We start from the raw sequence: 68,221 nt of genomic DNA, 5'->3' as shown, positions 1-68,221 counted from the left end.
TAACTAGTAGTGATCGTTGAACCTTTCTATGGTATTGATCGTTGAACATTTCTATGTTACTGATCGTTGAACCTTTCTCTGGTATTTTAGTGGTTGTTTCTGTTCGGTTGTATCTGTTCACTTGAACATTTCTAGTAGGTAGTTGAACATTGCTATTAGTTAGTTCAGTTGTATCTGATCGTTGACCATTTCTATTAGTTAGTTGTATCTGTTCAGTTGTACGTATAAGTTTTGTTGGTAAGTTACTTTGAAGTTAAATTACGTTCAATTTGGATGCAAACTAGTTGTACCTACTCTCAGTATACAGAACGTTGTTCACCTTCTCTTATGAGCTGTGTTTTCATTTTCGACAGGTACTTGAAGTATGAGTAGTGCAGAGGAACACAACAGTGACACCGGCAGCGACAACAGCTCTGTGTTCGATATGAAATGTTTAAGAGGAGTTGCAGCCGCATATGCGGAGCTTCGCAGCATTCATCGTGCTAGACAGAACCCGCCAGTTGAGCTGCCACGCCTGACGGGTCGGCAATGGGTTGAGCTGAACCTCCGGGACAGGAGGCGGTGCTTCGATAATTTTCGTATGTATCCCGACACGTTCCTTCAGTTGCATGACATGTTGGTTAGCAATCATAGGTTGAAAACATCGCAAGGGGTAGAATCTGTTGAGGCTTTAGCTATGTTTGTGTGGGCGTGTGCGACACAGCAGGCTTGCCGTCAAATTAGAGAAATATTTGACCGGAGTTTGGACACAGTTAGTAGGAAGATGGCGCATGTGGCAAATGTAATGTATTCGTTTGCCCAGGAAGTCATCGCTCCAAAGGATAAAGCGTACTCTACGGTCAATCACAAGCTGACCCAATATGCACCGTTCTTTGATGGGTGCATAGGTGCTCTAGACGGTACGCACATTCCAGTACTGGTCGGGCGTGAGTCCCGTGTGGATTTCCTAAACAGAAAAGGATGGACGAGCTTCAACGTGTTAGCCATATGCGATATGGACATGCGATTCACGTACGTAGGAGCTGGGATGGCAGGCTCGTGTCACGACATGGCGGTTTTGCGTGACTGTATGTCGGCAAGGACGTACCCACATCCACCTGCAGGTATGGGACTTCTAAGTGTGCACATGTAGCTGGACTTGGAAAATATGGTGCACTAATGTTGATTTTTTGTGATTACCTGTAGGCCGCTATTATTTGGTCGACTCGGGCTACGCAGTTCGCGAAGGGTATCTGGGGCCGTATAGAAATACGACGTATCACCTGGAGGAGTTTAGCAGAAGGGCGGCGGACACATTGGAGGAGAAATTCAATTTTCACCATTCCAGTCTTCGCAATGTGGTGGAACGCGCATTTGGTGTCCTGAAATCGAGGTGGCACATTCTGCGGGAAGTTCCACTATATTCAAGAGAACGGCAAACGAAGATTGTTATTGCTTGTTTTGCACTGCATAATTATTTGCTGGACCTTGCCAATGAAAGTTCTGCAGGTTCGTCCAGGGCGCGAGAACCGGACTATGGGGTGTCCGAATGGGTGGCAGCTAATGCTACTCCTGATATGGGCAGTGTCCGAGATTGGATTGCGGCGGGAATCTCGTTGATGTAGACGTGGGATGTATGTTGTGTACGTTCATGTTGTATTTTGTATGTACGAAATTGTAATAGGTTGTGTGTACGTTCGTACCCTCGAGTGTGTTGGTTATGTGTGCCGGACACCATTTAAATGCTGTAGTTCCATTTACCGCTACAAATTTTATTTTCGAACGTAGCAGCGCATCCGTAGGGAAACCACACCGGAAATTGCTAAGGATAAGCTGTCACCGCTCCCTCGCTCCTATCGGTACAGGAACAATTTATTTTCTGTATTTTTAACAACCTTATATTTTTTAAGTGTCAACAATTCCCTTATGATTTGTAGTCCCACACCTTGTAATTGTTTCATTTTATAAAAAAGAGTAGGCAAATGAGACTTGATAAATTGTTTGCTGCATAAATTGCTTTTGTAACAGGGACTAAGTAACCTTGAGCTTCCAGTGGGCCAAACGGCCGTTAACAAGCAAAACCGGCGGCAGCAGCAGCTACAGCTGCGCTGCAGCAGCGGCAGCGGAAGCCAGCAGCCGAAGCCGCAATAAGCGCTGCCGAACGGCCTGATGAATTCATGACTCGGTCCCAGATCGGGGCTGATCAGATTCTGCTGATAGGCGATAGCCGGCTTGAAAAAACAGAGGACACGAATTGTTTGTACATATTTTTTTTTGTGATTAAAGAAAACTAGAATTATATAAAACGGCGGCGGTTGGATACTTGGATCGAGGTGAGCAGCTGATCGCATCTTGCATGCACATGTTACAAACAAAACACATGCCGGGATGCGGACATATAAAACGGATATCGGAACCGCAGCCGTGTGTTTTTTGCATTGTATGATGATGAAGCCCCGTGGAAGACGTTGAAGTCGAACACGTGCGCGCACGTGGGGCTATTATGCGTTCTTCGAGGGGGCAGGAAAGGAACGTGATGCTGACAAATCCTGTCGCGTAGTACTCGCCTGGCCTTCTTGTGCTATTGCTACATTTTTAGCTTATGGTATGGAGCATACTGTCCAGGGCAGCTCAACCAGTGACTAAACAAATCGCTCCATTATGCAGCTGCTCAGAGGAGGAGGAAGCGTGGAAGCCGCCGCGTCTCCGTCTTCCTCACAGTCACGTGTGACACGGGGCCTATATGAAGCGGACTATTTTCATGGGAAAGAATGAAAAAAATGAACCAGTGTAGTGTGCGACTGTTCGTTCGCGCGGGTTCTGTGAAGCCCACGCCATTATCTCGTGGGCTATGTTCCAGACCGTTGCTCTTGGGCCATTTTATGGTGGGCTAGGATAGCAACCTTTACGCTTTTTCGGTGGACGAACTCATTTTTGATAACGCACATTTTAATTAGGTGTCGTTGCTGCTGTAGTTCATTTTGCTGAATTTTGGACGAAATGTTCTATCATGGGGCTGTTCTATCATGGGGCTGATGACACAAAATACGGCCTTGGTCAGCCCCTACTGAGTAAAGTAGGGGCCTGAAGTAAGGGCTAATGCTCGAGTTGCTCTAAGAGTTGCTCTAAGGACATGTTCGAATAAAAATAAAGATTATCAAATTAATTAAATTGTGAGCGATTATTCACTAGCCCATTTTCGTGACTGGCGTGTTACCAAGGTTGGAGTTCTTGTGAAACGGCCATATCCCTTTTAATTTCTCAGCCTACAATAGTCAATCAAACTGGCTCTTGGTCTAAGGGAAAACGACAAACAAAACATATGCGATGAAGTTGCATATCATATTGCCATCTAATTTATTTTTAAGGAACATTCTGCTGTTCCTAAATGGCCAGCACCTGAATGACCATTACAATTTCTTAAGTAGAAATCGTAAAATTTTGGCAGAGCGTGCAATTGCATCCTCTAGAATTACATTCGACATGAAGCTTGCCAGGGCCCACAAGGTTGGACTTGCAAAACCTGGTGCATGACGTGATGTCACATGAACCAGACAGTGTTGCTATACGACACAACTGGTCCTGGGGTACAGATGATCCATTTTGCCAAAGTTACCGTCTCTGAGCCTGCTCCTAAGTTACCGTATCTGAGAGAGTTGGTTTATCTGTTACATTTTTTTCATGTACATAATAGCTGGGATAGCTCAACAAAAAGTAGTATACATGTTTGGGAAATAAAATATGTACAATTCAGGGTACCTGAGGATAGGGCAAGCAGGGCTAGAGCAAATATCATCATGCGGCCGGTCGTCATTCTTGGATTTGAAAAACCTTGCGATGAAGATTGTTGGGTTGTATGCCCAAGAATGATTTCAGCTTAACAATTGGTGGTGATAAAATAGACTGAAAGCATCAATTTATATACTAGAGATGGAGCCTAGCAGTTTTAGGTATTAATTAAATAATGCATCATCTCTACATATTTGCATTTATTATGTATTTATGTCTGCTCCAAATGTCATCGTGGCTACTTCTCTACATATTTAACTACATATTTATTGTCGTGATGCTGGGACGATCTTCTGAAAATAAGGCAAGTCTCAATAGGAGTTTCATTAGCACTAAATTTGTTGCCACATCAACAAAATTGCTAACTTGGCAAGATCATTATGAGTGGAGTTTCATCAGGAGAGGGAGGAGTTTTAAGGTATGTTCAATAGTTTAGACAGTTGCTATCCGCAAGTGCTTTGAAGAATGTACACAGATAACAGAATAGATAACTTGTACAATGGCTTCTCTATTAGATTGTCTATGTACTATTTAATTCATACAATGGCACATAAATAATGGTGATGAAGTATACATTTGATCTTTATATGCTATTTTGTTGCTTGTACGAGAGAATGCATAGGGGATTCAATAAGTCATATGAATTTCTTTGAGAAGCGCAAGTATGATATATATTTATATTAATAAATACTCGGAATATATAACATGATTTCATAAATACAATAATACAAATTCAGTTAAACTAGACGCAATAGAGAATAACTACACCATGACAATGATGAGTATAACTAGTTATAAGAGATCAAAGGTACGTATGACTTCCAGAGAGCATTAGCTAACACCATACAAATTCAGTTAAATTAGATATAATAGAGAGAGTTTGCTGCGGCCAGGCAGAGATAATTTGAAGTTGCCATCCAGAGCCTTAGCTAATACCCTCCAGCACCTGACAAAGCAACAATGAAAAAGATTAACAGGTTAGAAAACATTTAGTAAACAGCTAGTCAACAATGAGAAACAATTCATGGATGTAATCAGACTAGAAATTAGAATGTAACCATAGAGAACCTATGGTCCAGACTAGAAACAGCTGCAATCTACTTCACAAGAATTTGATGATAATGCAAGAAAAGAAAGCAAGTTAGGTGTCCAATCAGTCGTAGATATTGTAGATAGTGCCAGTTCCATATCCAATCAGTGGTGTGATGAATCTTACGATAATGGGAAACAAGTGTAAAGCAGCAAATACCTTTCAGGCAATACAGCGAACACCTTGTGTGCTAATGAACAGAAAGCATATTCAATCGATCCACGCATCCCCATTGTCATCGATTAAGACCCCAACTGATATACACACCAAGAAAAAGATCCAATTGATCCTGCAGTTGCAGCTATTCACGAAAATCAACACACCTTCAGGCAATCACAACACATGAGCATCCTCGATGAGGAACAGGCTCGTCCAAACTGCTCTCGTGCTCACCTGGCCTTCGGGGAAAAAGCTGACGAGGCCGACGAGATGCTCCTACACCGCCGGCAGTGGACGCGAGGTGGCCTACCTCAAGTCACTCATCGGAGTGGACGATGCTGCGCGGCCTATTATTTGTCGATGCCCAAGTTCGTGTTCCTCCGCCGAGGAGCTTGTGGCTCAGAGGTGGATTCGATGGATTTTACCCGCCAAAATCGAAGATGGCCGCAGCAGATCAGGGGAGGCGACGACTCCACATACAACGGGCGCTGGGGCGGCGTTCTGCTCGGGGAGCACGAGCCCTCTCCGTCGCCTCGCGAGGTGACCAGGCTCTCTAACCTCATTTAATCCTGTCCACGTAGGAAAAACTCGATGACGTGGAGCTACATAAACGACCTAATAAATGACGTTGTGCCCTCATCCCCTGACACTCCTAGCACTTGGCTGGCACAGTTACTAAATTTCTCGATCTTGATAACCGTGCAATGAAACTGTACGTTAAGATTGGCCTAATAGATCAGCGATCGTCTAAAGATTCTATTTGTTTCCGCTTATAAGCGGCTTAGAGCAACTCCAAAAGTCTAAAAATCTCCGCCAAAACTATATGTTGGGGGTCTTACTAAAAAAAATTTCTCCCAAAATCATACCAACACATAGCAGATCCTTAATAATAAATTCCCCAATACTTCAAAACTGACCACGTCAGCATGTGGACCCCCTCTGTAAGCTCCACCCTCTTCCTCACCTTTACCGCGTCAGCCTCCTAGCGCCGCCGCTGCCCATAAAGTAAATTTCCTACGCCGCCCATAAAGTAAATTTCCTGCGCTCTCTCGTCCTTTCTCTCCCAATTTCTGTGTAAATTTCCTACGCCGCCCATAAAGTAAATTTCCTACGCTCTCTCGTCCTTTCTCTCCCAATTTCTGTCTCATCTCTCTAGCTCTCTCGTGGTCCACCTCCATTCTTTCTCTCCTGCCGTCTTGAATTGGATGAACAATCATACAACAATAGCGTGCTGTCAGGTTACTTGTTCTTAATCCAATCCTTGACTCGCAAGAGTTCGTTCGGTTAGGAGAATTTGCGCATTGATGAAGATCAATAGTAACTAGTAATTTTTATCAGTTGCACGAGAATCATTCAAAAATCAATGTGTGGGTGAGGATATCAAGTAGCTCAGCCGGCCGGTAGAAAATCAGAGGCGAACAGTACTGACAAGATGAGATGGGTTTCGAAGGACGATGGACCTGTATCTTGCGACGCTGCGTCTCGACCTGTAGCCCTGCTAACGGGGATAAACCCGCCTCAAACCCCACCCCTAGCCACAGCAAATGACACGACGTAAATTAGTCAACCCGCCCCACCCCGCAAACGTACCAACTCATCCCACCGCGTCCCATTTGTGCAGGTTAACCGTAGCAAATATTGTCTGTCACAGGGCAGGACGTAGCCACGCAGCATAATAAATCAAACTGGCGGCCTAGCGAGATCCTCACCCGCAATGCCGAGACAGAGTACCTCACCAACACCACCGACCGCGCTAGCAATGTGTCTGGGCTTAATGAGGGGTGTGGCCTGACGAGCTTGTTCAAGAGCGAGGCATTCCAGAAGCTCCCTCCCGACGCCCTCACGAGCCCCGTGGCGGCCATCCTCTGCCTAGACGCGTTCCAGAGCATGTACGCGCAGGTGCTCTACGCGATGTGCCAGCGCCACCGCGAGGTGCGCATCGGCGCCGTGTTCGCCTACGGCGTCCTCCGGGCTATCCGCTTCTTCCAGCAAAACTGGGAGCAGCTCGCTGCCGACATCGAGGCCGGCGAGCTCACCGACCGCGTCACCGACCCGTCGGTGCGCGAGGCGGTCGCCAACGTCCTCCGGTCGCACCCCGAGCTCGCCCAGTTCGTCCGCGCCAAGGGCTTGGGGTGCAATGGCGACAGCAGGGCCATAATTATCGCACGCATCTGGCCCAACACCAAGTACCTCGACACCATCATCACCGGCTCCATGGCGCAGTACGCCCCCGCAGATCTGGCAAGAAGAAAAGGTGAAGGGATGATGCGGAGGAGATTGAGGAGGACGGAGATGCAACAGGCGTACCTGGATCTGTGGCCGTCAGAGGAGGGGCGGTGGTACCGATGGCCTGACGCAAGGTGCGCGTGCCCCCATGAGCCGCTGCGCAGGTCAATCCGTTCTAACCCGCCCCAGACCCACAACCCACCCCGCCTCGACCCGCTCGCCTCTAAACACACAGCTACCCATACAAATGGACCCCCACGCAAGAACCCGATCCGAAATCCCCATTTGCCCCCGCCCCACTACCAGGCCTATCGACCTAGGAGTGCTTGTCGAGGTCGGGGACCATGCGGAAGCGGTAGCGTTGGTTCTTGACGAGTGTGCTTCCTCTCCTCTCCTCTGATCAACAGCCAATCTCAGCTATTGCTCGGGTATTTAAGGAGGATCAGGTCTGCAACTCCATAGCCATCTTGATCTCCTCCCCCGGTGCTCAGTGGACGTGCGCATGTCGATCTCCTCTGCTTTGTTTCGTAGGCAATGGTGCTGGATGGCCTTCTGGTTTTTGGGAGCGCGGGCTACCGACCCACCTGTCGTGGAGTCCCGGGTTGGCAAGGAGCTCTCGCTGCAACTTTTGACGGGAACTTCGCGATCGGGGAAGGACCGGACTTGCAGATGTACGCTGGGCGACGTAGGTGTTTTTCGCGTCCGCGTATTTTTACGGGAAGTATGGGGAGCTGTTAGAGGTACATTTTTTTCTCTAAATAAGATTTTGGGACAATTTTAAGTGAGTTTTTGGAATTACTCTTAGAGCAACTTCAGAAGACTGCTAATCTTACCCCCAATACCTTCTTTAGGGAAAAAAGAACTCCAAGAGTCCACCTAAAACTCCCCAAGAAAAAAACACCTCTCACCCCTCAAATATTCGCGACACCCGGTCTTCCCCCAATCCACCTCTTTCCCACCGTCGTTTTTTCCCCGGGCGTCCTTCTACAGCGGCTCGGCGGCAGCCACCAGCGGCGTCGAGGATGAGGAGGGCTCCGCCTTGGGGTTTGGCGCAGGGTTGGGCCTCAACGGCGGCGGACTCGGGATGTCGGTCGTGGAGGCGGCACTGGCTCTGGAGGAGCGGGAGATGCCGCCCTGCCCGCCAGGTCGGCGCCAGTACCAGTGCGAGGCGACGATGCGTGGGGGCGGCGGCCGGGGGCGGGGCGCGGCGTGGGGCGGCTGGTGCACGGGGCGGCCGGTGTCGTCGCCGGACTGCGGATGGGGGCCAGGCAGCCTCGCGAACGAAACCCATGGTTCGCTCCTTCTTCCTCTTCTAGCATTTTTCCTCTTTGATTCGAGCACTATCGTTTCTATCAGAGAATCTCTTCTCGATTATTGATTTCATGAATCAGAACAATCTTGCTCTGATCTGCGGATTCATGGATCCTTGATTCATAATTTCTCTATATTACAGCTTATCTGAACACCTCCTGCTCGACTAAATGCCTATGTGACGCCGAACTCATGGCCGACACGATTGACCACGCGGGCATGTTGTCAAGGTCGCCAGGGCGTGTTCCCGGAGCGGATTGCTGGATCAACGCTCTACCCGACGGCATCCTCCTTCGCGCCATCTCCTTCCTGGACGCCCGCTAGCTCATGTAGATTTGCGTGCTGTCGCGGCGGTGATGCCACCTCTAGCGCTCCATGCCTCACATCAATGCCACGTGCCATGAGTTCCGGCTTTGCTACTACATGCCCGATCGAGTCAGCGGACCCTGATGCAGACTCGGAAGATGCTGACTTGTGGATCCACCATGCTTTACAGAGTTATGCACGGTCCATTAAGGTTGAGATATTGGGAGATAGGTGGAGGCGGAGACCGGGGGATGACGTGGCCTATTTTGAATTATTAGGAGATAGTTTTTAGCGTTCTGCTGTGGATTGATATATTTTTTAGAAAAAAAGTTTTAGCATAGCTCCCAATACTTGTTTTGGGGAGAATTTTTTGAAAACTCTTGCTCCCAATACGCGAAAATAAGCACCCCAACTCGCCGCTTATTTCTCGCTTGGCACGTAATCTGGTAGTCCAAAGCAAGCAAACTGTGCTGCCGATTATGCGATCCAATTACAAGGTTGCCCCTGGAGTTGACAAAATATTACCCGCACTCTGCCATCGCGTATAAACACTGTTAGGGTTGGCCACTCCCCACCCCCAGACTCGGCCGCCGCACCAGGCACGCGACGGCCGCGCCCGTCGCCCCCTACGCGCACTCCGCCCCACTCCTTAGCCCGCGCAGCTCCCTCCGGCCCTGCTCTCCCCCCTCCCCTTGCGCTGCGTGTTAGGCACTGGTTTAATCACCCGGTGATCCTAGTCCAGCGGTTTCACTAGATATGAGAGATTTTCTATAGCGTGTCAAGAGTTTATGGTTTTAGCAATTTTAGCAATGATTTAGCATCTTTTTGTACTTTCTACAAAATGGGATTCCTAGCACCTTACAAGGGTCAAGCGTACCATGTGTCTGAATTGTAACATCGTCATCACCCAGTGGGATCCAAGGAGGTGTTCAACCATGCACGGTCATTCCTCCAGAATGTGATTGAGTGATGCTTCAGAGTTCTCAAGATGAAGTGGCTTATTCTCTTGGATTGCTTACCTATCCAATGAAGAAGCAATCCAAAATCATAATTGCAGTAATGGCTCTTCATAGTAATGCAGACTTTGAAAACTATGTTGATGATAATGGTGGTCATGGTCACACACGTATTATGGATGGTGGGAGTGTTTCAACCGATGATAGTGATACGTGTTCTGTCCGTGATTCCTTTGCTGTGGCTTTGGAGCATGATTATTGGTGTAGTTTCCTTTGTTATTTTGTCATTATGCCATCAGTACAGACAATCGCCCAACACAAAATCAGGTTGCCAAACTCTCGGCTTCTCAGAAAGTTATTGCACAGAAAAGCTGTTCCAAACAGGGCCATAGCATCTCCACTCTGTTATTTGTTCTTTCTGTTGGTCTCTCTTATTCTTCTCAGATCTGAAATATTTTGGCTTAACTTCTTCTATTCTTATTGTGTCTGAAGTAGGAGATCGAGGACAATGGCCATCTTCTCATCCGCCCACCTCGCCCTCCGCCGGTCGCTAGCGGCGGCGCCACGAGCTGCATCTCTTGGGGAGGGCCTTCGGCAAGCCTCAGATGGATATGTCACGCGAAGGCTGCTCCACGGCCAGCTCCTCCCGCGCTGCTTCACCTCGGATGCATTTGGACCGAACAAGGTATTTCTACCTCATCCTAATTCTCTTCATCAATCTCATCCTCGATGTGTTAGGTTAATCAAGCCCCAGGCATTGTGCAAATCTCCGGTTTGCGATAAAAGAAAGGCTCCACACATCAAGCCCCATTTCCGCCTTGAATGGGGTGCAGTAGCAATGCTCATCTTCTGAATTCAGCTTATGAGTCAACAGTCATCCGTGCAGTTTAACCTTGAATCATTTTAACTCCCTGTAGTGCCAATATTCTTGGCAGAAATAACTTAGTCATGCTACACATTTTTCCCAAGCAACCCTTTTCTTTATATGAATGACCTCATGATTGATACAACTAAATTGAAAAAAATGCTGCTATGTTTGATATCTCATATCAATTTATTGCAATTGAGAAAGGCAGGAATAGTAGGTGCAATGTGGAGTGGGCCAAATTGCCTTAGTAGCACTATTTTGAACTCTGTTTGCAGATGTACCATCAATTCCACCCAGGGTACTAGTTTAGAACTACTTAGTTCCCAGTTTTACTCTGTGTAGCGCTGACCCACATGATAGACAATGAATGGTTCGGTTCGCACATAGATCCTCTGCACCATTTTGCTCCATTACTGGTTCTTCTCCTGCGGTCCTCCCATCCGCAAGCCAGCAAGAAGTCTTGGCTGCAACTCCTCTCCCCTCCTGCTTTACACCGCAGCTGTCCGGGACGGCGGATGTGCTAGAGCTTTGTGTGGCTGCAGAGGGCCGCTCTTCCATGCTGCCGGGATCTTACAGCTTGACCTGGATTTGGTGGTGCTGCTCCTCCGCCTGACATGGGAGCCCAGCCCAATCTTGCCCAACAACTGGAAGCAGCCAGCGAGGAAGGGATGGGAGGTGCTGGGCTTGGAGTGAGGAAGGAGGTGGCACATGGGCATGGCGGCTGGCGAGGACATGAAGGCTGGCTGTGCTGGAGTAACAGCTGGGGTTGCTGAGGTGGGAAGAGCCGCCACTGGCATGAGGGGAGGTGGCAGCGGCAGTGCGGCGATGGTGCTGGACAACAATGGAGAAAGAGAGAAGCTAACGTTAGGGAGGACCAGATCTTATCGGAGCCGTGGGTTTTGAGTCATGTGGCATAGTGCTGTAATGGAGCAAAGATGAGGAATGAATCAGTGGTAAAACATTAATCTGGAGCTAGGCAGTTGTATGTTTGCAAAATGGTTCATGAAGAGTACCATACAGGCAATTTGGCCTTAGGAGTGGGTCCAAAGTGTTTAAGAATATGCCATTGCAGGTTGGGGCGTGTTTGTACTGTGTAAAACAGGCGCAAATGTGATTTATATCTAGGGGTGTGTATGTTTGTCTGACTCTTTTCTTCTATTAATGCAGTGCTACACAGCTCTCCTGCATGTTGGAGAAACAAAATCCTTCTAGATGGAGTACACCTTCACCCTTGCAATTTCATATTTTCAAAGTAAAGTTTGTCAATCTTAGGTTTTTTGTGGGTTGGGTTTTTTTGTTTTGGCGTCCACTTTTTGATGAAAAACATGTTTAATTTTTCGATTCCTTGCGTAATATAGATCCCAGTCTGTTCACCAGAACATATAAATTTGCTGCTAATATGGCCAATTTTCATCAAGCTACAGCTTTTGTGATGGCAGTGATAAATGTTCAATCCCTCGCTTAATATCACACATAGGTGTAGGTTTCTCATCTCCAAGCCTACACAAGTGCTGATAAATACTTGGGTGTATGCGACATGAATATAGTAACTTGAAAGTTTTGCGTTGGAGCTTGAAATTTAGATGTTAATACCAGCGAGTCAGCTACATTTTCACATGAGTTTCTAATTCTAAAATTATACAGCTTTTCTTTTCTTTATTTTCTGTAAAGAATGAATACTTTGCATATTTCTTTGTAAAATTACGCCTTTGTTACTATTGTTAGCCATATGTGAAGTGCTGTATGAGACTTTGCTTAACTCAGATGCTCTATCTCATTTCCCATTCTCCACGTGGAGTATTAATATTATGCCTTGTTTGTTGATGATAGAATACCAAGATCACATTGCATCAATCACTACTTACCAGAATTATGACAACCAGTTTTGTTTCTCCAGAATTTCCCGCCTTCTGGGCGTGACTTTGCTGCAGAATGGAAGCCACATCAGAATTTGAACGAATTCAATTTTGTGCGTCAGAATCTACGTTCTAATACACAGGTCAACTTCAATAATGCAGATAATGGTGGGACAATGTAAGTAGGCAACTGATATATCCATGTACACATATTTCTCTATTCCATGCCTCGCTGATTGCTCATTATGCATAATTCTGACTTGACATATAGGTCGAAGACAGCTGGTGGAGAGAAACCTTCCAACCTTGGGGGGCGCTTTCAATTTCCTGCTTCACGTATGTTTAGTGAACGTGAACAATATTCACAGAAGAAGAGAGATTTTATCCATGTCTTACTGAAGAAAAATAAGACCTTTGTGACGGTGACAGATGCTAGTGGCAATAAAAAGACTGGAGCCTCTGCTGGTTGTTTGGAGGACAGAAAAGGGCGGTCTCGTCTCTCTCGATATGCTGCTGAAGCAACCGCCGAACATGTCGGGCGGTCTGCCAGGAAGATGGGTTTAAGGTCCGTTGTCATGAAAGTGAAAGGAATTTCTTTTTTCAAGAAGAAGAAGAAGGTGATCTTGGGCTTTAGGGAAGGCTTCCGAGGGGAAAGAGTTAGAGATCAATCTCCTATCATGTACATCCACGATGTCACCCAACTTCCACATAATGGCTGCCGACTCCCAAAACAACGCCGGGTTTAGCTCTCTGTGAACTGAAATTAAATTTGAGTAGGAATAAATCGAATTTTTGAAGGTGATCTGGAAAGGCTTTTGTAAGCTGCGCTGTGCAAGTCTATTTGACTTAGCACGGACATGTATTATGTCTCTTGGCTCTCTGACTTGTTGGGCTATACATCCTGGTTTCTTTCTGACTTGTGCTAGTTATCAATAATTCTTTTTCTATGGGTCGAATGTTGATACACAACTGAAATCTGAACTGTTGTATCCATAAGGTCTGATTTGATAGTTTGGAATGAGACCCACTCAGGTTTCAATTTTTGTTTTTTTTTAATTTTTTGAGGAAGCAGTGAAGGGTAATTGTTCCGTATGAACATCTTCATTTCTTTGTTTCTCGTGAAGGTGCCGAGAAGCCAGAATGTGGAAGAACTTCAAGATTTTGTCACCAGTTCTTGAGCTGTTTTCTATGAGGGAGTCTGCTGGAGGTACTTGCTAACCGTGCTAATTGCCTCGTTAACTGTTCTCGGTGGGATCGCTGGTTAGAATAAACGAGGCAACAGTATCTTAAACCTCAGTAGAAGGCAGTTGGGATATACTCCCTCCTCAGTAGAAGGCAGTTGGGATGTACTCCCTCTATCGCAAATTATAAGTAGTTTTGTTTTTTCTAGATGCATTTATTATGCATCTAGAAATTGTCTAAGGTATACCTAAGTGCATAACAAAATCTACTAATCTAAAAAAGCCAAAACGATTTATAATTTGGGACAAAGGGAGTAGAATAATTCAGTCCGAAAACCAGTTTGAAGACATCTAACATATGTTAGTGCGCACCGCATTGTGCACAGCCGAATGCAGAGACGAGACATGAGAAACAATCCGTACGAGCACGCGATACCTAATGAAAAAATAGGAACCAAATTCCTCACAAAATAACACCTCTTGTTGAAGCAAGCAAACAAGGGTTTGCATTCAATCAGTTGTAATTGTTCAAGCTTGTTCGTCATCCTAGCCACTTGTATTGCCAGCCGACTGTCAAATGCAAATCCAAAAGTAAAAAACAAACAAAAGCAATGCTTTTTAGACAAAGAAAATGTAGAACCGAAGCTTTGATGGGGTCCTTTTTCATCTGTGTACAAATCTGTACTTTGATGCCAAGTTATTCTTGTAACCAAAGATTTCCTGGAGCCTGTGAAGTATTGGAGTATCTTTAGCATTGGAATTTCTTTATCTCTTACGTCAGAGTCTGTGAAGTTTCTGGAGATCAGTTCGTGTTGTTCGCCGTAGATCTTACTCTTCTAAGCTACAAACCACACCTCCCCAAATTTCTACAGATCGTGTACCAAGTCGTTGCTTGCAGGCTGCTGCTGCGATGTGCGGTAAGCATCGGAGAAAAAGAGAAACGAAAGCCGCCACGTTGCACGCCCGAGCCTTTGACGCCACGGCCTTCACCTGGTGAGCGGCCCAGCTACTCAACAACAGGAGATTACATGCTCACAGGGTGTTTGGATCTTTAGTCTGTACTAATCATATCATATCGAATATTCAAAGACAATTAGAAGGACTAAACATGAGCTAATTATAAAACTAATTACACAGATGGAGGCTAATTCATGAGACGAATCTATTAAGCCTAATTAATCCATCGTCAGTACATATATACTGTAGCATCACATTGTCAAATCATGAACTAATTAGGCTTAATAGATTCATCTCGCAAATTAGTCTCCATCTGTGCAATTGATTTTGTAATTAGCCTATATTTAATACTCCTAATTAGTATCTAAACATTCGATGTGATAGGAATTTTAGGAGGTACTAAAGAAACAAACACCCCCTATGCATGTACCCCCTATGCATGCGTAGCTTCTGGAGGGGGAAGAAAAATAGTAAAATACATTAATGGCTATGGTACTTGTCTCCATGTTTCAGTTTGGCTATCATACTCAGAAAAGTGTAGATCGTGGCCACTAAACTCGCTTAACTACACTAATATGGTCATTAGCAGGGGTGGGTCCAGAGGTGGGTAAAGATCATTCCAATGGAACGAAGATATACTTTATAAAATCAAGGAAGTCCTTATTTTCATCTTAATGATCCAGATATGGATCAAGATAAAGGCATTCTAAAATCCAAATGGAAGCAAGCCCTCCCTAGCTTGGTAGAATCTGTTTCCAGCTGGGGAATTGGAATTAGCACATCGAAAGAGTGAGGCCAAATTGGAGTTTTTAATGCAGCTTTCAAGTAGTCAAAATAAAGAGCTAGGCCTTCATGCATCCATCAAAGGGATGCTCGCTTGTCAAGCTATGTGCTTTCTTTCCTTCGTACCAGCACGCGATGTTTTGAATTCCTTTCCATATTTCGCTTGAGTGGCCTTTTCAGTTTCTTCGATTCCTTTCTCATTTTCTGTTGGTGCTGAGACCGAAACAAAATGAAATAAAGAGATTTTTTTTGGGGGGAGGGTGGGCTTGAACCCCCCTACCACCGTGAATTCCATGGAGCTCCTCCAAGCCCTTCCTACAAATTTGAGGAGGGAGAAGAAGGAAAGGAGAGGAGGGAGGAAGAAGAAGGAAAGGAGAGCCCCCCAAACTTCAATCCTGCCTTCGCTACTGGTCATTAGATCCTTAATTGTATCGTATCTGGATGGTCTAGATTATGGTCTAGATTAAATTTAGATACGTTTGCTCATCCAATATGACCCTTAATAGTTTTTTTTTAATTTTTTCCAACACTTATAATTAACCAAATGGTTTACATATTCAAAGATCCTAAGCACGCTAGAAGCTAGATGGAGAGCTAATTTCATTGCTCATGTTTCATGGACCTTCAATATTGTTGGTAACTTCAGACCCAGTCGGAGAATAATAGGGATTTTGTGATCGTCAAGGGTGACAACATGCTGAAGCAAGGGTCGCTCGCACGCAAGGATTTAGTTAGGTTCACGCCCCTGAGTAGGTGAGCATCACTGAAAAAGCAAGGTTGAGCTGCATGCATGTGGCGACATGAACAAGCTAGAGTTGATTATTAGGGTATATTGCATTGGAAGTGCTAGGAAATTAAACAACATCTTGGTTCATCCATCGTCTTAATAAAATCAAAAAAAAAATGTCACAATGCAATCGGTAAAAAGAAATGGTGAGATGTGTATCATTTGTTCATATTCTAAGCATGTGAAGATAAGATCTCGCTGATTCAACCATAGTATGAAATTGCCTTAGGTCTCCTTGCCATACGCATAGTCGAGGCATTGCTCTCTCTTCATAATATATAAAAGGGGCTATAAATGATTGTTATAGGTGGAAGAGCCAGCATCAGAGAGGGATGTAAATACAAAAGAGAAAGTAAAGAGAAATATGTTGTGTCTTGACCACCATCAATCATACATACAGAACATCATACTAGTACAAATACATAGAATTATGGGAGCCCATGGCTGTATAAATCAACACAGTCGAGCGAGTTTAATGACTGCGATTTACACTTTTGTAAGTATAATGGCCAAACGGAAACATTTATAATGGTTACCCATGCATTTTACTCGAAGAAAAGAGACGTGCCCGCCGACGTACGACGAAAAGCCGGAGCCGCAGGGGCCGTGCAGGTTACGATTGATTGGATGACATGCATGGGGCGGCGAAGCGGCAGAGCGAGAAAGGGATAGCCGAAACCAATCGAGGCGACGGGGGAGAGAGGGAGAGAGGTTGAGGACGAGACGCCTCACCTTGCTTGCGACTCGCGTTGCGTCCTGCCCTCAGCATCAGTGGCCTAGTCTAGCTAGCTACGACCGGTCGAGCAGCAAGCCGGCCATCCTGGGTTAGGGCGTAGGATGGACGATGGCAGCAACCAGCAGCCAGCGCCCAGCAGGTGAGGGCTAGCCACGAGATTCTTCGTTAGATCGTACTAGCCATGAGTTGGGTACAGACCTACAGTGGCGACCGTGGGCGCACGCACACGAGTGACGGCAGGCGGGCAACTGGCGTGTTCCACGAGCGTACGCGCGTTCTGGACCATCCGATCCGTAGCTGCCAGGGCCCAGGGGGTGGGGGTTCTCATCCAGTCCAGCAGTCCGCACGTGCGCGCCGGAGCAGCACTGCAGCACGAGCCGACGAGCGGGGGAGTACGCAGATGGCTAGATGCCGATCGAGACCGAGACCGGCGCATTATTTGGGCTCGTTGTCATCGGCCGCAGCAATCAGGCAGGCAAGGCCGCGCCCGCCCTCCCCCAGTAGCGAGCTCCACCGCGCCCGCGGCCCGCGTCGCTGTCCGCCTGTCCCGGGCGGGCATCTTCCCAAGTCCCAACCCGTTCTTTTCCGCCACCGCCAATTAGGACAATCATGCCTGTACTGACACCGAGAGGAGGGGATCAAGCACGCTGCATTAGCGCGCGACAAACCACGACTAGTATAAGCGGATCACCACCCCGCGGTGGAATTTTCGACGCCTGCCGATTGGAACACGCGAACGGGCGGCGGGCAGGGCCTGCGCCGCGCGGCGTCGCGGGCTCTCACCGGTCGCCGTCCGCTGCCATCCCCGGGCGTGTTCAACGAGGCGACAGCAACCACATCGTCCTAGGCGTAGCTCGATTAGGGCAGCTCCCGTGCGATTTTAGGAGGTGCCAAGAAGAGAGAGGAAATGTCTGAGGAGGTGCGATACGTTGGAGCGTTTTACTTCGGAGGGAAAATTGGTTCTATAGCACCGAAAGAACGCCGTTTCCGAAAAATACCACCGAAAAATCTCCGTCGCATAAACATAGAAAGAATGGACCGTTACTAGAAAATAGAGTTCCGTTGTGTTTCAAGCCAACGCCGTGAATCTCCTTGCCGTCCAGAAATTTTGCGCAGGGTCAACATCTAGTCTATGGCGTTGGAGTTCACGGACCAGCAACCTGTCGATGGCGTTGGACACTTGGACTCCTCCGCTCCGTCCCTGCATCCTCATCTCTTGCTTGGAATCGATTGCTCTTGGCACAGCCGTCGCAGCACCCAGCACTGATGTTGGTAGGAATGGAGTCAACGAAGATTAGAGAGGAATTAGCAATTTGGTGACCGGTGAGGCACCAGCTGCAGCCACCATCGTTCTCGGCCTACAACAGCAGGCAGCAGCTGCGATGCCGCGTGCCTGCGCCACCCGTCTCCGGCGCTCCGCAGCCGTCACGGCCTCGTCCACCGCTCGCCACGCTCAACAGCAGGCGGCCCCACCCCTGTTGAAGGATTGCTCTGCCGATGCCGCCGGCACGTCGCAGACAAGCTGGGGCAGCAAGCGGCCTTGGAGTTCAGCGCGTACGAGTGTCCACATGACTGCATCGAGAGTTGCCGCATGCTGCTCATGCTCGGCCACAATGGCATCAAATTTGACATCGCTATGCCGCGACTGCAGTCGAAGTCCTCTTCGAGCTCCATGGCCCGGCCGCTCGCGCCATGCTCCAGGACCTCGAGAGGCAACACCGCCCAGGTCGGTCAGAGGCCCTGCGGCACTGCCGCCTCCAACTCACGCCACTGCAAGGGTCCGCCGCGCCCCCAGCCCCACCGACGAGGAATCGAGATTTTCTGCCGGAGCTCAGCGTGGGAAAGAGAAGGGGAGGAGATGGACAGCGTTCACGGCGTCAGCTTGACCTGCTGACCTGTCTAGCTTTACACCCTGCCTAAAGGATATACGTTAAAGTTGCCCTTAGTGGTTCCCAGGACATGGGCTAATTCTACGCATTGTCTCAAGAGATTCCTGTGTAATTTTCCTAGTACAGCGCGCTGATGGAGGTAGAGGTGGGTCGGAGCTCTGAAGCTAATCCAATTATTGATGGGAGTCCCGTCTCTATATACGCGCGTCGTGCCGTCGTCCTTGGCTCCTTGCCCGTCTCAGCTTTGTCCCAGCCAGGACAAGTCGCTGCCTCGCTGATCGCTACTTGTAGCCTCTCCGACCCTGGTCCCTCCTCACGGACGGAACTCGGAAGGCTCCTCCGCTCCTGCATGGTGACCGCAGCCGCCGCGGCCCGCGGCATGTCCTTCTTCGCATTGGCCCCGTCGTCGTCCGGCCGCCCCGCGTCCTGCCGCCACCGACCGTAACTCGCCCGCTCGTCACCACCGACCGGTCGCCTCGACGACGTTCGCAGCTGTCCCTGCGACCCGCGCGATGCCTCCTCTGGCGCCGGCGCCGCACGGCGACAAGAGCGGCTCCGGTGGCAGGCAGCGCCAGGAGACGGCGGCGGCGGTGGCCCGGCAGCGGTCGGCGTCGTTCCACGGCCGCGGGCCGGCGGAGCAGCGGCACCAGCTGCAGCAGAAGCAGAGGCCCAAGACGCTGCCGGACCTGCTCGCCGGCGTGAGGAGGGCTAGCTTCCGCTCCGTCTCCCCGCCTCGTGGTGGCGGCGGTGGCGGCGAGACCGGGAGGAGGACGCCGAGCAAGGTGCTGGTGAGCGTCGCGGTGCAGCGGAGCATGTGGCCGCTGCACGTCATGGCGTCGGCGGAGTGGACCGTAGCCGACCTGGTGGCGGCCGCCGTGGCGCTCTACGTCAAGGAAGGCCGGCGGCCGCTGCTGCCGTCCGCCGACCCGGCCGCCTTTGGCCTCCACTACTCCCAGTTCAGCTTGGAGAGTACGTTTCCGATCTCTGATTCTCCTCTGCATCACGCTACTCTTTTCTAGTCCGTCCTTGTGGTTAGTGCTTGTTTATTGTGCCTGAAGCCCTGAATTGCACTGCACTCTCCCTCTATGCTTTCGTCTCACACCAAAGTTCCTACACATCAAACCAGCTGAGCTAGCAGATCATCAGAAGTAACAAGTCAAGTATCAAGCTGATGCAATAAAAAAATCATTTCATCTAAATTCCACTTGATGCATCGAGTACATCATGTACAGGCCCACTAGCCCAGAGTTCAATGACTTATTTGTTGACTTGTGGCCCTCCCCATCAGTGACAAGTGGGGGACCCATGAACTTATCAGATACTCTATGCTCTATCATCTGAAACTACCTAGCAGAACGGTTTCCATAGTACCAAGTTCATACTAGCTCAAACTTATGTTGTAAATGGTTACTCTATTATAACATGATTTTTGTCATCCAAGATTGATGTTATTAGATTCGTATTCAAAAGTACTTGTGATTATGATTACGTGTATAACATAAATGACATAATGATAGCAGCTGTATGTCAAAGTCTTGTCCTAACAAACAGATGAAGCACTATTTTTTCAACTTACACAGCTAGTAAGACAAGAGTCAGCTAGATATTTGGACGGGGCTTTTGGTTGTCTCCACATTTCTATTCATCCACCAACCATTTTATTTGGTTTAATAATGCTGCTTAGGTCTGGACCCAAAGGAGAAGGTCATGGAACTGGGCTCCAGGAGCTTCTTCCTATGCCCGAAATCTTCAGCTGCCGGCCAGGCTGCTTCGTCGTCGTCCTCTGATGGAGTAAGCGGGGTCAGCACGGTGGCGTCAGGGAAAGCACCGGCTTGGCTGAACTACATGCAGTTCTGGCCGATGATGTAGTTCACAGCTACCAAATCATCTACTGCTATGTCTGCGTCCGGTGCTTTCAGGAGTCAGGCCCCCAAAGAACCTCCAAGTTTTGCATTTGTGAGACAAGTGACAACAAGAACATTGTAAATTTGTTATATATATAAGCTTCAGAGGATGAGATTGTAGTGACTAGTGAGTGTGTTAGCATCTTGTAAGGTGCTGGTGCGATTGTGCAAACCGCCTGTGCCCCATGTTACATCTCTGATTCAGAAAATACCAAATGTTTATGTAATTAGAACAGTTTCAATGGCAAAAATTTGCTGTGAACATTGTGTAAATATTGTACCTTCAAACAGTCAAGAAAGCAGAGGCATGGACGAGCAAAATGACTTGCTGACCTTTTAAGGGCCTTGCAAATGGCAAGGAAATATCTTAAATATCTATGCTACCGCTGACGTTCTTCTTATCTGCTAGATTCCATAAGCCTCCCTGCTCTGAGTGCACCCAATGTTTTACCTGTAGCACAGGAAGTTTCATAAGATGAGATCCTGGCAATGAAGTGTCAGACATCTTGTTTGGCGCAAGTGCAAACCGTCTGCTCATCGCGATCACACCAGATTCTGAAATATCTAACGTTCGTGTAGTTTGAGCAGTTCCCATGGAAAATCGATACAGTAATCGAATTAATAGTTGTACCTGAGTCAAGAAAGCAATGGCACAGATAAGGAAAAGGATTATTCTTGTATGGATCCTGAAAGCGGCAAGGAAATATCTAAATATCCACACTGCCCTTGCTTTTCTTCATTCTATCCTTGTTTTGTCTTGTTCTTTGATGAAGATAGACCACTCAGTTGCTAGATACCATTCACCTGTCTTCAGGACGCGCCAGATGTTTATCTGCAGAAAAGAACATCTGAAATCATTGTTGTAGCAGTTTCCTTTTCCATCTAGAGAAACAATGGATGATACGCAGGGCTAACTTAGAAGCTGACGAGGTGGGTGAAGAGACAGTCAAGTCATGTTGGTTATTCTAATTCATGTCATTCAGAAAACCAGATTGGTATTCAAACACTAGAAGAGCTCTTCATTAAAGTCCGACGCTATCCAGCTCTCAGTATCATCAGGCATGAAAGAAGTAAAACAAGTATCGACAAAGTCTAGGACTGTAGCATATAATTTCTCATCATTGAACAGTAAAAAAAGGATTGATTTCTGGAAGGCCACAGGCATGTTTATCGTGTGAGAGGTGATATCTCAAACACTACAACTCAAACAATAGAGTTACAACTTACAACACTACATTCTGATCTGGGTACCCGTGAACCACTTTACATAAGCCCTTCCGACTAATCTACATACCACATTACAAACAGATATTACAAGATAAATATTCTTTTCGATGTGGACAATTGCTACCACAACACATAATACACAAGCATCCCAGGGCATGTAAGTGTGCAGGCTTCCGTCTGATGAACATGCTTCACCTCTCCTATCCAGAAAATTCCATGCAAGCAAAGAATGCATGATGTCCCCCATAGTATTGACATGTCCTGAAGCTCTGCTACAGAGAATCATCATAATTTTAAGTGATCCTTCCAGACTGGTCAACTAAGGTGCCTATTTGATCTCCACAAATCGCTCTGGAGATGTTACCAGGCTCTAACATGTTAAAGATGACAACTGCAGGAAATGTACAACACAAATGTCATTTTACCTAAATTGCTAATACAGCAGCAAAACAACTCTATAAATGATTAGTCGATAAGATGTACTAACCAGGAATGTTGTTCTCCTCGCAACACGTTACTGCTGTCATGTCCATTCTGCTGAACCCTCTTGCCGCGAACTCCCTGAAGGAGATGTGCTCAAATGGTGCATTATTATTGCTCCTAGGAGGGCAACCATATTCCTCATCACCAACAATACCTTTAAGGACAACATCTGCACTGACTGATTGACAAGTACATCTAGTCAGACTTCCTCTCCATATCAGCTGAAGGTTTCATAGAAACAAAATTAAAGCACTTGAGAATGGGAAGCTGAATGCGCAAGTCCAATGAACAAATCATAATAATGACTAAAAACATACTTTCAGAAGCTCTTAAGGCAGCAGCTGTATCTGTTGTGAAAAGTGGATTCCCTATGCCAGCACCAATCCCACCAAAGATAACGACCCTCCCTTTTTCAAGGTGGCGTATGGCCCGCCGTCTAACATATGGTTCTGCGACTTCTTGAATCATCAGTGCGGTCTGGACTCGTGTCTCCACACCTATTTTTTCTAGCGATGCTTGAAGAAGTACCGAATTCATCACTGATGCCATCATTCTGACAATTAAAACAGACAGGCGTAAGTATATACGCGTCACTGAAGTAGCAGTTCACAAGAAGCCCTTGACTAGTATAGAAGGAAAGCTAGAAAAAGTAACAGCATAATGCAAGATGAATAGATGGGATTTTTGTAGCTAAAGATGTACAAAAGAAGACTACGAACACTGAGCTCCATTTGTCATTATTCAATTATTAAGAGCAGAAGGTATGTCTGCCTACTGAAACCACACAGGCAGACAAGTTACCGATTTAGAAGTTCAAATGCTCATGCTCAGCAGTACCGTGCACTAGTGAGTATCGTATCCCCTTGCTGGCATGCTATCCTGGCTTAACGGCCTTGCCTAGTCATGACTAGTCATCTAAGTTGACAAATTGGTTTACCGGCTACTCAACTTGACTTTACAACTCAAAAATCTTAAGTACGACATTACATAGCATTTTTGTCCCCATTCAGGCCTCCATCACAGACCCAACAGCATATAGCCCACTTTACCCTAGTGTTTGAGCCTTTGAAGCTTAACTACGGCACCGCCAAAGACCTCATAGCATCAGAGCTTAAATGTCTTCATTGTTGCAACTTGTCAACAATTTGAAAGGATATTCAAGAGGATAATGCTGTTGAACTACACAACATAGTTCACCAGTGATAGTACAAAGCTCTTGTGGTTCTTAAAACTCAGTGACTCACTACACAAGCATTAAATTTGGACTCTACGTTAAGTGCATATGGCTTCAAAGAAACTATGACTTCAACTGCCACTTACCAATATAAATGCCTATTTAGCATAATACACAAAAAATAAGCATAAACAAACTTCTAACAGATTCTAATTAATAAGCAGATCCAACCAGTAGGTCGATCAATCTGTCCACTGGAATAGTCCTATAGTCCTATACTTACATTACAAAGTAAAATGACGACTTCCTTTAATCTTTCTCTAGGAGACTAGAACCCATCCAAATACTTTTGTTGCATGCCCATCATCTATGTTGCACGGATAAGTGGATCAGGTAGCGTATCAAGTATCAGATACATATCATATATGGATATATGACAAATACGTATCCACCAAGTATCCGATTTTAAAATAAATAAATGAATAATAGATACGTAGGCCAATACGTATTGGCCCGTTAGGATACATCCCAGTGACACAGATTGGCCCATTAAGTATGACCCCTGGAACACTAGGTGATGCACATCAACGACTCCCAGAAGTTCAAACCACTGCTTGCCCGACCGTGCACCCGTCCGCCCGCTGCCTGTGAGTAGATCTGCCAGACAAGCTCAAGAAGGCAGCAGCTGCCAGCAACACACGGTGACCATTCGTTCCCTTTCCCCATCCCCTCCCATAGTCCTATCATTCACTGTTCCCACTTTATTAGCTATTTTGTTTTTGTCAAACACTACTGTTAGTACTTTATAACTTTGAGACTGCTATGTTATGCAATCTAATTTAAGCAGATTGCTATCTGCATGCAGTGAACAGTTCATGTTTTATTGTTGAGAATAAAAATATGCTTTATCATCTATTTATTTTTTAAAAAAATACAAAAACATATGTGGTGGTGAATTGGAAAAAAACATCGCATTGTATCCGTATCCTGATGACAAGGATATGTGTGCTGCTTAGCTCATCATTATCCTCACTAGGATAAAATGTAAAAGCAGAAGGAGAAGGACAAAGATAAAAAAAGGAAATAATAATGGCAGAAAATTACCCGATTGGGTATGTTGAAGCTCGATCGGTGCCAGTTGCAGCTACCCAATTGTCACCGCAGAATATATTCCGTCCTCCTACCACAATTGCCACCTGATAGGATTGAAGGCAATATTGACAAGTGTTGCCTCATATCAGAAAAACAAACCTCTCGTATGGATGCTCTCTATTTACCTCCACACCATGATGACATGCCACTTGAACTTCTCTAGCAATCAGCATAATGATCTGACAAGATGACAAGTTTTAGTATGAAACAATCAGGATTCAGGACAGCATCAAACCAGATGTAGTACCAGCAGCTAATTTATACTACCTTGGGGTCAACGTTTTGAGGAGCTGGTCCTGCCAAGGCAGTGCCCCCAATCTTCAGAAGCACCCTCTTCCATCTTGGATTTGAAAGAGGGTTCACTCTGGAGCTACCAACCACCGTAATAGGGCCAGCGCTGGAAAGAGGATACCTACAGTGATAAACATTAGCCGAGACCAGTGGATCTCCAAATTAATCAAACAAAGATGTGAAAATGGACCACCTTTTGCTGCCATGCTGCTGCTGCTGCTGCTGACTCGGTTTTTCATCCTCGGCTGTGGCAAGCGGCTTGGAGGAGGCAGGAGACGCAGAGTTTCCGACGATCTGCTCCATCTTTTTGAACCAGGGCCAGTGGCTGACAGCGCCGCCGCTGGAGCTGGCGAGCCGCTGGCACTCCACCTTGTAGCGCTTCTTAAGGTTGTCGATCTTGTTCTTACATTGCTCCACGCTCTTGCCCCCGGTAGTCTTGCCCTGCCCGTCGGTCACGGCGCCGGCCACGTCCTCCCAGTCCCGACCCCGCAGGTTCCCCCGGTTGAGCTGCTCGAATCGGTCCGTGTAGGCGTCGAGGAGGCTGCTGATGGCGCCGTCCGTCCACTCCTCCCGATCCTTACGGTAGTCCGACGCGCCCGAGCTCCCTCCGCCGCGGCCCTTCTTCCCCCCGCCGCCGCTGCCGCCGCTGTTGATGTAGGAGCAGTACTCGCCCCCATCGCTGCTGAACTCGTCGGCGCGCTCCCTGGTCCGCTTGGCGTGGTGCGCGGCCTTGCCGCGCTCGGCGTGGTGGTTGCTCTCCTCCGGGACCTGCGCGAAGGAGCCGGCGCCGGCGCCGGCGCCCGGCGCCACGGCCGCGTCCGCGAAGCAGAAGGCCTGGGCAGGCTGCGGCGGCGGCGCGGGCTGCTGGGCGGTGGTGGGGGCCTGGGGCGGGGGAGCTGCCGGCTGGTGGGCGTCGTCACCGAGGAGGCCGAAGTCGTCGTCGCAGGAGGCCATGGATGGCCGCGCGTGGCGGCGTTAGGGTTACGCCGCGGGCTCCGCTCCCGGCCACGGCGGCGGCGTTAGGGTGACGACGTTACCCCCCGGGGTGGCGCGGGTTAATGGGGCGGGCGGGCGGGCGCGACCCACGGAGCCGTTACGGATGGCTCACGGCTCCGTCACCGCGGGCGCGTTACACGTTGCGGGCGTCGGCGAGAGCACCGCGGAGGAAATGGAACGGGTCCCATTAGCCGGCTGGTCAAACGGGAACAGGATGAATGGGCCGGCAGGACAGAACCAATGAATCACTGACTGGCTTGCGTGCAAGCAAATTTGGAGAAAAATTTGGTAAGTAAATAAAAGAATTTGCCGTGGAAAACATGGCCCCACACTCACCTTCATGAAATCTTCAAACAAAATACCTCAATTTTGCTTTTGGCACGAGGCACTCCTTTGGACCTTAATAAAATACTCATATTTGAATTTTTCTTCCCTCTCAGATCCAAGTTGCCAACGGAAATAAAGGTGATTGGCATGAGTTCCCACGAGCTCTCGGTTACGATCCTAGATTCACCCGTCTAAACTTTAGCCAGCTGGGGTATTTGGATCCACCGATCCTACCCTTGCCATTCCCTCCCTCTCCTCGTCAAGCTAGACCCACTCCGAGCTACTGCTCCCTCAGGCTCGTCACTAGCTAATTCCCTTCCTCTTGTTATGGACACACAGCAAGCAGCCAACCAAGAACCATCACGATATGGATCTCTGCTTCTTCTCTGTTTCCGATTGAAGCAGCAATAGCTACCTCCTTCCTCTCTGCTTCCGTCCCCACCAAGCTAGAAGCAACAGCATCTCACGCCATCCTTGCCTTCACCGCGTCCTGCAGCTCTCTCTGATTTCTAACTCCAATCAGCAGCGGCGTTGCGCCAAATACAACACTACACAAGTTGCTCCATCTCCAAAAATCAAAGAATCAGAACCATCAACAGCCTCCTACACCTACAGGACATGAAGGCCTGAGCATCGATGCCCACGGGCTGCACATACGTATGGTGCCTACGAGGCCACCAGCCAGGAATCGCCTCTTCATTCTCCTCTCAGCGCAAGCTCTCAGTGCCGCCGCTGCCTTGGCTCTGTTCAAGCTCCGCAGCGCCGCTGCTGGCGCGAAGCTCCGGGACCTCGACGAGGCGCGCCACTACCCAGCTCGGCCGGACCCGCCTTGCTCCCACCGCGGGGAGCAGCGGCGCTGGAGGCCGCGGGCCCCCTCCCCATGCATACCCAGCGATGGAGCCCGCGGCGGTGGCCCCCTGCGAGGAAGCAGACGGCGGAGTCTTGGCGAGCGGCGGTCGAGGCTGGATGGGGAGGAGAGCGGCAGAGCCTCGTCGGTCGTCGTCGGCACCCCTCCTCCACCCTCCCCCCCGCGGCCCCAAAGGAAAGGGGGAAGAGGGAGCCACGCGGGCGTCCTCGCACTTGGCCGTGAGCCCTGGCTAAAGGCACGAGGCCGGCGCCAGTCGCGGAAGGCGATGCCCGCGCAGGGGAGGCGTCGCCGGAGGGGAGGGGGCGCGGGGAGGCGTCCAGCTGCTCGTCTTCGTCCTCCTCCTAGCACTCCTCGGGGTCCAGCAAGCCGGCCGCGAGGTCCAACGCGGGCGGGCAAGCTGAGGCGGCGCCTCCCCCCAGCGAGGGTGCCCGCGGCGATGAACGTCCGGCGAGGGAGCGGCGCGGCGTCCTTGTAGAGAGATAGCAGGGAGGGAAAACATCAGCGGGTGTATGCTACGTATCTCATCGGATATTTGATACTAATTAAGAGTATTAAATATAGTTTAATTATAAAATTAATTGCACAGATAAAGTTTAATTCGCAAGACGAATCTATTAAGCCTAATTAGTTCATGATTTGATAATGTGGTGCTACAGTAACCATTTGTTAATGATGGATTAATTAGGTTTAATAGATTCGTCTCGCGAACTAGTACAGGGGTTCTGCAGTTAGTTTTATAATTAGCTTATGTTTAGTCCTCCTAATTAGCGTCCGAACATCCGATGTGACCCTCCTAAAGTTTAGCACCTCGTATCCAAACACCCCCTTGGTGCACAAGAAATAGGTACAACACAATATGACTATATATATATTATATATATATTATATATATATATATATTCTAACACCCGCCCGCAGTCGCAGCGGGAGTTGACGAACGCAAAGATTGAACCTAAAATCAATAAACAACTGTCCTTTTTTCATGATGTCTGCGCGTACTAGTGGCTCAAGGCACATGAAGGACCCAAACGTCACTGAGAGCGAGATTGTTGATCTCAATATGCTTCGTACGGCGGTGGTGGATGGGGTTAGCGGTCATATAGACAGCACTCACATTGTCACAGTAGACCAATGTTGTTGAAGCTAGAGGGATGTGAAGTTCCTGTGGAAGCTGCTGGAGCCAGTAGCATTCGGCCACAGCATAAGCGACAGCTCGGTATTCTGCTTCAGCACTGGAGCGGGAAACTGTGGTATGATGTTTGGAGGACCAAAACACCATATTATCATTGAGGTAGACGCAGTAGTCAGAAGTGGAGCGGCGAGAGTCAGGGCAGCCTGCCCAGTCGGCTTCAGAGTAGGCTGTGAGTTTGTCAACTGAACCGGTGCCAATATGAAGACCAACAAAGTCCCTTTCGGTGCCAATATGAAGACCAACAAACAAAGTCCCTTCACAGAGTGTTTGTCAACAGAGCCGGTGCCAATATGAAGACCAGCAGACAAAGTTCCTTTCGGTGCCAATATGAAGACCAACAAACAAAGTCCCTTTACATAGTGCAAGATGCACTTGATTAGCGCAAGGTGAGGCTCTCTCGGATTGTGCATGAATAAGCAAACTTGCTGAACAGTATATGCGAGATTCGAGCGAGTTAGTGTGAGATATTGAAGAGCACCAATGAGGCTCCTGTACTCAAATGCGTTCTTAAGTGGAGCTCCATCCACAATAGACAACTTGGCCTTCGAGTTCACCGGTGTCGCAAGAGAGTGACAAAAACAGGCCGTCGGAGGAGCGAATGATGGAGGCGCCAAGAAGTGGTGGAGAGCACCAAGGTCAGTCATGGAGAACTCAAAGTGAAGGCGATCAATAATGTGTTGAAGTAGGGATGGAGTCGAAGCAGTGAGGACAATGTCATCGACATATAACAACAGAATGGCAATGTGTGAGCCATCCTTGTAAACAAACCACGATGAATCTGACGATGAAGAAACAAATCCCAACTGTCGGATGTATGTGGCAAAACGTTGGTACCAAGCTCGAGAGGCCTGTTTCCGGCCGTACAGTGACTTGCGCAGAAGGCAGACATGATCAGGCACAGAGGTGTTGACAAACCCAGGTGGCTGTTGGCAATAGACCATCTCATTCAAATGACCATGGAGAAATGCATTCTTGACATCCAGCTGATGGATCGGCTAGGAATGAGAAACGGCAACGCTGAGGATGGTGCGGATGGTCGCTGGCTTGACCACAGGACTGAAGGTCTCGTTGTAGTCTATCCCATGCTGCTGAGAAAACCCGCGGACAACCCATTGAGCCTTGTGACGAGCCAAGGAACCATCGGAGTGGTATTTATGCTTGTAAATCCATTTGCTGGACACCACATTAGCTCCTGGAGGTCGGGGAACCAACTGCCAAGTGTCGTTGTCAATGAGTGCCTGATACTCTTCAGCCATGGTAGCACGCCAGCTGGGATCAGCTAGAGCACTTCGATAGTTGGCAGGAATCGGAGATGTCGTCGCACCGGTGGCAATAAGGTTCATTGGACGCGACTGCGTCAAGGAACCGGTCATCGAGCGAGTGACCATCAGATGGGAACCGGCCATCGGTGGCACAGCAACCTAAGAAGGTGCCGGCAGAGGATGAGCACCTGGGAGTGGAGATGGAGCCGGTGGCGCTGGTTGCCTGTGATGGCGCATAGGGACATGCAAATGACAGGTGTAGAAGTGTCGGTGAGGAGGGACGAGGTCATCGATAGGAGGTCAAGCGGGACCGATGTCCCGTGCGGCCACGCGCGGCGGACCAAAAGGGTCGGTGTCCGAAGAGGGCCCGGCGGCGTTCTGGATAGGAGAGCCGGGCGGGGGTACGGGACCACGTCCACCCGGTCGAGCAGAGAGCTGCCATGTCACCGTAGCAGCAGGGCCTGATAGGGGTACTGGACCATGCCTGCTTGGCGTGGAGGGAGCTGTCGGGTGCTGATGAGCCCCGGCAGGAGAGGCAGGCGATGCAGCCAGACCTGGCGGGGGCATGAGACCATACCCGCCAGATCCAGAATTCGCTGAGGGCAGGGACGGCTGCTCAACGTCCATGGAGGAGGGAGCTACCATGACGGAGCGCTCGGAGCCGAAGAGTGGAGTAGTTGCAGGGTTAGTAGGTGAAAGTGCATTTGGCCCCCTAAGTGGGTTTTGGTGTTGATAACATGCATGGTTAGGGGACTAATAATTTTATCAAGTGATTAACATGTTTTAATTCTAAAGAAGTGCAGAGGTTATGAAAGGAATCTCAACAACCTCCAAATTTAAAAGAAAGAACAGTGTTGAGCTCAAAAGAAGACTTTTCTATTATTTTTAATTTTAAATCTGAGTATAGAAACACCGTACTATTAAGGGGGATGTGGATGGATAGCTTGAAGATGCTAAAGTGTTCAATTGAGATGCTAACCACCCATTGAGAGACACAACTCACTCACTTGCACACATGTTTTCTCACATTTTCTGTGAGTGTCGGAAGTTCTGATAGGGGGTTGGAAGTTCCGACACCGATGGAAGTATTCAAAAATTTCTGACTGGGGCTGATCAGCCGTTTTTATCTGGCAGTGTTGGAAGTTCCGACACTATATCGGAAGGTCTGATAAAGGCCACTAGAAGTTTCAAGAAACTTCCAAGGATAAGCTCTTAGTTGTTTTAATTTAACTTCGTCGAAAGTTCCGACCCTGTGTCGGAAGTTACGAAGGGCATATAAATATACTATAACAGCTAGTTTTGGGGGCTCGGATATAAATATCCCCTCAGCACCTCCCCCTCGATTCATTGCTGCTGAACAACTCGAGCTAAAATAGCCCCCAAGCATTGAATACTCCTCCCCCACTCCCCTTTGAGCTAAATCCTTGAGAGTTTGAGCTAGGGATTGGGTGAGAACAAGGTTGAGGGTGTGAGTCTTGAGGATTTGAGTGTGAGGTCCAACAAATTCATCTCAAGAGCACTCCAAGCATCTTCGGCCATCGATTCGCATTTGTTACTCTTGAAGCTTGCTTCTAGACGGCTAGGCGTCGCCCGTTTGAGCGCCCTCTTTGTGTGGTGCGCCCGGGAATGTTTGTATTACCCATCCTTCATGGATTCATAGTAAGTGACTCAATCCTCCTTTATGGTTGATTAAGGGAGGTAAATGGTTAGTGAAGACCTGGCTCTTTGTGAGCTCTTCAACGGAGACGTAGCTTCCTTTGTGGAAGTGAACTTCGGTAAACAAATCCTTATCTCTTGTGCTTATTGTGTTCTTCGTGTTCATATTGACCTAGAAGCTTGATTTAAGGCGATCTATAAATTTGTGTGGTTCTTTGCATATCTATCTTACACTTCTTTTATAATCTTTTGATTCAAACAGAATGGCAAATTCAGGTTTCATTTTGAATTTCATTCAACTCACTTTCGACTGTCGGAAGTTCCGACCCATCAAAAGTTTCGGCATAGTGTCGGAAGTTTCGACATATCTAATACCGCTGCGAAGTTTTTTTTGAAAAATTTGAAGTGAGCCTATTCACCCCCCCCTCTAGGCATCACAAGATCTTTTCAGTAGGGCAAGGCACAATATCCACTTCATCATCGAGAAGAAAATCAAGGGATGATGTGCGTGGAGAGGAGGGGGTGGTCACGAAGGGGAAACGGGACTCGTCGAAGACGACGTGCTGTGAAATAATGATGTGCCGAGTGGTCAGGTTGGGGCACCTGTACCCCTTGTGTGAAGAGGGATGCCCGAGAAATACGCAGGCCGCTGAGCGAGGCGAGAACTTGTGAGGGGCTGTAGCTTGCAGGTTAGGATAACATAAACACCCAAAAACATGCAGGTGACTGTAGGAGGTAGGGCTACGGTGGAGATGGGTGTAAGGGACCTCATGACGAATCGAGGAAGATGGGTGCCTATTCATCAAGTATGTGGCAGCAACGAGTCCCTCAGCCCAGTAGGAGAGCGGCATGGATGCATGGAGCAGGAGACTGCGCACAGAGTTGTTGAGTGTACAAATCACACGTTCGGCTTTAACATTTTACGGAGAGGTGTAAGGGCAATAAAGGCGCAACAGGATGCCACGGGAGGCCAGGGGCGTCGTGGTGGCATTGTTAACAAATTCAGTACCGTTATCAGCCTGAAAACACTTCACTGGAAGACCGAATTGTTTATGAGCGTAGGAAATAAAATCAACTATGTGTTGATGCACATCAGACTTGCGCCTGAGAGGGAAGGTCCAGTAAAAATGCGTGTAATCATCGAAAATCACCAAATAATAAGAGAAGCCCGAGATGCTTGTAACGGGAGAGGTCCAGACATCACAATGAACAAGTTCAAAAGGTGCAGTAGTATGAGAAACCGAAGTACTAAAAGGTAGATGTGTGATTGCCTAGCTAAGAATGGCAAAGGGGCTTGTCTACTTTATTACATGGAATGAGGTCTTGCTTATTGAGGGCATTGAGAACTACTGGACACGGGTGACCAAGGCACTGGTGCCATAGGGAAGACAACGCAGCAAGCAAGGCATGGTGGGTGGCGGGGGGCGACCGACGGAAGGATGTAGAGATCTCCATCGCAGCGAAGAATCACACGTCGCGTCTGGAGGTCCTTATCAGAGAAATTGTCCTTAATAGAGAAACCCAAGGTGTCAAATTCGATCGAACAACGATTATCGCGAGTAAATTGGCGAACTGAAAGTAAATTGCTAATGATAGATGGAACGATAAGAACGTTGTTGAGAGCAAAATTAGACATTGCAGTGGGTAGGATGGAGTGACCTCAAGACGTAACGGGAATACTCAGCAGGTTGAGGATGAGGGTAGGCTCGCTGACTGGATGGCCAAAGTCGCGAAGAGAGTTGGCGGCGGTCTTCATGCGGTGGCAGTAGTCATTGATGGAGAGATCTCCTTGAGTCATCGAATGAAATTCGTGGCTCAATTAGATGGCGCGAGGGGCTTTGTTTGCCTGGAAGAGGTTGTTGATGGCGACCTAGAGCTCGTGGGCTGTCGAATTGGTGGCATTCATGGCGAGGTCAAGGACGGCATCCTGCGGACGTAGCAGTCTGCCTACTCCTAGGCCGGGTCGGTGCGTCGGTGTGACGACCGACCCCAAATCTTTCGAGTTAATCTAATCCGAGTCCCTGATCCCCTATCTCAGCTTCCCCGAGTTGAGTGCTCAACCTCCAGTCCTGGTCCCGACCCCTGAGAACCCGACCCCTCTCTGCCAGTTCCAAGCTCCGACCCCTGCCGACCCCCAACTCACCCCGCCGGATCCTTCGAAGTCTTCCCAACAGTGTCTCCCTTCAATCTGAGTAGTGGACCAACCGAGACTGACCGGTGGACCTGCAAAATCTTTCCCCGATCTCCTAGTGCAGACGCACTCGAGTGGCATGCCCGCTTCAGAGCTTCTTCGCCGCGTGGCTCAATTCCTCCGACCCCTGCCGCTCCGCCCCGTCGCCGGCCGCGACCGGATGGATTCCCGCGCCCTCTTCCCCAATCGCAGCGGAAGCTCCTCTGCTACCCTTTCTGCAGCGCCTCGCAGCTCGCGCCCATCATCACCTCGCCGAACCCCCGGCTGCAAGGCCCGATGCCTCAAGGCTTTTCCGCCGTCTCTCCACAGTCGCGCCGCCCCAGATGCGCTACGCGACGATTCCTCCTCCGCCAACCCCGACCCCGGCCGCGATAGCTCCTTTTCCGCCTTGCCAGATCTGCGCCCCGACAGACCGCTGCTTCGCGCTAGCCCGCGCAGCCGCAGCCCACCTGTCTTCTCCCCTGTGCAACCTCGCTTCTAGCGCCGTTTCCCCTGTCACACCCATCAGATCCGCCGCACGACGACGCCCGCCTCCGCCAAATCTCAACCACCGGCAAAACCGCGCCTGCGCCGCCCTATCTCCAGTGCCCAATGGCCGAAGGTGTCATCCCCGAAGTCCTATTCTGCTGGCCCGCTGCTCAATCACCGCCATGGCAGCGCACTCCATCGCTTCTTCCCAGTCTTCGTGCTGCTCCAACTCTCTCTCTTCCGCGCAACTATAAAAGGGAATGCCAGAGTCCCGCCGGAGTCCCCTTCGCCATCGCTGCCTTACCGCCGTTCCTCTGTTTCGTGCTCAAGCGCTGCCACCTAAGTTCATGAGGAACTCTCCTCTCCGCTCAACATCGCCTTTCCCAATCCACCCCGCCGCTTGCTCCTCCGCGCTGTGCTAGAGCTTGCTTCTTGTCCACAAGAAGCACCACCGCCGCCGGAGCACTGCCGGGCATCGCCGCTGCCCAAGTCTTAGTGCTTCAGTCCTTCCGCCCAAGTCTGCTCCTTCCCGACCCCGAGCTTCACCTTTAAACCAAAGGTAGGTTACCGACCCCTTTTCCGCCTCGCCCGACCCTTCTGTTTGTCCGACCCCTTTTCCGTCTCGCCCGACCCCTTCTGTTCGTCCGACCCCTTTTCCGCCTCGCCCGAGGACTCGGTTGTATCCTTTTCCTTGACCCGAGGGTATATGTATAATAAATTGAGGACTTCTCTGCGCTAAGTCTGAGGACCCCCAGCACAACTATTCCTCTAGCCTAAGGGTCAGATCATAAGTTTCTTCCCATCCGACCCTTTTTATCTTGCTCTCCACCAACCCAAGTACACTTCCCCACCTTTTCTGTAGCTTTGCTACCAGTGTCCGAGCTTTAACTTGAAGGTGTTGTTGTTGAAATAACCGTCTAAGTGCTAACTCCTGCATTTGCATTTCGTGTAGAGTTGAATCTCGCTGACGGCGTCTACGAGCTGTACCCGGCGCCAGAAGACGGAGTTGTAGCCGAGCTACCGCTTCCAGAAGCCGAAGCCGCCCCATCAGAAGACCAGTTCCCTTCCTCCTTGCTTGAAGGCAAGCCCCGGAGCATGAACCCCAGTTTCCCAAACTTGCGCATGCCTTCTTCATCATGTTTGTGCATTTACGTATAGAAGTTGTTTGCAACCGTAGATGCATGGCATAGTCCCTTGATCTGAACACTAGCTGTTGGACCGAGTAGTTGCTATGCTTAAATAGGAAGCGGTAAAAGTCGAGTGATTTCCTGTCACTCGCGAGTTGTAGGAGTTGGTTGTTCTCCTTCTGTCACAACTATAAGGACGATGGACGGGGTAGGGTTCTGGTTAACTTTTGGTGGTCGGCTGATCGCCCCGTCTGTCTATGAAATCTATTAAGGCTCGACAGTGGTGGTATTCGTGATCAAGTGTTTGAAAGTACTAACCTCATACTCAGTATGGGATGAGGAAGCCTAGTACCGAATTGAACCTAGACATGAGTGGTCGCCCCATTGTCCTTGGAACGGAGTTCCCCTGCGGCCGCACGTGGTGGCAAGTGTGGTCACAGAACGGCAGAGGCCGGATCTGTGGAACCTTGCACCAAAAGAAATGGGCCCGACACGGGTTAGGGAATTGATGGGGAAGGCCGACACAGGAAGCGACCTCGGTGGTGCGCGGATGTCGTTAGGTTAGGTTCACCATGCATGGTTAAAGAACTCGAATCGATTCATCTGCCTCTCACAGTTTGAGACTGCTTGATCGCTATGCTACACTGAGTAATAATGAAATCTGATGATGACATGGTCTTGATGATGCTTATATACCCCTCTTGGTTGGATCTATGTTTGTTTAGAGTAAGTTGCCAACTTAGACCGGTTAATGAACTTAGAATCTGAACTAAAACTTTGATCATAAGGTTATACATAGTGCTTTTGGCAAACAAAACCCCAGCCAAAGAGCCTTGCATGTCTAGAAGTGGTGGAGTAGTTTACTCCTGGTCGGTTAAGTCTTGTTGAGCTTAGTAGCTCAGCCTTGTTGTGGCTTTTCTTTTTCAGGTGAAGTCGCAGCTCCTGAGTCCGCTCCTGTTGGCACTTGGCCGCCCAACTCCCTCCGGGTTGGACGGTTAAGTGGGATCCCTACTCGGACGACGAGGACAGGGATCACTGATGTCTTGGCTGGCCTCACCAAGGACGTCCGACCCCCACGTTTAGCTTCCGCTTATTTACCTTCTGTTGTTTTCTTTTGAACCTTGTAAAACTCTGATGTTTGTTTTGTTGTTGAACTAAATGGTCAAGTTGTTTAACTTAGTGGACTTGTTGTATTCTCTGCAATCGCTCACCTTCGTGTGAGTTTGCTAATTCGGTCCTGTTAAGTGGTCAAATCGGATGAAATCCGACGGCACTTCGTGTTAGCTTGACTAAGGCATGAGTGTCGCATGTTAGGCGACTTAACCGTGCCTTAATTAGGCTAATCCGAGGTGGATCCGCCACAGCCGGGTAGGGACCGTGCCGTCGATGTGCGGAAGAAGGCTAAACTTGCCATACATGGCACAAAAGAAGGAGGACCACTTTGTGAAGTTGGAATTCTGCAGATCAAGAGTCATGGGGACATGAGTCTTGATGGTGACGGTGGCGTAGGGTTGGACGAAGATGGGGCCGACAGAATCCCCTGAGGTGCCAGGCGAGGACATGGCGGAGGTTTGGCTCGTGGTCGAGGAGGAGATGTCCGACATGCTGCGGCAAAGATCCTTGGGTAGGAGCAGAAGGGACTAGCGGAGGCGGCGGCAGCAAAGTCAATTGCAGTAGATACGATCGAGAGGGGGCAGGGGAGTCGCTACCGATGGGAATTGGCAGTGACGGTTTGGTGGGTGGGGAGGGTTGCGCGGGCCAGGAGAGGCCGACGGCTAGGGTAGCAGAGAGGTGGGTGAATCAGGGTGGAACCCAAACTCATGATACCATGTAGAGAGATAAGAGATGGAAAAACACCACACACCTTAGGAGGGGGGGGTGACCTTTCATATATATAGCTAAGGAGGCTTGGTGTACAAGAAATAGGTGCAACACAATATGACTATACATACCTAACAGTCCTCCTCGACGCACCGCCACCGGAGGAGGAGTCCCAGATCCCGTGGCAACGGGCACAACGGCGACGTGCGAAGGGGAGGGTAGGGGGCACGGGGACACGCGCGGGGAGGGGCAGCGCGAGGAGGCGTGCGTGAATGAATGAAGGGCATTTCAGTCTTTTGTTGGTTTAGCTGGTTTAGCTAGGTTGAACTAGCTAAAAATCTTTGAAGTTCAGGCAGGTCCTGTTTGGATTCAAAGTGACTAAGCTAAACTTTAGATGGAGGATCCGGAGCCTACGTAACAGTGAAAGAACATGGATTCAGCACCGGTTGATAAATAAAAGCATTCAATGTTTTAAATAATAAAGATTTGTTTGGTTCGACAAACACGTGAGATTAGTTTGCTATAATTCCTAATCATTATGTTTAGGCCCTTGTGCCATTTCAAGTGGTATGAATCGAATAAGTTTTGGCAATAAAACTACTCCCTATGTTTCATGTTTCAAATTGTAGGTCATTTTAGCTTTTCTATTTTTTATAAATTTATTTATATATCTAAACATACAATATATCTACGTGCATAGAAAAAATAAACCGACCTACAATTTGGGACGGAGGGAGTAATATACAATAGCATAAACTGACAAGATTTACACATTGATCGCATGAGTCTAAATTTTACAAAAACAATGGTAAATATCGAAACCAATATTGGCACAGTAGCACAAATTTCCTCGGTGCTGCAAGCCTGAAATATATAATTGCAGGTATCCAGATGAACCTTAATCAAATTGTAAATACGAAATAGCAATAGCTGAAAGAACAAGGTGGCTAATTACAAATTTCCAGTCACCACTGGAAGTCAATAATACACTGCGGCTATGGCAGCACAATATTACGACACCAAGGTGTATACATCAATATGTGAAGATTTGCCAAATTGTGTTAAATACAGTAACTATGAAGGCTAGAGAATTTCGGACAGGCTCATAAATTTCATACAGTTTTCATGTAACTCGGCTGGCTCCAAGCGATGGATTACAGTACAGGGTAGCACAAATATCAAAAGAGCATTCAAATGTACTCCCTTGTTCCAAAATATAAGGTGTTTTAGTTTTCTTCCAACTTTACAGGAAAATTGCATAATCTGCAACATCAAATTAGTTTCATTAAATCCACCATTAATTATGTCTTAATAGTGCATTTATTTGTTATTTTAGATGCTAATATATATTTTATAAACTTGATCGATAAGAGAAGTTTGACTTAGAACAAAAATAAACACCTCACATTTTGAAACGAAAGGTGTAGCAAACCGTATTGGCTGTAATATTTGGAAGTACCTAGTGAATAATAAACTTCTGATGAAGTGCAGATCAAAATCTATCTTTGGGTGTTGAATAAGAGATATGATCAAATGTACCTGCGGAGATGGAAACTCATACGAATTGAACTCTGTATATGTAGAGTTGGATAATAGTCATGTTCAAACTGAACTGTCAGGTCCCAGGAGGCCATAACCATATCAGCCTACTCACTGCAGATAGTTGCTTCGGCAACATCAGATTCTAAGTTGCAATTGCAAGGTTTTCCCCTTACTTGTCCTCAGAAAGAATCACCACACCATCAATGTTTGGAACACAAGAAAAACAAGCCATCAAGCTTCTCTACGCAATAGAATTTGACAATTCAAGGTCCAAAACATAGGAAGTTCTAAGCATCATTTAGAATGTACAAGCAGGCAAATACAATGATTTACTTAGAATGCCAGCTACTATCATCGTGTAACAAAACTCTGCACCTAACCAAATGTTTCCACCAAAGGTCATATTCAATGCAAACTGTACAGTAGTATTTTCAGGACCATTCCTTGTATAGGTAAGAACAAAATCCATGAGATTGCAAAGAAAACTATAGATATGAACTCAACAACTTGTGAAGCGTAGAACCAAGTGCCTGGTAGAAATAAAGGACACAACAAAAGAATTTAAATTTGAAAAAGGAAAAACTATCACTGAAGATTGACAAATCATAATTTGTTTTTCCCTGCAAGCAAGAACATGCTTTCAAACCAAGCACATTGATCAATGCCTCTTGATTAACCTATATACTTAAAAATGAAACAATTTTTGCAAGCATTATCCTTGCAAAATTCGTTATCAACTAAGCAACATGGAATTTCTAAACTAAACTTGGCACCCAATATCAATACTGCAAGATAGTCTTACAAAAGAGCATTAGAAAAATACTGCAAGCACTTTCAAGTTTCAAAACCTCAATACAGATATAATGGCGATGCAAAGTTATAAGTATTTTGATGGCACCTCTGAATAGTACAAGCAACACATTGCTTGCAACATAAGTGCTATGCTGATATATGCAAGCAGCTGTCCAGATATCCGGTTCTTAGGAATCAGTGAATACTCTGAGTTTATTCAGGCATAGCATTGTTACAATGCTACAGTAATCATTCTGAAAGTAGAGAAGATGGAATGAATGGGATTACAAAAGGGTCCAAACTACTAAAAGAAATTTGGCAAGAGGCTGATAATAATGAATAGTACCATTCTAAAATAAGAAAATTGTGCATCACCTGGTGTGATAGATGAGGTCAAGACATCAACTAATTCTTTAAGGCAGGTATCCTTGTAGAGTAATAAAGTAATAAACTCATGATAATCATGGTGGCGCTATATGAGGTCTTGAGACATAGTTATTCTTGAAATCGTGTATTATTTTAGACTCATAAACTCGAGTCATGACACTGGAGACTCAGCGTCAGGATCAGATTGGGCATTCAGGTGGCGCACAAGGAGTAACCTGGCACGGTTGACAGCTGCAAAGTAGAGGCAGATGTGCTCCTCAAGGTCAGCAAGCTGTCGTAGCAGGCTGGGATGGTTCTTCCTGAGCTGCCGCACCACCTCCTCTATGGTGTGATGCTGCCCCCTCCCACGCTCCAGCCCAAGGCGGACAAGCATCTTGTCGCTCTCCACAGTGGCATGGAGCCTGCCCACCAGCCGCTCAATCGTGGCGACGTCATTGTTCAAGACGTAGGTGCCCCTGGCGGTGGCGTCCAGCCGGTCCATGTGCTTCTGCAGGCGTTTCATCGAAGCAGCCAGTGGGCAGCAGGAGGAACTGGATGCAGCACAGGCAGGGGCCGTCGCCAACAGCGCGGTGATGGCGTGTGTTGCAAGCACGAGGCCCGCGATGGCAGCGCCGGTGGCGCAGGCAATGAGGCAGATACCTGACCCGCGCTTGGCGCAGCGGAGCCAACGGCGCCTGCGTCGGACACTGAGGAGGCGAAGGTCGAGGTGTTCCTTGAGGCCAGCGAAGCTCTGGTGCATGCCCTGGAACCCGGCCGCGGGCGCCGGGAACGGGTTGGGCATTTGGTCGAACAGGAGGAAGGCGTCGAACGCGCAGTCGCAGTGCGCCACGGCGAGCTGCGGCGAGTGCGGGATGAGCGCGAGGAGGTCCGTGATGGGCCCGTAGAGCGCCCGCGCGCGGCGGAGCGCCCGGCGGAGCGAGAGGCAGAGCAGCGACGCGTGGTGCGTGCTGCGGAAGTAGTCCGCCGCGAGGCGGGTGAGCTCCGTGTCGGGCGCGTCCCCGAGCGCGCGCTCCACCTCCGCTTCCTCCGGACGGAGCACGCCGGCCAGGGTGATCCTGTTCTCCACCTCCTCCCCTTCCGCCTCCTCCTCTTTCTCCTCCTCCTCCTCCTCACCGCCGCCCTCCTCCCGTCGCCCGTCACCGTCTACGTGGATCTTACTCCAGATCTCCTGGTAGGACTCGGTGTGGATGGCGAGCCTGTACTCCTGGCTGAGGTTGATGGTGGCCGCCGACCTTGGGGTGCTCCCCCGCCCCTCCGCCGCGCCCCCGTCCCCGCTCCGCCTCGCGCCGCTGCTAGCAGCGGTGCTCGAGCTCGTGCTCGCATTCGCGCTGCTGGTGTTTCCGTCAGTGCTCAAAGAGCCCGCCTCCTCTCCTCCTCCCTCCGCTCCCGCGCCGCGCGGCGGCCACGGTCGCATCGCTCCGTCCACGTCCAGTGGTCCGCTCTGCGCGGCCGGTGAGCAGCAGCCTCAAGCAGCGGCACGCGTGGAAGCCAAATTATACGTGCGCGGCGGGGCGGGGTGGTGTGCGGCAGAAGCCAACGGCCGCCCCCAACGGGGGCACGAGGCAGAAGGCACTTTTGGGGCTTTTGACCCGTCCGACGACGAGTCGGGCCGCTACTGGGGACGGATCGGACGGCCCACGCGCCGGGCCGGGCGGCATCGTGCGGCTCTCGGGCCGCGTCGGTCGTTACGACGCGGGCTGGCCGCACGCGCTCCGCTCCGAGTGTTGCGCGGGCGCGTGCCGCGTGACAGCCGCAGTCGGCACTCCAGCTGGTGGTAGTTGAAGCGGAGACGCAACGAGGAAAATCCGTACGGCTACAGCGCGCGGGAGAGATGATAAGGATGGCGGCGGCGTCTCCGCCGCCCGCGTCAGCCGTGCGGGTGCGCGGGGGCGGCGGCGCGGCGGCCTCGTCGTCCGCGCGCCTCTTCACGGGGCCCCGGAGTAGAGTCGCGGCGCCAATTGGGAGGGGGAGGAGGAGGAGGTGCGCCATCTCGTGCTGCTCGTCTCAGGACGGTGATGGACCCCGCCCCGCCGCGCCGCCGACCTCTGCGTCGCCTTCCGACGGGTCGATACAGCTCTACTCCCAGATCGAGAGGTAGGCGGTGGATGACGATTCCGTGGTTCCCTTCTGTTCACCTGGCATGATATGGCTTTTCCCTAATTTATAACCTGTCGCTGTTGGGCCCGGAGCGTAGGGTGATCACGGAGGCGGCGAAGCAGTCCCGGGAAGGCTGGGGCTCGACCGGAGATTGGACCGAAGTGGAGGTGCGTTTCGGTAGCTCTCGCCTACTCGCCTGTACTGTTCTATTCTGTGTCTGTCGCGGTTGTATTGGTTAGTACTACTGATTTTTACTGATTTTTGTGCTAGGGAGCCTGGGTGTTGAGACCCAAGTCCTCGGAGCCCTCGTTTGTTGTCCACTTCGTTGGAGGGATTTTTGTCGGAGCCGCTCCCCAGATCACATACCGCTTTTTCCTTGAGCAGCTCGCGGACAGGTGTGTCTAAAGAAGTGTCTAACCTTTCCTATGAGCCATGTAATTGTTTCTGACGAAGGAGCTTTGTGATCCTCGTGTCATGTCTTTATGAAAAGTACGAATAGTTGGCTAAGTTTTTTGTACTTGGGATGAATTCATGTGTTTCGAGTTTATTTTGTCAAACAAAGGCCAAAACATTGCCACATATACGTCCTGGTATGAAGACCTTTAAAGCATGACCACCGACTTAATTTGCTCATGCGAGCTTTAAGAAGTATACGTGTTCATCCATGGGGAAAAAAACTAATACAGAGATATGGTAATTTTATAAGGCAGATAACTCTGTCATTACCTGACCTAAATTCCTTCCTGTTACGATTTTTTTTATAGTTGTTCATTCTATTATGATTTCCTGGTATAGCTAAATTTTTGCTAGGGCTCCCACTTCCGGTGCAAAAATGCTGACTTATCAATTTGAAATCTAGGGGAGCATTGGTGATTGCTACGCCGTATGCGAGCGGCTTCGATCATTTCTTCATTGCAGATGAAGTTCAGTTTAAGTTTGATAGGTGCTTGAGAAACTTGGATGAGCCTGTAAGTAGAACTGTCTGACTAATGACTTGGGATATTGTCCATTGTACTAATTATATGAAATTTGACACAGATAAATGATCTCCCAACATTTGGTGTTGGACATTCCTTGGGATCTGTTATCCACATGCTGATTGGTGAGAGTTTACCATGGATTGAATTTCAGTTATGTTTATGAAGTATTTTCTTTTGTCCTGCAAATTTATTTCAACCAATTAATTTTATATGTTGTTGATGATTTTTCATATTCCAGGGTCAAGATATGCTGTGCAGCGAAGTGGAAATGTACTGATGTCCTTTAACAACAAGGTATGTTTTGCATCTCTCCTTGTCGTATCTTTTTTTAGAGAAAGGTTATTCTGGTTTTATAGAAAGCATATATGCTTGGTACATCGGCTTTTGCTGGAGACTTCTGCTTGCAAAAAGGAAACGAGAGAATTCAACAGTAGTTTAACAATTAGAGCCAAGTTTTCTCCGATATTAAAAGGATCCAATTCTCGTGAAGCTCAAAAGATGATCACACCAGGTCTTCTTGTGACTACTCTCTTGGCAGCTTCACAAACTCGTCCATCCTAAATGTCACTTTCATCATCTGCTTGCTGACTCGTCTTTGATCTACTGTTTTGAGCAGCACGTGCCATTTATGCAGGGATGCAAGAATTTTGTGTAGTACATCAGTAGGTGAATGAGTGAACAGTTTCTCTATCATCAATTTTTTTCGACTAGTCCACAAAGACCACGTCAGCACCACAAACACAAACAGTTTTAAGTCAAAGCACACCCCTAAGGCACCCAACACTCGAAGGCCTGATGTGATCATCCACGTGTGGGTTAGGTTATCATTTCTTTTTAGCTGCATGTATCATTGCAACTGTAACTCATAGTTCTAGTCCCTTATCCCAACATACATGAGCTTGAGTTGGTCCTTGAAATTAGAATCTGAGTTTAGGACATCTAGCACTATTTCTAGAATTATTGGTGTTCTGTAGTACTTCAGATTTGTGGGTGAGAGACCACATATTCCAGATGTTTTCGCTTCACAAGCTGATATATTTCTTCCTATTTCAAATTCGGTTTTCATATATCATGGGATCAAATGCCAAAGCAAAGTAAGAAGTTGTAAACGAGTCCTTCCTTCATAAAACAGCATTATCATTTTTAACATGTGATGTGGCCTTTGAATGCGACTTGTAAATATTAGTTTTATGAACCATATATGCCTTTTATCAGATGGCATTGGCACCATCTTGATTTAAGTCAGAGAAGGTTGTGTTCAAGTAATTTTCTTCTTTTTGAGCTGCCTGTTCTAGAAAAATCTGCTTCTGGACAACTACAAGTAGTTTTGATATTGTGTCTCTCTTTTTGCAGGAGGCAAGCTCTGCGATCCCACTATTTTCACCTGTAATTGTTCCCATGGCACAGAGTTTTGGCCCAATATTATCCCAGCTGACATCATATCCAACAATCCGTTTTGGGGTAAGATGTGTTTCTATAACTTTGGTGTCAAAACTGTTGCTTGAAATGTCTAACAACACAGGTTACCTTTTTTATGTTCACACTGTCAATGTTCACTTAGATATTTCCTTGTTTTGAATACGCACTGCCTTATTACTATATATCTCATATGCAAAAGTTTTGGAGACCATCTCGATTAACAGAAATATAGCTTGAAGCTTTTTTGTATTAACTAGAATATCTTATTTGTGTCCAACTGAACATTAAAGGCTTTACTTATTACCATAAAACTACTAGAATATTCACTTTTAGTTCAGTAGTCCTCTCTTTTTCATAACTCTGACTTTTAAACATTGGAATGGCATGGCTTTTTTTAAAAAATAAATGGAAGATTGCATGCAGATGTTTTTTCTGTTGTTACACTCCATGGTATGATGGCTACAAGCATACAAGACATTTTCTTTATTGCAAACTTATCTTCTTTACTTTTCTAGTTGGGAAAATCCTTTTCAATTTACTTATTGTGAATTGAGGACTTGCTACTCGTAAGAATGTCAATTGAGGCGGCACACATTCCATTGAAATTGAAAATTTACCACTCTTCCTATAGACTTCATGCTTTACCATTCTGGCCCTTTTATCCCATTTCCTGCCTTCATGTCTTCCATTTAGCTACATTACTGAGAAGTGCCAAACTCAATATTGAAGAAAATGCCTGAGTTTCATAGGATGTGAAATTAAGAATGACCATACATTGTTCTGCTTATTCACAATGACACTCTCCCAAACACATAACATTTATTGCTCTGTCACATGAAAAGTAGCTGCGTCCATGTATATTTCCTACTTGAAACCTTCAATCCACGTAGCTTTGTACCTTATATTCTTCATAACAGGCAGAAACGGCCATTAAGCAGCTTGAGAATCTAAGCCCTCCTGTTGTTAAGCAACTTCTGCCTTTACTTCAACAACTTCCTCCGTTGTATATGGACTTAATAAAAGGGCGAGAGGACTTCATTCCAAAACCAGAAGAGACACGTCGCCTGGTATGTTAGAGCTGTCCTTTTTAATATTAATACATATACATATGTTATCTCCCATGTGAGAATTGGTGTCAGTTATTGTAATATTTATGTGTTCTCTTACCACTAAATCACAGAGATAAATCTGTGAACGTCTTTTAAAATTGTCTCTAGTGTTGTACAGTGCTCGAGACATCTCTTTCAATACCTATCTATTAGATATTATCAGAATTTTCAGTTCAAAACTTCAGCCTATAACCAATCTTAGGTTTCTCATGTGTTTATGTTTCAATCTGTTTATGCTGAATAACCAAGATTCTCGTGTGAGCCATTTTATAATTTTCTATGCATGCTGCCTTACTGTTGCATCTCAATTTTCCGCAGATAAAATCCTACTACGGAATTTCTCGGAACCTCTTAATAAAGTTCAAAGATGATCAAATTGATGAAACCTCTATCCTTGCACAAGTACTAAGCTCTGAAGCAGCCATTAGCTCGTTGCTTGATATGTCGATTCGATCACTTCCCGGGGATCATAGCCTGCCATTACAGCAGGTACTGTTTCCTTTTCAGGCTTCCATGTTATGGAGTCACTGAAAAGCCATTGTGGGAACAAAGATTTTATAATTCTGGCAGATTAATTGTGTTTCTTCTTCAGGTTCTTCCTGATGTTCCACCAGCAATGGCTGATGCAGTGAACCGCGGAGGTGAACTTCTGGCAAATCTGACTGCAGGCACACCATGGGAGGCTGTTGCTAAGGAGGTTGGTACCACTTTGGGTACTGACTCAGGCATTCTACGAGCACAGATCTCAAAGGATGTCGAGACTCTTGTTGATGTAATTGTTTCGTGGATATCTTCAAATTCTGGTCCAAGACTACTTCGTCCATGATCACCCGTTCTGCGTACAGAAATGTCAATAACATTGAAGAGCATCAGGATTTCACTGACAAACTGTGAGTAATAAAAAAAATTGGATTGTGCTTCAGCATGACATGTTAGTACTTTAGATCCATGCTGTAATTCAAAAAAATGAAGATGGTGTGTATATAGATGGAATATTTTTTAACTAAGGAAACTTTATAAGGAATAGAAATAAAGTTGGTAGATTCTTTCTACGGTAAAACTCCTCAGTTGTACAAAGGAGTCCTGGCAAATCAATAAGGATCTGATTGGAACTAGGAACAGCCCTTTAACGGCAGGGATGGCGCAGGTGGGTAGATGGTGATGGGCGAGATTCAGCAACTGCTGAGGCCGACTTGACCTACCAGGCGGTTGCCTTGATGTCTTAACGCCTAGCCTCACAGCCTGTGACCTAATCATGGTGATTTCCCACTGGTGCCTAAATGTTTGCTTCTGTCATGGTTTTTCAAAGATCCTTTTGTAGCAATGGGAAGCGTATGCTTCTGTACTGAAGGTACACTGATTGAGTTGCATATTGTTGTCCGTCTTATAGTTTTTACCATGCGTAATCTATTTTTTGTTGAGCGCATTGAGTTCTATTGTGCTGACAGCTGATCTGAGAAATTGACTAATAGAGCACTATGCTATCTCTGCGGGAAAACGAAGGATGCATCGCACTGGCAATAGGAGCTTTGGTGGACAAGTCATCTTAAGCCATTGGCAAAGGCAAGATCTCCTTGCTCTGATTATTTTTCTGTAATCAATAATAGATTGTTGGTAAACGATATAGTCTTATAAGGTGCTTAAGTAACGTTAGAATATTTCTCCTTGTTAAGTCCAAGATCTAATATTCAAGATGGATATATGCAAGGAATGTTAGATAAATTGCTCAGCTCTTAGCTTCTCTCTTCCTTTTGCAAAGTCAATGGAGCTGGTAGAGCTCCTGACATGCTACTGGCTCCTACCTGCTGTATATGGCAGCAATGCCATGAGTAGAAGGGAGAGCATGCCCTGTCTTGTATTGTACTAAGTAGTAGGTAGTTGGTAGAAGCACTCTAGTATGTACTCTAGTTTGACTTTAGACTCTATAAAGAGTAGAAGAGCAGCTGCAGCTCATCAGTTCAGCAGCACAAATTGAAACTGACGCTCTGTGCTCCTCTATCTCCTTCTTCTACCTCCAGTTGTGCTCCTCTATCTCCTTCTTCTACCTCCAGTTCATGTGAGTGTGAGTGTGGCTGTGAGTTTGGGAAACTCACCTTGGCCATTGCCAACAAGGAAAACAGAAAATGGGCAATGAGATTACTCTTCAGTGTTGATTTGCTTGGTTCCCAGCCTCGTTTCGCCAAGCCGCAAGTGCGGCGCCGCCTAACCTTAGGTGCCAAAAATCCACGCCACAGGTTGGCGGAAGTTTACACTGCAAAATCATGTGGCTGCTGCAGTTTTGGTACAAACCAAGCAGCGCCTCTGCATTTGGTGGCGTGCCGTATGTTAGGCGTGGTAAGTTACAGCGGGGAACCAAGCACCACCGATAACTCTTCATTTACACGAAAACATTCTAGTGTTCTTCGCAGCATGTAGCCATTATTGATCAAAATGTCTGGCATGCGGTCGACATTCTAGCTCTTATTTGGAGTTTGTGCACATGCTACGTTGTTGAATCTAGAATGTGCACAATCTCCATATAGGAGATAGACATAGAATTGTCTTCCAGCATTTTTGCAATATCGCTAGTATATGCATCGTCCTTGAAAGACTTCCTTAGAGGGTGCACCTTGCTAAACTTTATAGCAGCTAAGGTTTAGTAAAGTTTAGCAACAAATTTGCCAAACATCCATGCTAAACTTTACTAAACTATGGTCGCTAAACTTTAGTCCTTTAGCAACCTTACTAAACTTGGGCTGGGCAATTTTGCCCCTCATTATTGCTTGTCTGGACCTCCTCTCTCTCCCCCCTCGCATAGGTCCCTCTCTCTCCCCCTCGCATTAAATAAGGGCAAACAGGTCTTTCTACACCTCATTAAATGTTGTTTAGCCCATTCAAACAGCCATGGCTAAAGTTTAGCAACTCAAGTTTAGCGGCTAGAGTTTAGCAAACGGATCCAAACAGACCCTTAATCTAAAGAAAAATTAGAGTTTAGCAAACGGATCAAACAGACCCTTAATCTAAAGAAAAATAGCCATTAAAATTTTTACGGACATGATTACATCAAATGTCTTTGACTTAGGGTTTGACATATCAAATGTCTTTGACTTAGGGTTTGACATAGGGCTTGTTTGGTTTCAAGCTTCTAAAATTTTAGCTCCTATAAGTTTTAGGAAACCTTCTAAAACCTCCTAAAAAATTGTTTGGTTCCACCTCCTAAAACTGAGTAAAGGCAATAATGTTGTGGTAAAAGGATCATGGTACCCTCCCCCAATGCCCCTGCTCCTTCTATGCCTCCCCTCACTTTCTCCCTCCGGTCGCATCCCACTCAGCTCCTTGAGCATCTTCATGTCGATGCCGAGGAACTTCTTGGTGGCCTCCTCGGGCTGTGGTGCGCCGCGGGGCACGCCACCGCTACCAGCGCCGGACCTCCTCTTCAGGAACACAGTCCCCAAGACCGCATCGCGCCCTGGGAGGAAGGGGCCCCTCGACGCGAGGAGGGGGGTGGAGGGCGGCGGTCTTCGTCACGGCAGGGGAGCAGGAGGCGGCGCGCGGACACAGGAGCGGGAGACGTAGGCCCGCGCGGGGAGGGAGCGTGGTGGGCCTGGCGTGGTGGAGGGCGAGCGACTCCATGGACGTCGAACCTTCGCGCGGCGGTCCGGTCGGTCGGGGCAGCCGCAGCGGGGATTCTCCGCCTCCGTCGGGTCGCGAATTTGGGGGAAAGCAGGAGGGCAGGGTAGGTCGCGGCGCGGCGGGGGAGGAAGCGGGAGGGAGGCGGAGCCCCACGCCGGCCGACGGATGCGATGGCGCCGCCGCTGCCACAACCTTCGCGGGCGGTGTGGGGACGGGACGGAGCTCCGGGAGCGGGGTAGGGAGCGGCGGGCGGCGTCGAGGGGGAGCAAGCGGCCGCCGGCGTCAGGGGAGCGGGAGGGCAGTCTGGGGCTCCGGGGCCAGCGCGACGGCGACGCCCTCCTTCCGGAGCACGGGGCGATGGTCCGCATCGGAGGGCGGCGTCGAGGGGGAGCAAGCGGCCGCCGGCGTCGGGGGAGCGGGAGGGCAGTCTGGGGCTCCGGGGCCAGCGCGATGGCGACGCCCTCCTTCCGGAGCAAGGGGCGATGGTCCGCATCGGAGTCGTAGGCGGCCTCGGAGTCGGATCCGGCCGCGGCTGACTCCTCCACTGGCGAGGGGTGGAGCTCCTAAAGTTCGTGCACCGTTCTAAAACTTTTTAGAAGCTTTTATGAGGTGTGTTTGGTTCTTTAGGCAGATTTTAGTCACTTTTTAGCTCCTAAAGTTTTTAATAACTACTAAATCAACAATTTAAAATGCTGCATTTAGTACCTGCTGTCTAGGGAATGCTAAAGTTGGCAATTAGATCCAATAAGGGAATTTACCCTGAATATTGTCAGATTACATGCAACTCCATGGTTTGAAAAATTTATTAGAAGTGACACCTTTTTTTTTTGCATTAGAGTTGAACAATTTGTTTGCTGGTTTGTTGTCCACCGGAAAGCAAAATCCATATGAGTCCTATGGTCAGGATCTCCAGCAGAACGCTTTCACATATTGCTCCTCAGATCGGGGTGCTACCATGCAACTGCACAGAGAATCCACCTCTAAAAGTGTATAAAAAATTCCAAAGCACTTTTGGAGGTGCATTTCATAAGTGGTAGCACGGTTGCTCCTAGACACAGCAGTAATAAATGAATAGAAAAGTCAACCATGCCCTTAGTTTTCTTAGGTGGTGTTTGGATCCAAAGTTGATGGGCTAAAGTTTAGTCCCTAATTTTTAGCCCCTAAAATTTAGTCCTTGTGGGGTGTTTGGATGCAAGAGCTAAAAGGTAGTCTTCATTGAGCTAATGACTGATTTGCCCTCATTTATTGAGTCAAACAACATGCATGTCTCAAATTCACTTTTATTAACTCCATCCACATGCACATGCACATGCACGCCCAGGGCTCCAATTCCTCTGGCCATGCACATGCACGCCGAGGACTCCACTTCCTCTGGCCATGCAGAGGCACATGCACATGCACGCCCAGGCCCTTCCTCCGGCCATGCACAGGCGCTGGCCAGGAACAGGCGCCGGCCAGGAGGAACACGCTGCTGTTCCTCCTGGACAGTGAATAATTTTTATTCGTACAATTACATCATCGTTCAAACATACAATTCAAAAACTCTACGATCTACTACAAGAAATAAAATACTCTACGATCTATTATACAAACTTGAGGCTAATTGATCACGGAATGCATTCATATTTGTATCTTCGTCCCTTGATTGAGTATTGTGCTGTGGGGGTTGAGAGGTTGATGCTTCATGAGGAACATAGTTCTCATCACGGTCACAACGATCAAAGTCCTCATCCTCCATATGACTCTCTCTAATAAAGTTATGAAGTGCCATACATGCAACAATTATCTGACTTTGCTTTGGCATTGGATAACTAGGCACTTTCAATAAAATCCGCCACTTCATCTTAAGAACTCCAAATGACCTCTCCACACAATTCCTAAGAGATGAATGAGCAAAGTTAAAGGTCTCTTTCATACCTTTGGGCATCGGCCCCTGTCTGAACTCTGGAAGATGGTACTTCGTTTCCTTGTAAGGTGCAAGGTAACCAGGCCGATTGGGGTATCCAGAGTCCACTAGGTAAAACTTCCCTGCAAATACGAACATTCTTGTTACATACAAAAGCTACAACCGATGAAGACCAACTTACTGAATGTGCAAACATAGGCATAACATACCAGGAGGGGGGTGTGGGAACATGTCTTTGTACTTGTCTGTTGCATCATTGAAAACCCTTATGTCATGTACTGAACCAGGCCAGCCCGCAAGAACAAACGTGAACCTCAAGTCAAAGTCACAGACCGCAAGCACATTCTGTGTAGTGAAGCCCTTTCGACAAAGATGTTGCACCACCTTGTTACTTGGCACGACAACTGGTATATGAGTGCCATCTATTGCACCTATACAATTGTTGAAGTGTGGAAAGAATCTAGGATTCTGTAACCTACGGTGCATTGTTCTAAATTCAGGGTCGACGGGCTTGATTATGTCAGCTGCTAGCTTTATGATACACTTCAAAACTTTGTCAAAATTACGATGAACTGTTTCTAATGATCTCTCTAATCTGTTCTCAGCTTGTCTGACTGACTGAGGTGCACCAACCATCCGAAGAAACATTCCTAAGGCCTCTACTGAAGAGCTCTTTGATGTGGACTTTAGGCCATAAGATTGCACCAACAGATCATGCAGACGATCAAACAATTCTCTACTCATTCTAAACATGTTATAGCATTGCACACTATCTGCTAGATTTCTCATCACCCAATCATGACCACTTTCAACCGTCTTTCTCTTCTTACTTTTATTAAAGTAGGTGTCATGATACATACCAAACAGCAGCAGGTCCTCTGTGAATTGCCTTTCATATTCACTGTCCTCCTCAGCAATAAGCCTCAATATCTCATCCTCACTAGAGTCACTGTCCTCATCCTCCATATCCTGGACATAGTAAAAAAAATGAATCAGTGAACCATACAACAAAACAATACAGTGACATCATTACTCCAATACACATAGTGACAAAATTTAATTTGCAAGCAGTGACATAATTCAATCAGCACAAACAGGTCAAATAAATGCATTGCATCACAAACAACATCACAAATTTATTTGAAATGTTTCAGCAATTAGTACAGACAGTTTACTTCAACACAAAAGCATCACACAAAGACATAATCCTAATCTAGGTTGTGCTGCTTGCAATATCTTCTCAAGAAGGTCAGCCTTCCTTCAGATGTGGACATGTTAATGAAGAACTGCCTCAAGGAGTCATTTAAGCAAATCTGAGACACAGCATAGTACTCAGGACTAGTTTCATCCACCCCACACTCCAAAGCCAACTTCTGAGCCTCCTTAATTTTGCTGTCCAACAGAGCCATCTTCTTGTCTTGCCTATTGGAGACAGCTTCCTTGATGAACTGATTCCTTTCAGCTTGCTGCTTAGAAGAGAAACTAATGTAATCCTTCATCATTTTGACCATTGGGCTTTTGGTCTTCTTGTTTGGACTTGAAGCTGTTGTGCTGGTACTACTGGTCCTCTTGCGGCTGCTTGTTGGTCCTCTTGCGGCTGCTTGTACTCATAGGACTGTGTACATAATCTGGAGGTACCTCTTGCTTAGGCATCTGTTGCTCAGGTTCTTCATGCTCTTCAGGCTCCTCAAGCTCCTCTTGCTCCTCAGGTTCTTCATCATCTGCATTGGTGTATCCTGGCACAAAAGAGCTTGAACCATCCACAACTACACCATCAAATATACGCTCTAGCATTGGTAGGTACTCAGGAGGCCCATACATTATTTTCATCCATTCTGGATGTTTCTGCACAATTAGTAGTTGAAGTTAGTTTGCAATCAGATGGGTCCTTGCTAGCTGCACATATGATATATCAACAAGTACCTTTGTTGCAGTCTCCCACCACTCCAAGGTTGCAGTAGGCCACCCATTTTCATCACGGCCTAAACCACTGTCGGAATGGATGTCTTTTATGAACTGGTATATTCCCTTGAGCTGCCTAATCCTATTAGATATCTGTTTCCTATCATGCCTCAGCCCTAAACCACAGTAATATTTTTCTATGACAAGCTTGTACCCTCTTGCTGTCATAGTCCCTTTAATGTAGTTACCCAATTCAATTTGCTCAACAAGTAATTGACACAACAGGTTGTTATTCTGCTCTGCTGTCCAACTTCCTCTGTCCATTTTATTCTATCATATGCATCACAAGAAAAATTACATCAGAACTCCAATACACATGCATAATCTATCTCATAAGTAATGTACTAAGGTCACTGTTAGTCTAGCAAAAAAATGTAGCTACAAATCCATATCCATCACTTGTTACCATCTAATTTGCATATAGCAAGTGTTGACCACCCCCTTGTTCTACCTCTGTACCCTCCCACCTCTTTCTCTGTCTCTGTCACACACACACACACACAGCTTATGCACAGGCGCTGGCAACCTCCTACTGGCTGCCGTCGCCGGGGAAGAGGTCGAAGTTGCCGCTGAAGAAGTCCCTGGTGCCGTCGTCGCCGAATCCGTCCATTGGCGCCGCGCGGATGTAGGCGGTTGAGGTGCGAAGGGAAGGGGACGGGATGTAGATCTGGCGAGAGGTGCGGCGGCGGTGAACTGAGCACAGAGGGGTGGCGCCGGCGATGCGGGAGCGTGTTAGAGGCAGGGGAGGCGGAGGGAGTCGGGCGATAAGGGCGAATGCGGTGTAGATCTGCCGAATGTGGCGTCGAGAGGGGCAGTGGCGGCGATGCGGGAGAGGGTGGTGGCGGCGGCGATGTGAGAAGAAGGGGAGGCGGGGGGAATCGGGCGAGACGGGGGGAGGCGGTGGAGATCTGGCGAGCGGGGCGGCGCGAGGGGTGTGCGAGAGCTGGCGGCGGCCTGCGGGGAGGAGGGAGATGCGGATGAGGGCGACGGGCAGGTGCGGAGGCGGAGGAGATGGCGACGGCGCCGTGGGTCCGAGCACAAATGGCGGGGCCGCAGAGGCGTCGGCGGCGGGCAAAGGAGGCGGGGACGGGACGAGCACGCTGGGAGGGAGGGAGAGAGTGCGGGGGAGGAGAGAGTGGCGGATGAGGGCGACGGGCAGATGCGGAGGCGGAGGAAGTGGCGGCGACTCCGTGGGCCAGAGCAGAGGTGGCGGGGCCGACGACGCGGCGCCGGCGGCGCCGGGCGGAGGAGGCAGGGTCGGGAGGAGCACGCGGGACGGAAGAAAGAGAGTCCGGGGGGGGGGGGATAGAGGTGCGGATGAGGGTGAGGGGCAGGTGCGGGGGAGGATAGGGCGACGGGCAGGGGCGTGCCTAGGGTCGTGTGCGAGGGGAGGGGTATGGGTTGTCCAGGGGTACGGGGTGCCCAGGTTCACTTTTAACTCCTTTTAGGGCCTCTTTGGGGGCTAAATTTTAGCTCCAAATTTTTAGCTGTTGTACACTTTTAGCCCACCTGTTTGGATCCCAAGAGCTAATTTTTGGGCTAAAAGTGCAGAGCTAAAAATTAGCCCTTGGATCCAAACAGGCCCTTAGTTTCTTTGTGTTGAACAATAAATATATTTTTGCCTATTGCTGCTTTAAATTTAGGAATTGGAGCTTCCTTTTCCTTTTGTTCCATCTTGTCCCTTTTTCACCAAGACTCCCATTTATATATGAGATAATTCCTTATTTGACACCAGACAAATGATTGGTTCTTTCCTTAGCCCTCAAAAAAATTTTAGTTCCCTATTTAACACTGAGTTCAACTTTCATTCCTTATATGACACTCTGTTAGATTTTCCGTCCGAGAACCGTTATACCTTGCAAAAAGATGATTTTGCTCCTGTGGGCCCCACCACCCTTCTCCCTCCCTCCTCTCCTCCCCTCCTCCCTCTTTGCTCCACACCGCACGGGCCTTCTCCCTCCGCCCGGTCGCGCCTCTCCCGTTGCTCCACACCGCCGCCCTCCGTCCGGCCGCGCCTCCCCCGTTCTTCCTCGTTGCCGCAGGGGTCGGCCGCGCCCCTCCACGTCCAGGTCGCCTGCGGCGCACCCAGCCGGGACCTGAGCTCGAGGAAGCCGGGCGCCAGGCGCGGCCTCCGGTCATGCGCCGCGTAGGTGAGCAGCATGGTCATCGGCAGCCCTCCCCACTACCCCCAGTAGCCTGTGCCTCGCCTGGCCGTGCACCACCCATCACCCGAGCGGCCCGTGCCTCCTGCTCTACCCGATTCCAAGGTCGATTCGTCAATTGGGAGCTCAAATTGGTCGATTTGGACATCAAATTGAAGGTTCGGAGGCATGGTGAAGCTTAAAGACGAGGTTGGGAAGGGATGGTAGGAGAGCTCCACGAGGAGCAGCCCAATTGCGCCGCTAGCCATGGCCGCACACCATCCTGCCCTTACCTGCGCCCCGCCGTGCGCCATCCAGCCATTCTCGCCATCCCTACTACACCTTCCCCAGCTTCTGGAGGGTGAGGCCGACGGAGGAGCAAGATGAGGCGAGGAAGAAGCCGTCGATTCGGGCCTCGCTGCCGCCGATTCACCATCCTCTGCTTCAATTGAGGCTGTTCACCACCGATTCGTCTTTCTCCCTTCTGATTCGTCGTCTTCTCGAGTTGGTGAGGGGCGAGCAGAGAGCGGCGGTGGGAGTAGTAGAGGGCGTCACCACGTCGGGGAAGGAAGGACCGATGATGCAGCGGGCACCGTCGGATCTGACTTGCCCGCGCGTGTTCCAGAGGCGCAGCCGCTTTGACGCCCACGAGGTGTTCCTGGACCCGCGAGGCGTGCCGAATAGGCGACTGCCGACGCACACGGTGAGATCGTGCGGTGTGGAGCAGAGGAGGGAGAAGGGGAGGAGAGGAGGGAGAAGGGTGGTGGGGCCTAAGAGACAAAATCGCCTTCTCGCAGGGCATTTAATGGTGGTTGGATGGAAAATCGAATAGAGTGTCAATTTGGCAACGAAAGTTGAAGTAGTTTAGTTATTTTTCAAAAGATACCGCTCTAGGAGTAAGCAATGGAGCGTGGCCGTGTGAAGCAGACACCTCTCTCGAGAGTTTAGTTCAGTGTCAAATAAGAGAGCTTAGTTCTGTTAAATAAGGAAGGAAAAAATTTTGAGGGCAAAAGAAGGAACGGGTTATTTATTTGATGTCAAATAAGAAATTATCTCTCTATATATTTTGTTTGCGTCATCTGCTGGTTATGTTCCTGTTTTGTTAATTGGTGTATTTGTTGCTGTTTGTGATCGAGCGAACATGCTGCTTACACTCTTCTTCATAGGTAGTCCTTGTGTTGCTGCTCTGGTTCTCAAATTGCATATCAACCTTTTTTTCTTTTTAAAAAAAGAAAGAGGCATGCCAGCTTCATTGTTTTCTGCGTCTTCAGTAGTGCCGTTCAAACCTGGTTCGAACCTGGTGTTTCTACAAGTCCACTCTCTGTCTCTCTTCATCAGATGATGTACATACTAATTTGATAATTTATGGTTCATAAAAAATTATGTTTTAAATATTCTCAGTTTTGAGTTTTCACTGGGAGTTGGCTTTTCTTTATGAATTTCACGGCGAAGAAAAAAAAATCTAACACTAGGCTTAACAAATGAGGGTGCTCTCTCTAATATCTGGTGCCAGAAGAGCACTGCCCGCAAAGTTCAGGTCCGATGTGGACGTGTGTGGTTTATCCGGTTAACCATCAAGCCACTGTCACCATATTGAAGGGTTAGCATACTGGAATGAGAGTGATGCTGAATCTGAATTGCTGCTGAGTGCTGCCTGGTGCCCTGCCGCTTACTTTTATGCAAGTGTCACCTGGAACGGAGGCCGTGCATGCAAGATCTCTGCCAGTATTGAAAGCGCACGCACAGCCGCGTAGGCATGCGGCATGCCCGATGCTCAGATGCCTGCCCTGGGGGTCTGGGTTCGGACTGGGGAGTATAATGGCTGAGGTACTCCGCAACTTCTGTAGCCAACACGCAGGAAAGCGAAGGAGCACCACAGACCTCTGTTTTTTTACTCGACGCACGCATGTGTGGCATCGGCAGCGGAACTGACGGTGACGGTGATGCGCGTCGTAGAAACAAGGCCCTTGATTTGAGGGCCTAGGAGGTTCGCCGGACCCCATGTGAGTGTACATGTTACCTTCCATTCCTCCCTGCAGATCATCAAAGGGAAACGGCACTACGAAAATGCCAGTGCTCGCACCCGGCGAGTCGCGTCCGGGATCCGTCCAAGGCTGGGGGCACGTTGGGCGTTACCACTTCACATCGGTTGGCTGGGTCGATGCGCCACCCTGGATCGCGCCACAACTAGCTAGCTTGCTATAGATTCGTTTGTGTCATCAGTAGCTGTAGTATGTTTGACCATGCAAGGGGGATTACGACATGATCGCGCGGCGCCTACTAGGCCCGGCAGACAGGCCAGCGCCGCTCGCCGCTGTCACGATATAGATGGGGATTTTCCGTGCTCGTGGCGACGGAAGATTTGTTCATCCTCCTACCACGACGGAGATCAACCACTGTTTATTTAGTAATGCACATCAGTATGTAGCATACTAACTAGATTACTAGTATATGCGGAGATTAATGGGTGAAATTAAACTGCCGCGCTAGTAGTCTCGTGGCGGCACATGCGGCACCGGAGAGCGGAGGCCGCCGGGCCGCGGATCGATCGGCGTCGGCTCCTCCGACCACCACGCATGTGGCCGCTGGTGTCACACCAGTACCAGACTGTGGAGTCGATCAGGGGACGTGGAGTGCGTGACATGTCTCCGGCCCGGTCGCGCCTCCTGCAATTTGCGAACGGTGATGGAAACACAACAGCCGCCGTTTTGGATCATCCGTTCTCGATGGCCCCGCTTGTGCGCACGTCACCGGAGAGGCGGAGATCATCTTGACCCGTGCATATTGTCTGTCGCACAGTGCAAGAATGGCACTCATATCAAACCTTGGAGTCCAATTTTTTTATGTTTTTAAATTTTTTAGGGGAGCTGAGTCGAATTTCACAAGTCACACCATGGAGGAACCCCTGGGCAACCCCTACATCATGGAGTATACTACATGTGACATGCTAGTGGCATCTGCCCATCCTACAAGAAGCTCTTGAAAGTCAAATCACGTCCCGTCCAGAGATTTCTTTCTATTCTATTTATTAAATCCCGTCCAGAGATTTCTCTTTTGTGTGAAATCCAGTTCAAAGATTGTACCCTGAAACGGAATTTTTATTTCAAGATAAACTGGCACTGTATGCAGGAAAGAAATAGTTTTCGGCAAATTTTTATGCCCTCCAGGCACCCATTGACCGTCGCCATCCATCCCAAAACCCCAGGCTGCCCCCGTGCTCTCGACTCTCGCCGTCCAATGCTTACGGCCCAACCGTGCGATCAGCAACGGTAATTTCCGGGCTGCAAGCGTGGCTGTGCAGGGGATCCGTTGCCATCAGCCCATCAACGCCTCCTGCCTGCTGCCGGGGGCAAGGGCTGAGATGGGATGCGCCCCCACCCCCGCGTGCCCCGCCTGGAGGCGGAGCCTCGTCACGGCCCCCAGACTGTCCCCGACGAGCCAGGACAAAAAGAAACAGGCGGAAGTGGCGCTAAAATAAGGCGAAGCCGCAGGCGCGAGCGGAGCACAAGAGCGCACCACGCCACCCCGCCCTGCGCCCCTGCCTGCCTGCCAGCCGCCTCCCTGCTCGCTGCTCTCCGCATCCGCTTGTGCGCCCGTGCCGCTGGCCGCCGCACACCGGCTCCATTCCCGATCTCCCTGCCCCCCATCCTGCTCGTCTCCACGCCCGCGGAAGCAGATCAGGGTGAAGACTGCTTCGGCAGGAGCTAAGCTGCCCAGGAGGAGCTAGCTCGCCGAGCCAAGAGCAAGCAGCGGCAGTGATGTGGAGTGTCCTCGCTGCGTAGCCAAGATCCGTTCGGCTGCAGCGCGGAGCTTGGCGGGATTCGAGCACGGTTGAGGGCGGCGAGCGGGTTCAAGAATGGAGGAGAAAGCGGCTGACGCGACGGCGGCGGCGGCGGCGGCGGCGGCAGTGGCGGCTGCGGCGGATCAGGACGGCGCGGTGTACTGCAGCGAACACCCCTACCCTCCCGGCGCAACGGCGGCTGCAGGGGCGGGCGCCGGCGGCATCTGCGCCTTCTGCCTGCAGGAGAAGCTCGGCATGCTGGTCTCCTCGTCCAAGTCCAGCCCCTTCCACCCGCCGCCGCCGCCGGCGTCCGCGTCGTCGTCCTCGACGCCGCCGTCGTCCAACCGCGCCTCCTCGGAGGCGCCGGTGCCGCTCTACCCTTCGGCGGCGGCGTCGCGCAAGGTGATGCCCGCGCAGGGAGGGGGCGGCGGCGGGCTCAAGCGGAGCAAGTCGGTCGCGCCGCGGCCGGAGGAGCCGCTGCCGCCGGCGCCCGCTCCCTCCGCGATCACCGCGGACAGCCCGCGCAAGAAGAGCTTCTGGTCCTTCCTCCACCTGTCCTCGTCGTCCGGCAGCCACAAGAACGCATCCTCGGCGGCCTCGGCCAACGGCGGCGGCGGCGGGGCCGCGGTGGCGAGGAGGAACTCCGTGTCCGTGGCGTCGGCATCGTCGGCGGCGCTCGGGGGCCGGCTGGAGGCGATCGTGGAGCCCGAGAGCCCGGGCCGCCGGAGCGAGGGGTCCTCGTCCTCGTCGTTCGGGCGGAAGGTGGCGCGGTCGCGCTCCGTGGGGTGCGGCAGCCGCAGCTTCTCGGGGGACTTCCTGGAGCGCCTCTCCACCGGCTTCGGCGACTGCGCGCTCCGGCGCGTGGAGTCCCACCGCGAGCCGAAGCCCAAGGCCGCGGGTGCGCTGGGCCACCTGGGCGGCGCGCACGGCGACGACGGGGACCACGACCACGACCAGCACCACCGCATCAAGTGCGCGGGCTTCTTCGGCGGCGGCCTCGGCGCCGCGCCGCCTCCTTCGTCCTCCTACTGGCTCTCCGCGCCCGACGGCGCGAGCGGCGGCGGCGCCGGAGGAGGGAGCACGAGGGGCACCGGCACGCGGAGCCACCGGAGCTGGGGGTGGGCGCTGGCGAGCCCCATGAGGGCGCTGAGGCCGACCAGCTCCTCGTCCAGCAAGAGCATCATGGCCGCGCCGACAGCCGCGTAGACGACGTGCGTGCGCCGACCGGCGGCCGGTGAATCACATCCATCCATCCCTGAACCATACTACTGCTACATAAATTTCTCCATCTTTCTCAGTGTTCTCGTGTCCATGCCTTAAGATCGATTTCAAGAAGAACCTGGTCCTAGGTCGAGATGTTACTGTGGGATCTCTAGCTATAGCTGCCTTTGCATTTGGGACTGCCTCCAGTTGGCCAAGAAAAACTGTGGAATTTGTCATCTGTTTAATCCCTATTTGTGTCTGCAATTCGTTGATCTGTTCTGTACTTTTCTTACTTATGATCATAGCTTCTTAATCGGTTGATGTTAATCCTCTCCGGAAACCAATAGCTCCAGTCATGCAGTCATGCTCGACAGCAGCAGGTGATGGTATCTCTGATGATCTGATCTGGTGGATTGGACGGGGCATGTGGCGATCGCAATCGCGCGAGATTTGACGTACTCCATTCATTCCGGTGTCGCATTGCGCAGTTATCATATACTACAGTGCGAGTAACTATAGCCAGCAGCACCCAGGAATTTTACTGCTGGTTAGTGACAGTAAAAACCGGGAAGCATCCTGTCAGAGTGTCAGGTGAGAGCACACGAGCAGTTGCCGCCGTACTCCAGCAACGTGCGGTACGGCTCCGCCTCTGCTGCTGCTGCTCTGCTGGGATGCAATGCATGGAGAGTGACCAGTGACCACCCGCACCCGTCTTTTCCTCTGCCGCGCGCTGCGGCACTGCTGCCCACCCCACGCACGCCCTCGCGGCCTCGCCCCGCATGTCCGCAGCAGCCGACGCGCTGCGCTGCCGCTGCGGGTTCACGGGATCACGGGCCTCGGCACGGCGCGAACCGGCTGGTGCGCGTGCGCCGCGCCGCGCGCCCATTTGCTCTGCCGGACACCCGAGGCCCCGGCCGGAGTCGAACGAGGAGCAGAAGACAGAGCAACATCCATGGACGCTGTTGAGATCTGCTGCCCTGGTACGTGGTGCGGCGGCGAGGCACGCCGAGGGTGCAGCGCGAGCCGAGCGGCGGTGCGCACGAGCGATCGAGCGCCGGACACGAGGATCGCTTCCATTCCCCGTGTGCTGCATATTTCCTCCGCCGCTCTCCTCGAGCCCTGTGCGGTAGTATGATTGGTCCTTGGTGCCGCGGCATGGCGCCGGTGCATGCGCACGCTGCCGATCCGTCTCTGTCTCAGATGCGTGGGTCCGCCCCCAGCCGTATATATCGGTGGGCGATCGTGACAGACCTACCGCCGATGAGCAAAACTGGGCCGTGGCCGCGCACCCTCCCTCCTGCGTTGGTCCGCTTCACCGCTTGGCTGGGCGCGTCTCCTCCTCCGTCCTCCCTGCCGGATTCCTCGCGCCCGAGTACTGGAACGCGTCACGGTGTACGCACCTCAGCACCCGGCGCGCGCGGCCACCTGATGCGTGCGCGCACGGCGCGCCCATCTGGTGGTGGTGGCCGGGGGCTCCACGCATGTGCATGTGTGCACGTCCAATCATGGAGGATATGCCCGTGGCGCCCTGGTAACGCAGTTGGACTTGAGGTTGATCGTACATTCGCAACGCGCACTATTTTGTTTGGCATTTGAAACTGCGAACTACATGGTTCTCTCCCGAAGCCTTTTTGCAAGACTGCGTGCAAATCGCAAATAAGACCGCGACGCCGACGCGGTTGCAGCCATTGCAGCTTTGCAGGTGCCGAGCGAGTTCCGCGCCAGCGTGCATGTGCAACAACAGTGGAGCAATGTTGTGCGTTCACCGGCACAGTTACCGGTAGGTTGCGTGGAGCGAGCGAGCTCGAGGGTACAAGAGTACACACACAGTACACGCTCAAAGGGCACGATATAAAAGGGTGTTTGAATACCTATGCTAAACTTTAGCACATGTCACATCAGATGTTTGAATACTAATTAGAAGTATTAAATATAATTTAATTATAAAATTAATTGTACAGATGGAGTCTAATTCGCGAAATGAATTTATTAAGCCTAATTAGTCCATGATTTGACAATATGTTGCTACATTAACTATTTACCAATGATGGATTAATTAGCTTTAATATATTCATCTTGCGAATTAGATTCCATCTGTGCAATTAGTTTTGTAATTAGCTTATATTTATTCCTCCTAATTAATATCCGAACATTAGAGGTGATCCTACGAAAGTTTAGCCTATCGTATCAGCCCCGAGGCATCAGGGGACAAGTACCGTCACCTGCAATGATGGTGCTCGACCACGAATCGGAACTCGGTCTCGGCGGCTGCTCAATCAGGAGGCTTGCTCAAGCGTAGCTGTCACGTACAGAGAGACCATGCATCATGCATGCGTGTGTGCGTGCATCCGATCGGGTCGACTACAAATTGGTCGTCATTAGGTGTTGATACTACTTGTCTTGTGACAGTAATCAGATGGAGTGAGGGGATCGGCCGGAGACATGCACGGTACGGTGCACCTCGCCGGTCGCTTAGCTTGATAAGATTCGATCCGCATGCATGCTGAATGGACAGGCTCAGAGGCAGGCGATACTACCTGCTGTATTGCTCGGTCGGCGACCTGTCCACTCCGGCGACCCCATTGCCCTATCCAAATTATGGTTCATTTGGTAAGGTTTCGGCTCCTTTTAAAACGGATCCGGTTCTGGTGGAGCGAATTCTCTAGTATAGATGGGTCGCTTTATAAAACATTTGGTAAAATAGTTCCTCGTATTTTGTGTCACACCCGATTTTAAGGACAAAATCGAGTGCATTAAATACATGTGCGCCAGGATCAAGTTACACACATGTACGACAATAGTGAATAACAAAGACAGTGCTAAAGCGAATAGAGAGAGTATTAAACATTATTACATGACTGAAAGTCTCAATAAAATATAAGCCTAATTTATTACGCAGCGGAACTCCAAAGATGACGACGACTCCACAGGCAGCTGACTGAAGAAACGTACACCTAGAACTCCTCAAAGTCGTGTAGATACTCCTCCTCCCAATTAGCTTGGTCTGAACAGCGGTTTTGCAAGGGTGAGTACACTTATGGTTGGTACTCAACAAGTCGTGGGGAATAGTGTAGTGTAAGGCAAATCAAGGTATGGCTAAGGCATAATTAGCATTCGCTTTTAATTAAGTTGGTCAAATTTTATTAGCAATTAACTAAGTATAAGTTTATACCACCCGAAATTAAACATGATCATAAATAAAGTAAACAACATATGCATGAAATGACAACAAGTTAAATCCATCTTCCGATAATATTATCATGTGAGGGTCCAGGCCGCTCTTAACCGTGAGCACGGCTGATCGATCAGTTTTACACTCTGCAGAGGTGCCACATCTTTACCCACAAGTCGCGTAAAAGTTCAAAAGAACTTTGGACCCAACCATGCGGTGTTTGCAAGGCACCATACCACACTTCCGAGGTGTGATTGCATAGGGACGCTACGAGGCCTTTACAAAGATCCGCTAGCAATGTGGTAACCCGCTAAGGTTTCAGGTCGAAGTGAAACATAGTAGTCCCCTAGTGGGTATAGTGTCTTAGCCAAGCCCACTTCCCAAGAGAGCGAGTGCTATATCCCATCAATGCCTCCCCTCTTGCCCTTTCGGTAAGATTACCCCAAACTAGAGTTTCTAATTATTCAGCCAAGACCAGAGCCATTTAGTCTTGTGGTAGCACTGTTTTCCTGGGTGGTCGCTCCATGTTCCGATTAATCATACATGATCTTGTATTAATGAAAGGTATAACGGAAGTAAAGCAAGATTAAACATTGTGTGTAGTTAAACCACCATACCAAGTAAGCACTAAGCATGAGCTACCCAACATAAAGTAAACTGGTTGGTCAAGGCAAAGGTAATTCAATCTAGGCGAACCTTAATTGGGACCCATCAATTTAATCTTAACATGTGCATAGCATAAATGTTGAATACGAGAAAGTAAAGGTGTATAGGACGAAAAAGTAGTGATCAAGGACACGACTTGCCTTCCTGGCCTTGCTCCTACTGTTCGTACTCCTCGAAGGCTTGGTCTTCAACTCCCTCGAACTGCAGGATGTCTACACGCGTCACACGAGCACATACAAGCAAACATGGGCAAAAAGTAAGAAAACAGTACACCAATCATAGTTAAACAGAGAAAACAAGCTTGAAAATTTGATCTACGCTTTAAAACGAACACGTGGATATAAAGAACGCGAAAAACGGAGTTAAAATGCAAAAGATATGATTAAAACAAGATCCAGGGACTTTTCTGCGAGAAAAACAAAACTTTTAGGGCCAAACCGTGAAAACCGAGGGCTTATACGTAATTACGCGTATAAACCGAAGGTCTAACGCGCAAAACTCAAATCCGGATGGCGGGTTGATTTTTGAAAAGTTCAAGGGTTAAACCGAAAAGTGCAAGGGCAGATCTGGAATTATTTTTCAACGCGATCTGGACCGCGGGTTGATTTGCGGAAAAGGCAGGGGCTTAAGAGCAAAAGCAGCATGGCACGGCTCGGTTCACCGTTACGCGGCCGGATTGACTCGCTGCGAGCCGTCGGATCAAGATCTGACGGTCGCGGTGATCCACGACATCGCGGCGGTGGCGGCGAGCGGCGGCGGGTCGCCGGAGTAAGCCGAAACGGCGCTCTGGGGCACGGTTTGGCACGCGGATTGCACCAGAAGAACAAGGAGGACGCGGCGAACTCGATTGAGCGGTCCACGGCGACCGAGGCTCACCGGAGGCGGCGCTTGACGGCGGGGAAGAGGCGGCGGCGCTGGAGCTCGCGGCGCTAGGGTTTGGGTGCTGCGGGTGCGGGCGGAGGAGACCGGGAGAGGCGGCAGCTTATATAGGGGTGGAGGGCTTGGAGATAGAGCGGCCTCGGATTTGAACTCCTCGGAGGAATCGGTGCGGGAGAGGGAGGCCGTTGCAGAGACGGCGGCGCGGCGGTTGCGGGAAGGACTCCCGGCCGGTTACGGCCGGAGGTAGGCGACGACGGGCAGGCCCCACCCGTCGGTGGTCGCGGGGCGGTAGGCGGGCTGGCGATGCTGTTGGGCCGGCGCGCGGTTCGCGGGCCGCGGAGGAAGCGGCGAGCGGGCGAGCTGCTCGGACTTCGCAGGCCGGCCAGAGGCGGAGCGGTGGGCCGCTCGGGTGGGGAAGCTGGGCCGGCAAAGAGGAAAAAGAGGAGGGGCCGGCGGGGCTGCTGCGGCTGGGCCGCGCGGGGAGGGGGAAGCGGTGGTGCTGGGCTGTCGAAAGAAGGTGGAGCGGGCCGGGGCACTGGTGCGAGGCTGGGTCGAAAGAAAAAGAAGAAGGGGAAGGAAGGAGAGATGCAGCCCAGGAGGAGAAGAAGAAAAAGAAAAAAGAAAGGAAAAGAAAATGGTTTTGGAAATTGAATTTAAATTTTGAAATTCAAATTTTGATTCAAACTCAAACAATCAAAATAAATGCACCAGCATGAATGCACAATTAACTCCTATGATAAATTTAATTAAATTAAAGAAAATGAGATTAAATGCCTAGAAATTAAATGACACCCTAATTTGAGCAAATTTTAATGAATTTGAATTCTTCAAAAATTTGGGTGTTACATTTTGTCATGAGTTGATGAAGATGTCAAATGTTCATTACACCCCTGACAATTTTGTATTATGATTTTCATCAATTTATAGTGTGGTTTTAGTTGAAACGAAAATGATTAATCAATATAATATAGATTAACTAATAATTTTTTTATTTACAGTGTGGTTTCATCAATTGTTATAACAACTACAGTATATACTGTATATAGTTTCTCTCTCTCTCCTCCCCTTTAATTTCTTTACCTTCCATATCCAGTGACCTCTTTTTTTGTTCCTTATCCAAATGCACAAATCTCCGCTGGCCTTTCTTCCCCGATACGTCGCTTTCACTGCAAGACCATGCGAGCGACGCCCTCCACCTCCGACCACCCTGGCCCCACCGCCTTGGTCCGGCCCTGCGTGCTGCATCTCTGCTACCGCCGCACCCCATCCTAGCTGTGCGCTGCACCACTGGCGCCGGTCATCCCGGCCACGCGAGCGCTGCCGCAGCTTCCCTTCACCGTCGTGCGCATCTTCCCTTCACAGTGAGGCAAGGGTATTGTGACGACCGACCCCTAATCTTCCGAGTTAATCCTAATCAGAGCCCTTGACCTTAGTCATCTGTCTTGTTTTACCGCGCCGAGTGCTCAGCCTTCCGCCTGGCTCCGACCCCGGAGACCCGACCCCCTCCGCTTCGTTCCTCTCCCGACCCCGGCAAGCACAGCCCATCGTCGGATCCTGATAAGCATCCGCAAACGTCCGTTCTATCCACCGGTGGACCCGCAAGATCTTTTTCCCAGATCCTCCGCGACAGTCGCACTCGAGTTGCATGGCCGCTTCAGAGTCCCCCTGCCGCGTGGCTCGTCTTCTCCGACGCCCGCCGCTCAGTTTTGTCTGTGGCAAGCGACCGAGTGGGTTCTCGCGCCCCCTTCCCCAATGGCAGCGGAAGCCCTCTGCAACCTTTCTGCAGAACCTCGCCTCCCGCGCCCATCATCACGCCGCCGGATCCCAGCCCCAGAGCCCGATGTCGCCCGTCTTTTCCGTCCCTTCAGCCACAGTCGCGCCGCCCGGTCGCCGCTACACGACGATTCCTTCATCGCCAACCCGGACCGCGGCCGCGACAGCTCCTTTCCCCCGCTCTGACGGAAGCCGCCCGACAATCTGTTGTTCCGCGCTCTCGCCCGCGCCCGCGGCTGCCTGTCTTCTCACCTGTGCGCCCTCGATTCTAGCGCCATTAAACCGGTCGCTTCTATCAAATCTTCCGCACGGCGATGCCCGCTTTCCGCCAAATCTCAACCACCGGTCTACCCGCTCCTACGCCGCCCTGACGGTAGAACGAAATGATCGCTGGCGTCACCCCCGGAGTTCTGCACCACCGCCCTCTTCGCTCAATCGCCGCCCCGGCAGAGCACTCCATTGCTTCTCCCCGGCCTTCGCGCCGCTCCCCTTCTCTCTCTCCCGCGCCGCTTCCTTTCCTCTGTTCCAGCAGCTATAAAAGGAATGCACCAGTCGCCGGAGTCTCCCTCCGCCATTGTTGCCTTCAGCCATTCTCTCGCTCTCTGCTCAAGCTACTCGCACCACCCACCAAGTTCTTGAGGAGTTCTTCTCTCAGATTCTCCCTTAGCTTTCTCAAAAGCTTGCTCCTCCGTGCTGCGTAAAAGCTTACTTGTGATCTGCAAGAAGCCCCGCCGCCGCCGTAGCATTCCCAGTCTTAGCCTTTGTTCAAAGCCTTAGCCCCTCCGCCCAAGTCTGCTTCTTCCCGATCCCAAGCTTTCCTTTCAAGAAGAAGGTGAGTTGCCGACCCTAGTCCGCCTCGCCCGACTTCTCTAATCCGCCCGACCCCGGTTCCGTCTCGCCCGACCCTATCTGTTCCGCCGACCCTTATATCCGCCTCGCCCGAGGGCTGGGCTGTGATCTTTTTCTTCAACCCGAGGGTGTATGTGTAAAACTTGGGAACCCTTCAGCGCTTGCGTCTAAGGACCCCTAGTATACCACATCCTCTAGTTCAAGGATCAGATCATGAGTTCCTTTCCCACCCTTATCTCTTGATCATCATCAGCTCTCTTGAACCACCATAACCTCCTGCTCCTTGTCGCGAGTTTCTGGGCTCAGGCGAGCCAGTGTTGCTGTTGAAATAACCGTCTATGCTAACTTTTGCTTTACATTCGTGTAGAGCTGCACCTCGCCGACGGCTTCTACGAGCTACACCCGGCGCCAGAAGAAGAAGCTGTAGCCGAGCTCCTACCCTCCGAAGTCGAAGTCGCCTCCGAAGTCGAGCAGTTCCCGTCCTCTTTGCTTGAAGGCAAGCCCCGGTTGCATGAAAACCCTATGTGTTTTACCAGACTTGCGCATGCCTTCTGTAACATGCTTGTGCATTTACGTATAGGAGTTGTTTGGAACCATAGATGCATGACTTAGCTCCCCATGCTTGAACACTAGCTGTTGGACCGAATAGATGCATTGCTTAACTAGGAGACGGTAAAAGTCGAGTGATTTCCTGTCACTCGCGAGTTATAGGAGTTGCATGTCTACCCTTCCTGTTATAACCATAAGGACGATGGACGGGGCAGGGTTTTGGTAACTCTTTGGTGGTCGGATGGTTGCCCCGTCTGTCTATGAAAACTTGCTAAGGCCCGACAGTGGTGGTGTTCATGATCAAGTGTTTGAAAGTACTAGCCTCATACTTAGTATGGGATGAGGAAGCCTAGTACCGGATTGAACCTAGACGTGAGCGGTCGCCCCATT

The 68,221-nt window shown here is 49.5% G+C and overlaps 7 protein-coding genes and 1 long non-coding RNA gene across 27 annotated transcripts in view; 5 read left to right on the top strand and 3 right to left on the bottom strand.

Annotated features, from left to right (window-relative positions):
• Positions 1-57, top strand: part of LOC106804421 — a gene marked incomplete at its 5' end in the record, with an annotated part of 1,010 nt that extends 953 nt beyond the window's left edge. The window contains 1 exon segment of the mRNA XM_014805485.2: positions 1-57. This exon segment is cut by the window's left edge and continues 630 nt beyond it.
• A 3,306-nt stretch (positions 58-3,363) lies between these two features.
• Positions 3,364-5,577, bottom strand: LOC101786784. Its single transcript, XR_215513.3, has 4 exons — positions 5,252-5,577; positions 5,018-5,159; positions 3,739-4,714; positions 3,364-3,626 (listed from the first exon to the last, which is right to left on the bottom strand). It is a non-coding gene; the product is annotated as an uncharacterized LOC101786784 (long non-coding RNA).
• A 4,710-nt stretch (positions 5,578-10,287) lies between these two features.
• On the top strand, positions 10,288-13,579 carry LOC106804446 (30S ribosomal protein S11). The gene is made up of 3 exons (XM_014805585.2): positions 10,288-10,501; positions 12,582-12,718; positions 12,812-13,579. Exons 1-3 carry the CDS (start codon positions 10,325-10,327, stop codon positions 13,284-13,286), a joined length of 789 nt encoding a protein of 262 aa, XP_014661071.1. The 5' UTR covers positions 10,288-10,324; the 3' UTR covers positions 13,287-13,579.
• A 5,350-nt stretch (positions 13,580-18,929) lies between these two features.
• Positions 18,930-21,098, top strand: LOC101785990 (uncharacterized protein At4g22758). Its single transcript, XM_004975473.4, has 2 exons — positions 18,930-19,842; positions 20,558-21,098. Exons 1-2 carry the CDS (start codon positions 19,386-19,388, stop codon positions 20,740-20,742), a joined length of 642 nt encoding a protein of 213 aa, XP_004975530.1. The 5' UTR covers positions 18,930-19,385; the 3' UTR covers positions 20,743-21,098.
• LOC101785306 lies at positions 21,089-26,191 on the bottom strand. Of its 6 annotated transcripts, XR_002678363.1 has the most exons (8): positions 25,298-26,144; positions 25,081-25,225; positions 24,939-24,992; positions 24,766-24,857; positions 22,805-23,040; positions 22,492-22,665; positions 21,409-21,609; positions 21,089-21,228 (listed from the first exon to the last, which is right to left on the bottom strand). XR_002678363.1 is itself a non-coding variant. In XM_022827896.1 (7 exons), exons 1-7 carry the CDS (start codon positions 26,056-26,058, stop codon positions 21,578-21,580), a joined length of 1,494 nt encoding a protein of 497 aa, XP_022683631.1. In that variant the 5' UTR covers positions 26,059-26,144; the 3' UTR covers positions 21,369-21,577. The 6 variants fall into 6 exon arrangements, 5 of the variants coding, with proteins under 5 accessions (XP_022683631.1, XP_012703202.1, XP_012703201.1 ...); XM_022827896.1 differs by lacking the exon at positions 21,089-21,228 and having other exon boundaries at positions 21,369-21,609; XM_012847748.3 differs by lacking the exons at positions 21,089-21,228; positions 21,409-21,609 and adding an exon at positions 21,899-22,273 and having other exon boundaries at positions 25,081-25,210; positions 25,298-26,191.
• An 11,675-nt stretch (positions 26,192-37,866) lies between these two features.
• LOC101784918 (UPF0496 protein At3g19330) lies at positions 37,867-41,391 on the bottom strand. Of its 11 annotated transcripts, none has more exons than XM_022828456.1 (4): positions 39,722-41,391; positions 38,552-39,600; positions 38,419-38,471; positions 37,944-38,275 (listed from the first exon to the last, which is right to left on the bottom strand). In XM_022828456.1, the coding sequence occupies exon 1, from the start codon at positions 41,145-41,147 to the stop codon at positions 39,885-39,887; it is 1,263 nt and encodes a 420-aa protein (XP_022684191.1). In that variant the 5' UTR covers positions 41,148-41,391; the 3' UTR covers positions 37,944-38,275; positions 38,419-38,471; positions 38,552-39,600; positions 39,722-39,884. The 11 variants fall into 11 exon arrangements, with proteins under 11 accessions (XP_022684196.1, XP_022684197.1, XP_022684191.1 ...); XM_022828457.1 differs by having other exon boundaries at positions 38,419-38,795; positions 39,453-39,600; XM_022828458.1 differs by having other exon boundaries at positions 38,419-38,551; positions 39,453-39,600.
• Positions 41,392-41,485: 94 nt separating this feature from the next.
• LOC101784110 lies at positions 41,486-47,067 on the top strand. 5 transcript variants are annotated; one of them, XR_002678598.1, is made up of 12 exons: positions 41,486-41,827; positions 41,928-41,997; positions 42,101-42,225; positions 42,690-42,798; positions 42,869-42,932; positions 43,049-43,104; positions 44,164-44,271; positions 45,147-45,296; positions 45,657-45,827; positions 45,931-46,228; positions 46,486-46,689; positions 46,811-47,067. XR_002678598.1 is itself a non-coding variant. In XM_004975469.4 (10 exons), exons 1-10 carry the CDS (start codon positions 41,565-41,567, stop codon positions 46,162-46,164), a joined length of 1,350 nt encoding a protein of 449 aa, XP_004975526.1. In that variant the 5' UTR covers positions 41,486-41,564; the 3' UTR covers positions 46,165-46,398. The 5 variants fall into 5 exon arrangements, 1 of the variants encoding a protein (XP_004975526.1); XR_215510.4 differs by having other exon boundaries at positions 46,787-47,067; XR_002678597.1 differs by having other exon boundaries at positions 46,461-46,689; positions 46,787-47,067.
• Positions 47,068-57,823: 10,756 nt separating this feature from the next.
• On the top strand, positions 57,824-60,256 carry LOC101783704 (proline-rich receptor-like protein kinase PERK4). The gene has a single exon (XM_004975468.3). It carries the CDS (start codon positions 58,816-58,818, stop codon positions 59,944-59,946), a length of 1,131 nt encoding a protein of 376 aa, XP_004975525.1. The 5' UTR covers positions 57,824-58,815; the 3' UTR covers positions 59,947-60,256.
• The last annotated feature ends 7,965 nt before the right edge of the window (positions 60,257-68,221 follow it).

Source organism: Setaria italica, chromosome VII (assembly GCF_000263155.2).
Source record: "Setaria italica strain Yugu1 chromosome VII, Setaria_italica_v2.0, whole genome shotgun sequence".
Taxonomy (NCBI): domain Eukaryota; kingdom Viridiplantae; phylum Streptophyta; class Magnoliopsida; order Poales; family Poaceae; genus Setaria; species Setaria italica.
The sequence above is the reverse complement of the archived record's forward strand: the minus strand, read 5'-3'. Positions and strand labels throughout refer to the sequence as shown.

Bases quoted from the DNA above. Each gene is read 5' to 3' on its own strand.
- LOC106804446 (XM_014805585.2), top strand. From the start codon at position 10,325: ATGGCCATCTTCTCATCCGCCCACCTCGCCCTCCGCCGGTCGCTAGCG. The intron at 10,502-12,581 runs GTATTTCTACCT...TTGTTTCTCCAG, and splicing joins ATGCATTTGGACCGAACAAG to AATTTCCCGCCTTCTGGGCG. The intron at 12,719-12,811 runs GTAAGTAGGCAA...CTTGACATATAG, and splicing joins GCAGATAATGGTGGGACAAT to GTCGAAGACAGCTGGTGGAG.
- LOC101785990 (XM_004975473.4), top strand. From the start codon at position 19,386: ATGCCTCCTCTGGCGCCGGCGCCGCACGGCGACAAGAGCGGCTCCGGT. The intron at 19,843-20,557 runs GTACGTTTCCGA...AATGCTGCTTAG, and splicing joins CTCCCAGTTCAGCTTGGAGA to GTCTGGACCCAAAGGAGAAG.
- LOC101785306 (XM_012847747.3), bottom strand. From the start codon at position 26,058: ATGGCCTCCTGCGACGACGACTTCGGCCTCCTCGGTGACGACGCCCAC. The intron at 24,858-24,938 runs GTAAATAGAGAG...CAATCCTATCAG, and splicing joins CATGTCATCATGGTGTGGAG to GTGGCAATTGTGGTAGGAGG. The intron at 22,666-22,804 runs GTATGTTTTTAG...CTTGTCAATCAG, and splicing joins TGCCTTAAGAGCTTCTGAAA to TCAGTGCAGATGTTGTCCTT.
- LOC101784918 (XM_022828455.1), bottom strand. From the start codon at position 41,147: ATGCGACCGTGGCCGCCGCGCGGCGCGGGAGCGGAGGGAGGAGGAGAG.
- LOC101784110 (XM_004975469.4), top strand. From the start codon at position 41,565: ATGATAAGGATGGCGGCGGCGTCTCCGCCGCCCGCGTCAGCCGTGCGG. The intron at 41,998-42,100 runs GTGCGTTTCGGT...TTTTTGTGCTAG, and splicing joins GAGATTGGACCGAAGTGGAG to GGAGCCTGGGTGTTGAGACC. The intron at 45,297-45,656 runs GTATGTTAGAGC...AATTTTCCGCAG, and splicing joins CAGAAGAGACACGTCGCCTG to ATAAAATCCTACTACGGAAT.
- LOC101783704 (XM_004975468.3), top strand. From the start codon at position 58,816: ATGGAGGAGAAAGCGGCTGACGCGACGGCGGCGGCGGCGGCGGCGGCG.